Source organism: Psittacula echo (genome assembly GCF_963264785.1).
Source record: "Psittacula echo genome assembly, chromosome: 7".
Classification (NCBI taxonomy): Eukaryota; Metazoa; Chordata; class Aves; order Psittaciformes; family Psittacidae; genus Psittacula; species Psittacula echo.
In genome coordinates this window covers 22910577-22981607 of record NC_137740.1, presented here as the reverse complement: position 1 = coordinate 22981607, position 71031 = coordinate 22910577, and the positions used below count along the sequence as shown (strand labels likewise).

General features: G+C 46.0%; 2 protein-coding genes across 2 annotated transcripts; one reads left to right on the top strand and one right to left on the bottom strand.

The window, feature by feature from the left end:
• Positions 1-29051: 29051 nt before the first annotated feature.
• On the bottom strand, positions 29052-35846 carry NPHS2 (NPHS2 stomatin family member, podocin; the record flags this gene model as incomplete). The annotated part of the gene is made up of 8 exons (XM_080623474.1): positions 29052-29327; positions 30033-30111; positions 30940-30995; positions 31714-31917; positions 32670-32752; positions 33057-33129; positions 33871-33974; positions 35570-35846. The coding sequence occupies 8 exons, from the start codon at positions 35844-35846 to the stop codon at positions 29052-29054; spliced, it is 1152 nt and encodes a 383-aa protein (XP_080479600.1).
• Positions 35847-38245: 2399 nt separating this feature from the next.
• TDRD5 (tudor domain containing 5) lies at positions 38246-64863 on the top strand (the record flags this gene model as incomplete). The annotated part of the gene is made up of 14 exons (XM_080623989.1): positions 38246-38270; positions 38356-38491; positions 38678-38916; positions 39849-40334; positions 41135-41262; positions 45869-46089; positions 46992-47198; positions 48579-48645; positions 49916-50116; positions 51461-51622; positions 53659-53808; positions 58353-58518; positions 59326-59519; positions 64753-64863. 14 exons carry the CDS (start codon positions 38246-38248, stop codon positions 64861-64863), a joined length of 2493 nt encoding a protein of 830 aa, XP_080480115.1.
• Positions 64864-71031: the final 6168 nt, after the last annotated feature.

Below are 71031 nucleotides of genomic sequence, written 5' to 3'. Positions count from 1 at the left end.
CTAAACACAAAAGGGAACTAGAATCTGGGTACATAGTATCTCTCCAGTTTTGTTGGAACTGCAGCTCCCCTTATTGGAGAGAGATGGTAACGTGATGGAATTACCTTAACTTTGATCACGGGGATTTTTGAATTACTCAAATGTTCTTTATTGGCACTTTTTGTTAATGGCTTTTCTTCACTGACCTACAGCCTTGGTATTTGAGACCAGCAGTATTGGGAATGTTTATATCCTGATCCACTTAAGACTGTCTTTCGGGTTTCTATTTTTAATAACCTGAGCCAAAAGTAATCTCATGAAAGCTAGGTAACATTCTTCCAGGTTTTTAGTCTTCTCTAAGAAGGAATCCCATTCACGCGTGGTGAGAACATTGTGTCAGGTCAAATTTGCCAAATGCAGTGTTTGTGTATGTGGCTCTCCTCTGAAAGTATCCTGCTAGAACTTGTTTGTTGAAACAGTTAATTTCAGAGGAAGGGGTTCATGTGCATACTCAAACTTGGCAGTATTACTATGTAAAAGCCTGAGAATTTAATTGATTACTTAATCCTGAATCTTTCACTGTACCTTTAGTAGGAGGAAGGAGCAGAAGTGCTGGAGCAACTAAGGTTCCTACTTGGAAAAAAAACCCCAACAAACAGACCAAACCCCACCACCCTTGGGCCAAACAGCTTTGTAACCTCCTTAATGCAGAATTAAATTTAGTCCTGTACGTTTTAGTTGTGGTGCTCAAAACAGTAATGTACAAGATCTAACTGCGCTCAGTTTGGGTGTGAGGGATTAGGGATTTATTTGCCTCTCGATGCCTGTGTCAGGTCTGGCTGCTGTCTTGGTGTTCTCAAAAGGAGATCAGATGATGGCACTTTGTGCCGAGTTCTGGTGTTTCCCTCGCAGCTGGCACTGTCATATTCCTAATAAAGGATATCAGCATTTACTGTGTCAGCATTCTTGCTCTTTGAAGCCTGAGGGCTTGAGCATCTGGCAAGCAAAAGGCAACTAGACAGGAATGCTCAGCTGTTGGAACTAGCCTTAGTTTTTGACAGGTTGAGACTTTTAGCCTTGTAGATCAAGGCATCTGGCAACCATGCTGTCATGACATTAACAATTGGGATTAATTTCAGTTTCATGGGTGGTTGTTTTTGTTGGGTTTCTTTTTGGTTTGGGGGGGATTTTTTTAATTGCTTTTGAATGTAGGTTCATCATCATTTTTCTCAAGAGTACTGGAGGGGAAGTGGTGTAAGTCTTTTGCACATTGCTTGTTTAATTAGTCAATTATACCATGTTTGTTTGAGTTTCCTTAGGCTGTGAGTGCCAGAGGTAGCAGTATGGTGTTGTGGTCAATAATGAGGATGCTGGGGTTCAGAATGTGCCCTTTACAGGTTCTTAATAATACACATATTTTTCTGTGGCTCTTTCCAATGCAAGAACTGTGCAGCTTGCTTCCATGGTAACTTCTCAGCTTCGAGGTGGGAAGCCTCCAGCTTTGGAATGGCAGCCAGTGTAGCTGCAGCTCCTTGTTCAATAACATCCCAAAAATCAGTATTAATGTGGCAAAATGTGTCTGGGTTTTAAAACAGTTTGATCTCAGGAGAACTGAACCTCTGCAGAATCCTTGTGCATATTATGTCGTTTCCATTGAGGGGTTTGGCTTCCACCCTTCTGAAGCGAAGCAGTCCTGCATGTGAGCTGTGAAGTGTATGCTATTATGTGACAGCCGTCCAAGTAAGGCATGTGCCACAACACATGGGAGTGGGGGGAATCCCTGATGTATTTTGTTACTACAAAATGGCATGGATTACATGGATCGGTCCACTGCTAAAGGAAAACTGGAGCTACAGTTAAGCATAGCTGGGCTGGAAGGGAAGCAGTCCAGTGTGAGCGAGCCCACACACTGGCGTCGGGGTTATCAACTGGCTCCCCACTGTACCTCTGAGCCAGCCATGGTCGGCCTCATCTCGTCTCCCTGGGCTTGCAGCCATTGCTGCTCTTCCCCTGAGGTGGCAGGGGAGAGGCAGCCGTCATGTGTTGCTGTGTGCCTGGGCACCAGTGGTTCCATGTATGCAACCTGTACCAAGTTCTGTCATGCAGAAGAGCTGTTTATAATCCACTGTATTACAGCAATTGAAATATATTTTGCTATTAGGGGAGTGAAAAAAAATTGTCTTGGCCTGTTTCTTCTCTGAGGCTCCTGAATTGGTGGGGTGGGAGGGGGTTGCAAGAGAGCATTGAGGGGTGGAAAAAGAGGGGTGGGGTTGCTCTCCTGGGAGGGTGGCTGCTCTGGGGCGATGTGGGTCCGAGCCTTGTGGTGGAGGGAGGGAAGGCTGGGTGGAGAGCATGTTCCAGAACTGGGTCGAGCACCCTGTGTGTCCGTGGTGGCGAGGGCTGGCAGGTACAGGCAGGGGCCCCTCTGCTGCTCTGGGGAGGGCTGAGCTGGCCTGCCTCAGGGGTCTGGGGGCTGCAAGGGCAAGGAGGGAGAGGTGTGGAGACAGCTGTGCTGTGGCATACCCAGTCCTGGAGGTGCTGGGTGAGGTGGCTGGAGGCTGGGGAGGTCTTGGCTGGGTTTGTAAGAAGAAACTTAACACAAGCCCTTCTTGAGGTCCTAAAAAGCAACAGGAAATGTCAGAGCTAAACACCAGCAGGGAAGGGTAGCTGGGGTTTTGTAAGCTGTGTATTGGCCATCTCAGCTCTGTGAGAGGAAAGGATGTCCTTGGGAGTGCTGGAGAGGAGCACGGGGAAGGAGTTAACAGCTTTTGAAACAGACCGGAGTTCCTAACCTCTCCCAGTTTCATGCATGTTAAATTGGTGCAACTGCCAAATATGTATCATATTAGTGATTTCTGCCTTATTTGGGGCCTGAAAAGGGTTTGTGTGCCAAGAACTTTATGTGATATTTTTCCAGCTGTGTACCACATGTGCTAAAGTCAAGTCTTGTCTGTGTCCTTAAACTGTAGTGCTGCAGAACAGTGCCATTAATCTTCTTATCCTTCCTGGTGGGAATAATACATGTTGCCAAACAGAGCTGTTAAAGGGGGGGGTGGAGGGGTGGAAATAAAGGTTTTGTTCTGTCAGAAGTTTTTAGCATTTTTTTTGTGTTTTCTGTCCAAGAACCCATTTATGCAACAAGACAAGAAGCTACCTGGCAAGATTACACCTACACCCACAAACATGTATCTGAAGGCAAAGCAATGTAGTTAACCTAATTAGAAACCACAGTATGCAAAGACAAAGCTGATAAGGAGGTCAAGGAGTTTTAATGCCAAGAGCATTTATAAAGAACAATCTATACTGGCAAGGCCAGTGAGGGGAGGCTTCAGAAGAGAATTTATGGAGGTTATGAAACTAACAGAAGTATTATTTTTATTAGTAATATACTGCTAAGAAGAAAAAATGGTGAGATTAATAATCGGAGACAAATATAATTAAATTTCTGGCCCACTTAAATGTATAAAAGAAGCAGTTGTTCTTAATGTAGTTTGTAGATGGAAAAATGAGCACCCCTGTGGAGGGTGTAGCAAAGCACTGAGGGCTTCTTCTGAATTGATGTACCTAGTGTCAGGTGTAGGGGGAGGTTACAATGAATGATAAAAAAAGCGTGTTAGCCCTGTGAAGTACAAATGTGGGTTTAATTCTGTTCCTAGGTCATCCGTCCCTGCAACTTTCCTTGGCTGAGCATTGAAATAAAATAAATGTTCACCATGCCCACAACTGGAGTGCCTGTTCCTAGGCAAAAAGCTGGTGCAAGGAAACCGAGCTGTGCGTCGTGGGCAGGTGAGGACCGCTCAGGTAGGGCAGGGCTGGAGGCTGCAGGGGTTGAACATCTGACTCTCCATCCTTACAGTTTCCCTTCAACAGTAGGACGCTTCTCTGCATTTTTGCTTTTATTTAGACATAGACGTAGGATTGCTGGTATTTTAGAGCAGAAAGCTGACTGCTAGCAAGCCACAAGAAAGGAAGTGGCTTTATAGAAACATGCAAACTTTAGTTGTTCACAGCATCCCTTGGTGTCTGTGTACTTGGCCGCATGGCACAGTCATGGGACATAGAAGGTAGCTTGTTCTGGGCTTCACCAAAGACATAACAGCTGCTAAAAATGCGATAAGCTGCCTGTGCTTTAGATGCTGGTTTAGTGTAAGGGAGCAGACATCTTGTCATGGTTTTTCTCAGCCCTATATTTTATCATCAGTTTTACTTTCACCAGCAGAATAAACGCTGTTGAAACATCCCTGTGCTATTTTCCAGAGATGCACAACTTGAGGGGTACCTCAAGGATGCTTGATCACATCAAGCCTGTTTCTTCTTCCCTGGAGCATAGTTTTGTCCCAGAAGAAGTTTTCCAAAGCCTGACCTGTGCCAGCAGTTCTCTCTACAGCCCAAAGTACTTCCGGTCCCCACAAACCACCAAACCCCCGATGGGCTTCAGGGTGAGTGTGCTTCCATCTCCTGCCTTTTCCTGTCCAGAATCGTCTCTTCACTGGGCACACATGTTCATTCCCTGGGCAAAAGGAAAGTCTGCCAAGCTTATAGGATAGATTTATCTTATACTGCATCACTTCACTGGCCGTGCCATTTGATGCAGATTTAACAAACATGCTTGCACCCTGGTGCTCCTGTGAAGCCCTCGTTGAGGTGTTTTTGTCCACACCAGTTCCTTTGGCCCCAGGACAGAAATAATGACGCAGCGCTTGTTTAGACCAGTCAGCCACCCTGACCTCTCTCACTCCTTGGTACATTTCTCACAAAATAGTAAAAGCCACATGTGCCTTGTTTGCAGGGCTGCCTGCAAACACCAGATCGGCTTTGGCATTATCCTAATCGTCGGAGCAAGTTCAGACATCTGACAGCCCACCCTGTCAGTTTGATAGGCGCTGGAAGGTAAGTAAAGAAGGGATAAAGAGCCCAGGCCAATGGAAGGACATTAGAGGTGGGAATGCAGAGCTAGGTCCCTCCCTTGGCCTTTTCTGATGGTAGGTGGCTGTGGTGCCTAATGGGGCTGGATGAATGACCAGCTGTCCTGTCTGAGTTTGGGCTAGAGAGACTTGAGGGAAAGATGTGAGAATAATAAATGAGAGTTGCTAAATGAGCAGTTCTTGGAACCACCCTTCTGAAGGATGCCAGGGTCACAAGGATGTCCGGTGATCCACGATTAAGAAAAGAGGCTCTTCTGGCTTCAGTGGACTTAGCAGGGAATAGCTTTACACTTCTTCGTAAATAAATGACACTTAATGGTGGTGGGAAGTGAAAAATGTTTGCTCCTTGTTGAACATTGAATATGTGTGCGATAGGGTATCAACAGTACATATGAAAAATTATCTTTGGCCAGCAACAGGCAATGTGAGGTTAATCTGCCTAAAAACCATGATCTCATCTGTCTTTTTTGGTCCAGGGAGAGAGCCCTGACCATACAGCTGGCCTCAGGCCCAACAAACAAACCTACTTGTGGTTGAGGCTGGCAGTAAGGGAAGAGCAGGTTGCCTGCAGCAATGGGTCAGTGAACAAGCTCTTCCCCTCTGTTTCAGGGATGTCTCTTAGCTGTGTGACACTGTGACTGGCCAACAAGCTAAGAAAGCAGCGCAAGTCAGAAGGTCTTTTTCTGAGGGTCATCAGGACCGGAGAGGGAGCCCTGGTACAGAGTCCCACCCACTCCTGTGAGTGCTGTTCTTCTGTGTGTCTAGCTGGAAGGGAGATCCTCACACTTCTCCCAGTGTTACCCTGATCCTAAAACACATCGGCTCTCCTTGTGGCTCCAGCCACCCAGCAGTTTGGTGTTAATTGTTTCAATCTGCTTTCAGATGTAGATTGTTATCTGTTGGGCTCTAGATGTGTAGGGCAGGAAAGGGAAAAGCAGTATGAAAAGCCACTATGTGAACTTCCCTTTCCTGGCAGCCAAACCTGTGTGTTCTTTGGGATGGAACCAGGAGTTTGTGCACATCTTTCAGGTTGATGTTTTGTGCTCTCTTTTCCCTCCCCAGAGGGCAAGCCTAACAGTCTGATCCCTGAAGAATTTCACATTGTGAGGAACAGAGGAGGTTTGCCCTTGAAGTACTTTGATGAGTGAGTGATTTCTGGTTTACAAGCGTTTGTCCTCAGCTGTTCAGTCTGTGGGGATACAGTGATGAGAAGCTAAGGACACTGACCAGATACACCTCTTGCTGTTGGGAAGGGGAGAGCATAAAAGGGGTGGTTGTGCAAATCCCATGCTAACAACCAGGCTGTAGTTAACACTGCAGAGCAAAGTGACCCTCACTGCTGCTCTGGGATGGCTAACAGAGAGCTTTCTGGACGCTAGTACTGCTTCTCAGGGGGTTTCAGTAGTTAGACAATGAATGTAGAAGCTGAAGTCCGGTTTGATCCCTTGAGGCAACTTTAAGAAGGTGCGGTCTGGGTAGCTCTAACTCTCACTTTATGCTTCTATACACCTGCTACCATCTTGAATATGCTAGGGGTGGGGGTTGGGGGGGGTTTTTGTTTGTGATCTGGGGTTTTCTTCCTTCCCTCCCTTTTCCCCACCCCCAGTTTTTCAGGCTGTGAGTTTTCTAAGCCTTGCCAGAAAAGGCTGCTGTGACTTCTCTTGATCTCTCCAAACAACTTCATAAATTTAAAGGAGGTTCTTTCTCATTGTTCAAGGATTAAAATACTAAGACTAGGAGTGAAATCCTCACAGCTTCTTTGCCAACAAAATGTAACAGCATTGTCTTTCTATTTTGATGATCTCCTCTGATCAGCCTCTGGGTGGGTGTGACTGTGGAAACCTGGTGCTTTTCTGGCACCAGCAGTAACTTTGTTTAAAAATGGTTTACACTGGTCCCTTAGTCAAGTAACATGAGAGTAGAATCCTAAAAGGAGAAGGCTCCTACAAGATTTCTGTCATTACAGACAAGAAGAAGGAGCTCCAAGCTGGTGGATAACTGCAGAAGTCCAGTTCTCACATTAGACTCTGGATGCTCCCACTGAAGAGCAACCTTGTAGACCCTTCTCTGCCTCTCTACCCTTCATCAGCTTGTATATGGGGCAAAGAGATTGAAGGAGAGAGCAGGGTTCCCTTAGCTAGCACAGAAAGTATTACTTTCTAATTGAGCTCTGACATTGTGTTTATTTCAGTAAATATGCAACGCTGCTTGAAGACCGTGAAAAGAAACTACGTCTGTTCCCATCCCTGTAAGTACCACCCTGCATGAAGTTGTTGGAAAAAAACCCAACTCTTTTAATTCAGTTTCCTGGGAAAATATCATATTATGCTATATATAATAATGATGTGTCCCTTTCTGGTCTGTCAGGAGACCTCCTGGGAGGTTAGAGGTCATCCAGCTGACGCATCTGATGGACAGCATGTTGGAAAAAGCTGGGGTAGACAAGCTAATCAGAGTAACAGGATCTTCACAGGTGGATAACTTGCTTTGTACCCAGATAACTTTCTTGTACCCAGAAAAATAACATCTTGTATCCCTAGTGTTTATGACTGTGGTGCTTAAGGTGCTTGCAAGAAGCTGGTTTCTGCCTAAGCCAGAAGTTTCTGCCTGTAGGTCCTGTAATAACCAGGGATTTTCTCTCCTGATCTTGAGCTTCTCTTTGTCTTTGTCTGATCCACAAAGAGCAAACAGTTAGCTTGCTAGTGTATGAAGTTACATTTCCGGCAAAAATGCCAGGAAGGAGTGCATTTGTCATTATTATATGGAGGAATGAAGGCAATAGCTGTCTCATCTCTTCATTGGGAGATAGGCTGCTGTTTTTCAAAATGGGCCATCAGAAACATTCATAGACCTAAAAAGCAGATGTCAAAGGACATCTGTACCTTGCTTTGCCTTATTTTCTGTTATCCTGCACACTGATGGAAAAGGATTTGTGAAAAATGTAGAGCATTGCCTCAGGAGGAACTCCAGCTGGAATCAGCAGAGAAAGTCCCATGAATGTTGATGAGAGGGTAGTCAGCATTGTGCATAGCATGTTTGAAAATAAACCTGTGGTTGCATGCAGATGCTATCCTTTCCCCTTTCTACCTTTAGCAGTGTTTTGTCCTCAGAGGGAAACCTACTTCAGAAGAAATGGGAGATCTGTGTTCATCTGTTGTTAAAGGAGTAGGCTGGCCAGGGGTCTGCAAGGCTGTGATTTTTCTCACCTGTTTTGCCAGCTGCACAATATGCTGGAGCTGCTGAAGGCGGAGCAGAACATCTACAACATCATTTTCCATGAGCTGATTCGGCAGGTCAGCGTGGACTGCGTGGAGAGAGGACAGCTGCCTTCAAAGCTCAGGTCATCGTTATCCAACCGTTAATCCCCCTCTTGGTTTATGGCAGTGTCTTCTTAGGAGTAGCATTAGCTATTTCAGATTGTTCCTAATGTCCTTGCCCAGCAAAGCTGGCCTGTCACAGTGTAACTGGCAGTCTCATGCCAGGAGTCAAATAGGGTTTCCCCACCAAGTTAACAGCCAGGGCTAATAAACATCTGTTGGGTAACCTGAAGCTTGAAGTTGGCAGGACCATCACCACATTTACAATGTTGGCACCTTATCAGTGTGACCTTCAGTGGAAGTTTTCACATGCCTGGTACCTCCCTCATGGCCAGGCTTCCCAGGCTCAGTTTACCACTACTTGTAGCAATTAAATTGTTCCAGAGAGTTTAAAATCCCCAGTCCCGACATTCAGAAGATTGCCTTCTAGATAGCTTCCTGTGCAGGGAAAGGAAAGGGTCTTCAGATGGTGTAAGAGATTTGCGCTGTCATGTAAATATCTTTTTTTCACTCATGTTACTGCAGGCAGAGGTATGTGAGTCTCCTGGAGCGGATCCCTGAACAGATGAAGACCCTCTACAAAAAAATGATGTCGCAGCAGTTGGTCAACAGACACATTACAGGAGAACTACTCTATTTCAAAGAATCTGTTGGACAGCTGTCTAGGTCTGAATCCTTTCCAATCCTAAGAAATTATCTCTGTGCCCTAGGCTTAGTCCTTTGCCTTTGTTCAGTTTTCTAATCTTCCTCCCATAGGAACGGAAAAAACAGTGTTGCGATTTGAAGCAGAGCTACAGGGATCACACTTGAGCCTCCTCACACTCTCACTGAACTCTCTTAGTGCCAAATAATGTCAAAGCCACCTTCTCTCCTTACCACGCTGGAGGTTCTGTTGTGGAACTGCAGAAGGGGTTTGTTGGAGCACCACGTGTGCATGGGAAGAGATGCCTTTCACCCCAGCAGTGAGATGATTGTGTTGGAAGAAGCATGGTACTGTAGGGCCCCTCAGTCTGTATTTGCCAGATTAGAGACCTTTAAGTTGCGTTTAGACTGTTACCCACTGTTTCAGTGAGCTGTACAAGGTACAAGAACATGACCACAAGGTGACTGAAGAAGCAGAAAAACCTTAAGAGGAGCTACATGCAGCCATGCAGGAGGCTAAGACAAATGTAAGTTGCGTTTAAAGATGAGGTTGAGAGATTTCTGCAGTGTGCTGGTACACTCTCAGAATTTTGGGAAGGAGAAGTGGTGACTGGTTTCCTTCCAGGGAAAGAGAGCTTGCCTGTTTACAACAAATGCAATTATTTTGCTATAAATCCTAAACTCAAAGGGCTAGAAAGCTCTTCAAAACATTTATAGTTTTAAGTCACTTGTTGCTCAGGTGCTGGCATTCCTTTTTCTTCACCCCACATTCACAGCAAGTGAGCTCTTCATAGTCTAGAAGAGCCTGCAGCTCTGAATTTCTGAGGGGCTTGTGGACATCTTCAGATACCTAAGAAATTAGATATTTAGGTGGTTGGTATCAGAGTTGTGGTGAATGAGTAGGCAAACAGATTTATTTATAGGAATCTTGCGTCATGAAGAAAACAGCTAGTCTAGTCCCAGGAGAGATCTGTATTGATACTGATTGGAAACTTGTCATGGGAATGTCAACAGAAAGGTGTTGTAAGGGCTTGGAGAGAAGGACCTGTGAATTTACAGGCTGTGTGGGAGACGACTGAGGAAGGAAGGAGGAAGAGGAAATGTCTAAGGAAAGCTTTAGGATTTTGGAGAAAGAAGTAAACATGAATGACAAACACGGGTGCATGCATTTCATTGTCTTTCTCTTCTAGGCTTTTGGAAGAGTATCAGGAGTTAGACACATTACAGAGAAGACAACTAGAAGAGCAGTCTCTATTGCTAGCTCAAGAGAGAGACATCTGGATCGCAGCCATGTATGACCTGGCTCGGAAGGTAGGTGCAGGAAATCAGTGGTACACTGCAAGATATGAAACATCACAGCTAGCAGTCTTGTTTTCATCCCAAAGAACATCTTTATTTAATATGATTGGGTAGTAACACATACCTGCCCTGACCTCATGTCCTGAGGTCTGTTCTACTTCACACATGGTTTTATTTTAATTGAAACCAGTTGATTTACACAGCCATTTTGGTACAGCTCTCCCAGGTTCTGTGCAGGAAAAACTTCTGTGAGATGGGTATTTCCATTTGCAATGTGTTTGACTAAGAGTTTCTTATTTTCCCATAATTTAGAATATTGTACCCAGATTCCTCACAATTCCTCACAAAGTTCTTGGTTAATTCTGTGCTTCCTTGTTTGTGTGTCCCCCTTGTTTGTGATCTCCTACTTTCTCCCATTCAAGTTAAAAATCTGTTGGCAGAACTTTTGGGACTGACAGATCAGAGATTTAACTGTAAGGAAAGTGGATTCAGACGCTTCAGCTTCATTTCATCCATGGCAAAGCTTCCATGTTACTGTCAGATGCCTCTCCTCTCAGAAGAAAACAGGGCAACTAATAACTTTTTCCCCTTCCCCCAGATAATAAACAGAAACCAGCTCACACTGGTTTGCCAGCTCCATGTTGGTGGAAAAACATTGACCAACGTTCTCAAACATTTCATAAACCTCTTGACCTCAAAGGCAGGGACCTGTCTGTGATGGGTGCCTGTTTAAGGCATGTGTATGCATGCTTTATGTAGCTGTACTGTTCTCAGTAAAGCACTCGTTATTTTGGCTGTTATTTGAACCTTCGAATCTTGGTCTAGTTTCAAACGAACATTAAAATTTGACCGAGTTCACTCTTTCTGCTTTTCTCTCATTACTCCATGTCCCCCTTTCTCTACTTCAGTTCTTTTTCCCCCCTTTCCCCCTTTTTTCTTCCTGTGGCTTTCTTCTCTCTTCCCATTCCTTCTCCATAAAAGAAAACCAGATTGAGGCTAGTGTGATTTTGGCCTCATAGGTATGAGGTGGCATGGTGTCTCAGTAGCATGCAATCAACAAGGAGTCAAGCATTCAGTTCTGGCATGCCCAAGGGTGAGCCACCCTAGTCCAATCTCAGAGGGCTTGTGAGGGCTGTGCTGTGGAATTACGGATATTCCCCAGATATCTGCTATGTACATAACTCAAAATAGCTAGGGCAAAGGGAGAATTCCTCCAACTCAGATGAAAATACCCATGACAACGGTCCCTTTTCCCACTCTCTTGCCCAATGCCTGCAGGACACGGAAGACCTGACTGATTTGCAGGAAAAGACAGAGCAGTTCAGGGAGAGATTGGGTCATGTTGGAGCAGAAATAGAGCATTCTGAGGAGTCCACCCAGAGAAAACTGCAAACTGTCTGTAGCAGCTTCAACATGCACCTTCAATACTTCCATAGCAGTGACTTGTGAGTGGCCCAAAGGGACCTGGGGTACCAGTCAACTTTCTCAACCTTTGCCCTGGACCAGTGCAAAGTGTGCACTGATTCTCAGGTGTAGTGAGATTTGGTACAATCTGCAATTTGCACATCCCTCACTGCTCTGCTCTTCTACTTGATGTATTTATTTTGATAATCAGGTGCCTAACAGTAACTCTGAAGTGGTGCTGTGGGTTTGTGGTTGAATTTGGTGGAGCACGGCTTGTACCCTCCTGCCGCAAACCAGAGTGTTCTTTCTGCAGCTGTCATTGCTGTAACAGAATTCCTCTATGTATTTAGTTTGGTTCATTTTAACTTGAATTGCACAGGCATTATTGCTTCAATAGAGCATTTAGTTCTCATGTACAGATACGAGACCCTGAGACACACAGATTTCAAACCCAGTCTTTTTCTGTGTTAAGGTGATTGTATTTTTCAGGCTTTTTGTTAGTTCATTGTAATATGTTAAACAGAACAAAGCATAAATGCAAGCACAAAATGCAGAAATACACACAGTGTGTGCATAAACAAAAGACATCACTTTATAGATTTCAGTTATAGAGATAATAATGTCTGAATTTTCAATATATGCTTGATTTTGTTTTTCATCTCTGCTGGAAGTAACATATTTTCTCAACTGACACCCAGTGTTTGTGTTACTTTGAGTGAGAGAATAAAAATCCCTTGCTGAGTAGGGTCTTGTGGTTTTTGCTGTGAGTATCTATCTTGAGTCTTGGTTTTACCTTGCCTACTAAAGGAATTTTTTCTCTCAGTTCTCATTCCTTCTTTCCCTCTGCTTTAGCTCCTCTCAGATGAATGAAAAGCTATGGATGAAATCCTACCAGAAATCAAGAACTTGATAAATGTAAGATTTTGGGGGTTGGATGTATTATCAAGCGGTATCTGCCCCAAAAATTACCATGTGTGAGCTGAGCCCCAGTGAGCATCTAGGCCCATCACAAGTGTGAACAAAAACACATCAGCTCAAATCTTTTGTGCTGAACCTTAAGCTAAGAGTCTACACATGAGAAGTTATAATTGACTGATGCAATAGTTCAGCCAGTGTGTTAAAACTTAATCATGTGTTTGAGCATTCTCTGACCAATAGCTCTGGTGACTGGTAAATTATCTGTAGAAGTGCTCAGAATTGTCATCAGTAAGTTTCCAATTCATTGTGCAATCTACTCACTGTGACATCTTTATGTTCATGGATTCCTCACACTTCTCATACTTGATTTCCACAACTGTTCTTTTGTGGCCAAGGGGTGGTCTAGCTTTTGGGGGCGCAGCAGCTTTCTTCTTTCCTTTCAGATGCTAAAAGAAGACCTAGAGCAGTACACAGGGGAGGTGCACCTGAGAAAGACTGGAAGTCTGAAGTGCACTGCCAGCCGGCTGGAGTACTGGACAAAGCTGGGACAAATGGTGATAAATTGATACCAGGACTTAACTGGTGCATTGCCTCCACAGCACACTGCCCTGGAAGAAATAAAACAAAGGGCATGCGAACTTTACAGGCAATACGATGTAAGGATAAATGGAAATAATGGTAAGGAATGACCAATTTATAGCTCAGTCTTTCCTTGGGTATGCCAAGAAAGTAGCAAGTAATAAAGGGCCAGTTGACATAATATGTACTGGCCTTTTCCAAAGCTAAAGTCTGACCCATAGATATATGCTGGGAATCAAGAGCATTCAAGGGACAAACTCCAAGGAACTTCACTCACAGTCACACATAGAAAGAATATCTGAAATTTTAAATGTGATACAGAGCAAAGAACATGCAATGCAGATATGACACAGGGAAGTCATATGTTATATTCAGAGAGATTATGGGCAGTTTGTGATTATGTGGATAATTTATGGGGGGAAAAATGCTAAAGGAAAGAATGGATGTTTAAAATGTAAGACATCACTGTAAAAAGTAAAACATTACTGTAAAGTAAAACACTTATCTCAGAGGGTAATACTTTTTTTATCACCTTATCACTAATGCTAAATTATCTTAATCTAGATTTTGAATTATCCTGATAATAAAATATGTACATAAATGCTTTCTTTGCTGATATAAAGTTATCATGTCTTGTGTAAGATAACAAAACAGTTGTTGAGAAATTTGCAACTAACCCTCTCAACCTTTGCCTCTGTAAGACCTTGACTCAATTCTGATTTTCAGAATTGTTTCACTTCTGATGTTTTTCTAATAATTTTATTTCCTTTTAGCAGACTAAAACTAAACTGAACATGTGCTGTCAGGAACTGCTAGTCATGTTTGCTAAGCTGCTTCTCATACTGCCATCTTATTCTCACACTCAGGGTCTTCCTGTGCTTTTCCCTACATTCTTACGCTACATGTTGTATTTCAGCCTACTAAATGATCTGAAATAGAAAAAGTCTGTCCATCCTATGAGACAGCTAAAGAAAATAAATATTCCCATAAGTTCTCATTAGAAAGTGAGAGAAAGAGGAAGGAGCAAGGCCATAATTAGACGGACACCAGAATGACAAAAACTTAACAGAAGATTGTCAGAAGCCTGGATAGTTAGTTGTGATCTGAACAAACTGCTAGGCAGCACAATGCAGATGCCTGATCCAAAATTGCTTCAGACAGTAAAGTCCAGAAAAAGGTATTTTTAGCTGATTTTAACAAAGGCTTTGGAAACTGGACTACAGGAAAAGCATTATCTTGTTCCATACAAGACAGTGTATTTTGAATGGTTTGGATTCATTTTATGTGTTGTAATGTAATGGTCTTTCAGTAGAAAATATATGGTACCCCTTCTTTTTACATTCTATTGCATCTTTGATAAGAAACAGTGAAAATGAAAGCCATTGTAAAGAATAGGTAAGATATAATACTGAGATCATGGTAACTTTGTACTGTAAGGCAGTGGCACTTGGTTACCTGAAGTATTTACTATCTTCTAAGATCTGATTACCTGGTCTCAAGCAGCATGTGCCAGAAGTACAAAGGGCAAATGGTATTTGATGACAAAAATTAGAGATGGAGGGAGAGCAATGAGATACGAGATTGGTTAGACAGGAGATATAAGAAATAATTTATATGAAATTTATCAGGTTTGGTTTAATGTCTTTGCTTTTATTCAGTCTCCCTTGCTCACTTCTTAAAGCCTTCAGAGTGTACCTTCTTTTGAAAATAACATGGTTTTGACTCTGAAATTGGCACTTGGTACAAGAGTGGCCTCTCCAGTGAGCTCCAGTTTGATCTTTTCATTTTTGAGGGACTTGATAAAGTTCATCAGATAAATGCAATGAAACAGACAGCCTTCCCAAAGCAAGCTAATATTTAATAAGGATCCAGAATACTGTGTAAGGGCTAATACAGCCAAACCACACATAAGTGATCAGAAGTGACTCATCATTGTCTCTAAATTGAAGAGACATCAATTTGATGGGTGGACCACTCAGTGGACAAAAGACTGGCTGGCTGGCCACAGCTGCAAAGAGTTGTGGTCAATGGCTCAATGTCCGGCTGGAAACCACTAACGAGTGGTGTCCCTCAGAGATCGGTGCTGGGACCGGTCTTGTTCAACATCTTTGTTGGTGACAGGGACAGTGGGATTGAGTGCGCCCTCAGCAAGTTTGCCGATGACACCAAGCTGTGTGGTTCGGTTGATACGCCAGAGGGAAGGGATGCCATCCAGAGGGACCTCGACACACTTGTGAGGTGGGCTGATGCCAACCTTATGAAGTTTAACCATGCCAAGTGCAAGGTCCTGCACCAGGGTCGGAGCAATCCCAGGCACGGCTACAGGTTGGGCAGAGAAGAGATTCAGAGCAGCCCTGTGGAGAAGAGCTTGGGGGTGTTGGTTGATGAGAAAATGAACATGAGCCGGCTGCAGTGTGCGCTCGCAGCCCAGAAAGCCAACCATATCCTGGGCTGCATCAAAAGGAGTGTGACCAGCAGGTCAAAGGAGGTGATCCTGCCCCTCTACTCTGCTCTTGTGAGACCTCACTTGGAGTATTGTGTGCAGTTCTGGTGTCCTCAACATAAAAAGGCCATGGAACTGTTGGAACAAGTCCAGAGGAGAGCCATGAGGATGATCAGGGGACTGGAACACCTCCTGTATGAAGACAGGCTGAGAAAGTTGGGGCTGTTCAGCCTGGAGAAGAGAAGGCTGCGTGGAGACCTCATAGCAGCCTTCCAGTATCTGAAGGGGGCCTACAAAGATGCTGGGGAGGGACTCTTCATTAGGAACTGTAGTGATAGGACGAGGGGTAACGGGTTGAAACTCAAACAGGGGAAGTTTAGATTTGATATAAGGAAGGAATTCTTTACTGTAAGGGTGGTGAGGCACTGGGATAGGTTGTCCAAGGAAGCTGTGAATGCTCCATCCCTGTTGGTGTTCAAGGCCAGGTTGGACAGAGCCTTGGGTGGAACGGTTTAGTGTGAGGTGTCCCTGCCCATGGCAGGGGGGTTGGAACTAGATGATCTTAAGGTCCTTTCCCACCCTAACTATTCTATGATTCTATGATCCCATGTCCCCCTGGGACCCACCTCTTCTTTCCTCTTAAGAAGATGCTGCATGCAGGAAAATTTACACTGTCATTCCTGCCACTTCTCCTTGGCCTCCTGCTTGTTAACACCTAACACCTGGTTGTGGAGCTCTATCATGTGCTCTCAAAGGCTCCACCCTGAGGAGCATAACCACCTCTATTTCTTACTTGTTTGAACATCCCAACACTGCTTCATTGCACTTCTCCCAACCCAGAGCAGAAGTTAAACAGTTCTGCTCCACAGCTGTACCCATGTGTCAAAATCACTGAAATATTAAAACACCTTTCATCACCACCATGTGCTTAACATGCCATCTTTGATCCAAGATGTCGTGAAAGTCAGGACCTCACCAGGATTTAAGCAAAGTTTAAACATTGGGTATCAAGAAGATATTCAATATCCATGATATCAATGGATATCATTGTTGCATTTCAAGCATACTCCCCAACAGAAAGAGAATATCCATCAGTATTTTCCACATGAGTGGATGAAAATTAATTTACTACCTTGTACAGGCATTATGCATACCTGTGCATACTGCATCACCTCCATCTTTGAAGAACTGGATTGTAACTGCCAAGCTGTTTTAAAAAGAGTTATATTAAGCCTTTATGAAACAAGGGAGCCAAATCTGCCAAGACAAGAAGGGCTTTAATTCAAGCCCAGTTTCTTTCAACTTGTTTTGAATTCAGTGCTTACTAAGCAGCTTATTTTTAGTTCCAAGTGTAGCCAGTTCCCACATAGGCTGTTCATCCCATCCTTCTTTGAATCCAGCTTTGGTTTTGTTGGCTGAAAGAATTATAATTAAAGGTTTGTATTTTCTTCCCCTGCGGGCACAGCTAGGTTTTTGACAGCCTTGGTGAAAAGTATGGAAGATTGATTATTCAAGGTGCAAAAGCTGAAGCAAGGTTCTGGCGTGCACAAAGCTGAGCTGTGTGCATTTTATCAGAAGATTCCTGTGTAGCTGGCCAAGGCGGATGCAGTGAAGAGCTGTGTAGGCTCCGGGCAGTTGCATGAAGCTGAAAGCGATCAGAAATCACATTTCCCATAAGGACAGAGTTGTTAATTTTACCTAGGCTGACTTTGCACGCAGTGCTACACTCATAAGAAAAGAGAAATGTCCTTTTTTGGATGCCAGGGTGGGGACCCTGGCACAGGAAACTGTTAGTGGGCTAAACATGATCAGCTGAAGTGTTAAGGTGATTGGTGACTGCCTTTCATTTGCTTTGATTTGATAATTATCTGTGGAGTCGAAACAGTTGGAGGCTTCGGAATCACTCCTGGAACATCACTGTCTCCCTCAGAACTGCCACCTGGTTTGGAAACCTTGACACTTGAAGAAAAAACAAAATATGTGATTCATTTACAGTCAGACTTATGGGGGCATAGTCCTCTTCATGGCGCTCCATTGTCTTTGGTAAATATCATCAAGAAGTAAATCATTTGCAGAGCACATGCAAAACGTATACGTAAGAGATTTACTTGAAAATGCCAAGTTTGCCCACAACTATAGCATTAACAAAAAAAAAAAAAAGTGTCATGTTTCCAGCATATGGTATACTATAATGTGTTGTTTTCCTCAAGCTGGGAAGCAAAAGGTGTCTTTGAGACAAGAGATCCTTGGGTCTGGTGCACTAGAGGTCACCTTGTTTCTGGATTTGTTTTTATTTCAGAGTGGTACCTAATGATTTTTTTCATATGATTCAGCAATGGGTTCTGTCCATGAATAATGAGACTGAGAAGAATGTCACATGTGCTAATGAAAAAGTAAGTGCAAGCCTGAAACCGCTGGGATAAGAGTGCTATACCTAGCATTCAGTCCTTCCTGTAATTTCTATCTGGCCAGAGCGCAGTTGTAAGGAATGCTTGTTTCTCTTTTGACACTTTCTTATCTTGTTTGAATTGAGTTGTGGCTTTTGTCTTCCAGTCAAAGGAGTAGGGAAGAACTCCTCCAAAAATAGCTGTAAGGTCTCCTATATAGTGCGCCAAAACAATTTTATTGTTTCATCTTTAGTGAGTATTTTCTCTGGAATAATCAAAGTTATTTCCTGTTCCGAGAGCTGTTGTGGCTCTGAGCTCTCTGTGGGCTTACTTCTCCCATGATTGTAGACTAGAGGCTGTCAATATGCATTTTTTTAATGTTCTATAAGTGCGGTGTATAGGTTTTGGTTTGTCACTGAATTCTGGACATGAGAGCTTGCTACATGGCTAATAATCAGCATATGATCCTAAACAAGAACTGGAAGAAGAATAGATCCATAGTAGAAAAAGATGTGTCTATAATGGGAATGAATATGGGAGAAGAATGATAAAAATAAATGTTTCTGTCATTAGGTCAGTTTGCAAATTAAATTAGATGGCACATTCATGTATGTGAAATGCAGTGACTTCAGACTACTTGGCAAAACCAGTCTACTCTGCTCTTGTGAGACCTCACTTGCAGTATTGTGTGCAGTTCTGGTGTCCTCAACATAAAAAGGACATGGAACTGTTGGAACAAGTCCAGAGGAGGGCCATGAGGATGATCAGGGGACTGGAGCACCTCCTGTATGAAGACAGGCTGAGAAAGTTGGGGCTGTTCAGCCTGGAGAAGAGAAGGCTGCGTGGAGACCTCATAGCAGCCTTCCAGTATCTGAAGGGGGCCTACAAAGATGCTGGGGATGGACTGTTCATCAGGGACTGTAGTGACAGGACAAGAGGTAATGGGTTAAAACTTAAACAGGGGAAGTTTAGATTGGATCTAAGGAGGAAGTTCTTTCCTGTGAGGGTGGTGAGGCACTGGAATGGGTTGCCCAGGGAGGTTGTGAGTGCTCCATCCTTCGCAGTGCTCAAGACCAGGTTGGATGAGGCCTTGGTTGACATGGTTTAGTGTGAGGTGTCCCTGCCCATGGCAGGGGGGTTGGAACTAGATGATCTTAAGGTCCTTTCCAACCCTAACTATTCTATGATTCTATGATTTATCACTGGTTTAGATTTGCTCTAATGTTTTGTGCAGGTGACTGAACTGGACAGAAACATGACCCTGTGGCTGGTGGATTTGCTGAGACACATGACAACAGAATGCTTGTCCCTCGAGTGTCCCCAGTGGCAGGAGTCAGGTACCGAGATGGACAAGGAGCCCGGGCTTCTGAGGGCTAGTAAGCTGCAGCATGGAGCTGAAGAGTTGGTTGCAGAGATGTGCAGACTTGCTGATTCTGTAGACAGGTATCAACGGAGGTTTTCAGTTTCACCTAAGAGAGTTTTCTCAAGAAAAAATGTTTAGTGTGCCAATCATGGTGACAGACCATCCATTTGTTTGTCCTTAGATCTTTTCCCAGGTCTTAAATGGGCCTCACTAGAATTTGTAGGGATTCTAATAAGATAGAAACACCTAAAGAGAACAGCAGTGCCTGCTTTATAGCTAGTACTGCTATAAAATATGCCGGCATCTGCGATAGTGTGGGCTCTGCCCATCCTTCTGTGAATGACCTTTGGAGGAATGAAGGCATTACAGGCAGTGAGTCTACAGATCACTTGGAGCAATGCCTCCACCTGATTCAGGATCTGTGCTCACACATCCTGTGTGGGTTAATACAGCACTGGCATGGACAAGCTTTCTGGGAGGTCACTGTGTGAGTGGGGCAGGTGAGTATTGCTCTTCTGCAGACTTCTCTAGTAGTGAAGAGATCTACAGATAGTTCCTGTACCTTGCTGACAGCAACGGCTCCTGACTGAATCATCTTTTCCACCTAAATGATTCTATGATTATAAGCATTTGAAGGCACTTCTGCAGGGCTGGTAGTTCTACATCTTTGCAGCTGCTGCCGTGAGACCATCAACGAAATTGTTCAAAAGAAACGATCAGAGAAAGATTTAGAAGCTGATTTTGAGCTGGAGGAGCTGAATAAGATCAAGGTAAAAAGCTCCTGTGTTGCCAGCTATCTAGGTCTGGAAGCCTAGATAGTTTTCCAGATTAGACTGCATTTGCTTTATAAAAGCTAGATAAAAATATATGTGAGGTTTCAAGGAGGAGGAAGACTGCTGTTCCAATGGATTACCCTGGTTCCCCAAGTTACCTACTGACTTTGCAGTCCTGGAACACAGATAAAACTGGGTCAGGTCATGTTCACTTTCAATATTTTCCTTGTCCTGTTTCAGGGTACATATGTAAGGGCTCTCCTGTGAGATTTATTCTGTATGAGTGGCAGTAGATTCACCTCTGGTCCAAAGCTTGTCAGAGCCGTGCACATCCAGACTTGAGTGGTGCTTAGGGGTTCCTGGAGGTGCTTGGTGCCTTTATGCAGATGCAGTTGAAAATTTTTGCAGTCAACTGACATACCTGACTCCCCCTTATTTTACACTGGCAGTAAAGCTCTTAATTGCTACCATTATCATTCCCAGTGTTTAGCTTAGCTTTGCCTGTGCTTTAGGAATGTGAGAGGTAGACCCTTCGTGAAGGCTGAGGATACCCTGAACAGAGGGCTTCAAGGAACGCAAGAAGCCTCCCTGCAGGGGTTGAAAATACTTGTGCTTCTGTTCTGCATTACCTTAATGAGTGAAAAATTAACCCGTGGGATTTACACTAATTTCTCCCCACATGGGCTGGGGCAGTGGCTATGACATATGTTCTGTGCTGGCCTGAGGAGGAGGTTGTTGAAGGAATGAGTTGGTGGAAGTGATTAGCTGGTGACATATGCCATGTCTGAACGCTTGGAGAAATGTGTCTTCGTTGTAGGGTGAGAATGGAAGGTTCCAGGTAGTCCCCTTCCTATAAATAAAGACAGAAAGCTGGAGTTATTTAACTGACTGAATGAATATGATAACAGGTTGTTCATTTGTTGGTTTTTTTTTTTCTGCTCAATAAGCCCTGAATAATCATTTTCTGCTGTATCTGCAGACTGAGTGCTGTAATTGGATTCAAGCGTGTAGTCATCTTCTTTCAGAGATCAAAGGCACTCCAGTCTCCTTTCTGGATTTAGAAGAACTGAGAAACCTCTTTGAATCAGAGGTATATATAAGACTGCATTTGCTGGTCTAGGTTGAACCAATTTGAATGAAGGTCTGCTTCAAAACTTTTCCTTAAGAAAGGAGCTACAGTTCCCTTTGAAGGAAGGTTTCACATGGAGACCTGCATGCACTCAAAGCAGCAGCTAGAACTATGAGGTGTCATGACTGCAAATTGCTTAAAAATCACAGTGCTGCTTGTGAGCACAGGTCTAAGGCAAAACCAGAGCTTCAGTGGAGGTGGTGAATTTACCCCACGGGTAGGCCAGTTCCCCATGGTGTGTGATAGCTTTTGCTTCACCTGTTGGGGTGGACTTCGGCTGGAATTCTTGTGGTCGCCTTACCCAGGAGATTAAGCTGAACTTGTAGTTTAATTCCTTGTGTGGCTAGATGGATGCCTGAGACTGCTTGTAACAATCAGACATATTTTATAGCTGGTTGGCCTGGCACTGGTCTACTTTCATGCAAAACAGGTTAGATTCAAATAATGAGAAAATTGATTTAGGTTTATTGACTTGAATGATCTGTTAGCTTCAGGTCTGAACTTGACCCCCAAGCAGAATGACATTTTTCATGACTTCCAGTCTACAGCCAGTGCTGTAGCTCTCATGCTGCCTCTTTTTCTACCTGCCATGGCCTCCACAAAGCAGATGGGTCCTGCCTATGTAATTGTCATGGTCTAAGCATTCAGTAACTAGCATACTCATTGTGATTTGAAACACATTCCTGCTCAGGAGCTCCTCAGTGGCTGGAGTCCAAGTCTAAATATGTGCACAGAAACCAGCTAGCTTTGCCTAGGTTAGGGCAAAGAGAGCAAGCTATTAACCTGATCCTTACAGTGCCTTACAGGAATTGCAATTGAAACTTAAGCTTAAGGACACCGTCATTTCTTCAACTCGGGAAGAGTTTGAAGCTGGAAATGCCATCAGCAAAACAAAACCCATAACAGAGGAAGAACCATTAAAAGTAAAGGAGGAAATAGCCATCATGCAGGGACTGTAGTAGCAGCAATATGCTGCTTTCCAGCAGGGCCTTTTTATTTATTGCTCAGAGTATGTGATGTGAAACATGGCCTTACAGTGGCCTTGAATGCCAGGAGGCTAGTGGTATCTCTTGTTTCTTGTTCCTTTTCTCTCTTGAGCAGCATCCATGTGCTGGTATAGATAATATGATCAGATACGTAGGGCATGACTCCAATGTCCACCTGAAGTCTCTGAAATCAGACATCATTACAGTTACAGGGGTAGGAGTCTCCACCACACCAGTGGTTTTTAGCCTTCTGCAGAGATTTGGAGCTAGGTTCTAGGTGTATACTCAGACTCTGTTATGAGACCCCATTTAACACTTGTGCAGACTTGGGGCAGTGCAAGGTGCTGATGTTCTCTCAGATTCCTCTCCTCTAGCAACTTTAATCATTAGAACAGTTACCACAGCTGCAATTTGTCCTTCTCACCCCTGCATTACTGCCATGGCTTCATGATCCATGATCCAGGACTATCTGCTGAGACTGGGATGGTGAAAGTAGTTTGATGCTGAGCACATGGGAGGAGTTGAAGGCAGTTCAGAGATTCAGGGAGATCCCACAACTGGGAATTAAGGAGTTCAGGTTGGTTTTGGCCTCTGCTTGCGTTTGGGATAGTGCTCTTCAGTAAAGTTGCTCTTCAGAAGTCATAGGGCTTGTTATTCCCTAGCTAGTCAGTCATTCAGAGTAGAGCCTAGAGGTACCAGAAGTGTGGATCTCTAGCAAACTGGCACTGGATGATGTCACTCTTTAAGCATGCTGCATTGCTAAATGTGCCTTGCTCTCCATACTTTAGAAGTGATCAGCTAGTTAAGTGTGACAGTGCAGGAGTGTGTCTTTATGGACTCTGATTTGTTTTATAGAAATGAATCCCTGGAAATCATAATTACCTTCCAAAGCTTAGAGTGAGAGCCTTTCAACAGTTAGATTTACAGAAAAACCAAAGTTGTCTTTTTAAGATGAAAGCTGACTTATGCCTATTGGACAATGTGAGGAGCTGCCTCTTTCTGTTCTTTGAACATTGTCTTGTTGGGATTTTTGCTCCTAACCAGACTACAGACACCTTCAACCTTAGTAACCCAAGGAATGCACCAGCAACCCAAGACTATGAAGCCAGTGAGAGTTTCTTGTCTGAGTCAGAAAATCATTTTAGTCTATTTTTAATGCCAAGATCAGTTCAGTCCCTAAACTAGTTTCTGGTTTTACATGGTTTGCTGATATAGAGCTCTTGTCTGTGTTGTGACTGTGCACTGACACACCAGCACCAAACCAGGCACATGCTACAGGTGAAATGCAGTATTGTTGTTTTCACATTCACTTACAAAAGGTTTTCCCAATCAGAGAGAGATGACTGCCTCCATGCCATCAAGTCCCTTTTCTCAGAAAGAGTTTGAAGCCCTAGCAATGCTGAAACATCTGCAAGCGCAACTCTTGTGAGTACTGGCCATGTGCTGGAGGCATGAGTGGGGCAGGGTTTCATGCCAGGCAAGTGCCTATTTTGCTCTCTGATAATTTCTGCTTTATCCAATATCTGTTGGCTTAATTTTGGGTTTCCTTCCATTTTGATTGTCTTGGGTGATTGAGTATGTTTTATGTTAGCTGAAGATATGACCCATATTGGCTCCCCTTCATTTCTGTGGAGATTTTCTGTTTTGTGTACTCATGAGGTACATTGCAAAGGTGCTCAGGATGGTTTTCTGTGAAACTTCTTAATACTTCAGGTCCTGTTAGCACTTGCAGGGTATCATGTGAACGCAGCTGAGCTCTTCCAGGGCCCGCTTAGTGCCCAGGAGCTTGGCAGGTACAGACATGCAATTTTGTACCTAAGTGTGGGGAACACAATGAAGTGACACCCAAGTGTCTTCATGCAGAATCACATCAAGGTTTGTGTTTGGTAAGGACTTCTTCCATGTTTAAGCAGGCCTGGGCACTTTGAACTACATTCCCTCATATTTCTTGTTTTATCTGTGAGCTTGATTTATCCGGAGTAACCCCATCTCATTAGCTTTGCTAATAGAATTGACTGTGCTCTGTATTTATCCTTGAACAGTGAAGATCAGCATCTCACCCTTTGCTAGCAAACACTGAGTTTTGAAATTAATTCAGCTTACAGGGTTTAAACAGATGTGCCATGAACTCCTTTAGTGATCTTTTAACAATGCCCTTCTCTGAAATCATAAATGTGTTTTATAGAGTCAGTCCCACTGAAAGCTTCAGCTTTCTAAATCTTTCTTTTAGGTGTGCTGCCACCAGCTGCTTATATTTTAGATTTCGGTGTTACCTTTGCTTCTGTGTTTCAGAGAAACAGAGATCCATGCTCAAAATGCAGAGGAGGGATCTGAAGGTCTTGAAGAGAAGCTGGAAGAAGCTCTGCAGAGAATCCAAGACCTAGAGAGTGAGTTGGAGAAAGAGTCATCCCAGAAGCAACACACAAAGAAGGGCAAGATCAGGAGAACCAGTATTTCAAGCCCTCTTCCAGACTCAGAGAGGGAAGCAATCTTTGAGGACACCTAATTCATCTCCTGTTTAGTGCAGGACCGTCTCCTCCTGGGCACATCCTAGGGCTTTGTCAAGACTCTTTGTCAGAAGCCAAGCAAGGAGACTTTTAACATGATTATAGATCAGAGCAAAAAGAACTGCTGAATGTGGTCTGGTTTAGAGAGAAAGTAACTTTGTTTGACATAGGACACCAGTATCTGTACCTAGGAGATCACTATAATTGACTTCATCTTCCTGTGAGTGTTCCCTGTTACAGTCAAGAAGGTCTGTTTAGGATCACTGATTTTAGGGTAGAAAAGAAATAATATTCCAGGTCCCTTTACTCTCAGAAGCCACAGACCTTTCCTTTTTCTAGCACAGGACAATCTTGCTGTCTCCAAGAGTTGTCTGAACACAGCTGACATACTGATCTTGCCCATACAGTTCGGCAGTGAGTTCCTTAGTTCGCATGTTTGTTGTGGATGAAAACATTTCCTTGTGTCCTTTCTCAGCTAGATCTACATGGATATAAGATGTGGAGAAGGATGAAAAATTGGGAATTAAAATATCTTCCCTTAGTCCTTCAGTGTATCCTTTGATTGACATCAAAGTGGAAGGAGAGGCTAATTTGTTTGTTAAGGATGTGATACCTTGGGCACATTTTAGCTCCGTGGTATTTTTACTGACTTTGGTTTGTTGTTTTGTTTTTCTTTCAGAAGAATGTCTCCAAGAAGGCATCTCGGAAGTCGAGGCCTGTTCAAGTCTCAAAGCTTCTACCTCTGGCCAGTTCAAGGGCTCCGGAAAAAAGCAACATTAAAGAATAGCAATGCCCCAGTAGTTTCATAGTGCCTGTTCATAGCAGTGGTTCACCATCAATCCACTGCTGTTACTCCTTACCTACTACCCCAGTAACTCAGTCCCATCTCAGCATTTACACTGTTCTAGCTGGCTCTGCCACTTCCACATATGCTTTGTTTGTCCTCTACCTTGTCCCAAAGCTTTAATATCTTTATAGCTCATCTTCCTTGTAATACCATTGCTACCTTGACTTTCTCTTACCCACATCTCTCCTTGTGCACCCTCCTCCCCTTGCTTTATGCTTGCCTTCTGTTTGTGTTCATCAATCTGTTCTTGTTGCTGTATCTCGTTCTGCCTCATCCCTGTTGGATTATGCAAGTAAGTCATTTGCACCTCTTTCATATCAAGGTTTATCTTTTTCCTAGTGTCAGTGTGGCCTGATTGTGGAGGTATCAGATACCCATCTGATAATGAGTACCTCCTTCATCCTATAGGTTTCAGATGATCCAGTTACTAGCTGACTGGTTTTTGCACAGAATTGTACAAACAATTGTACAGAGACGAATTTTTGTGTCTTTGAATCTTCATCTTGACGTTTTTGTCCTTTTTTCAGAAAGCATGAAAAAGCCTGAAGCTGTGCATGATCCTGAAGGCCTTTCTCAAATTGCTACCACAGGAGAACTGCCTGTAGCCAAAGTCACAAAATCAGACTTCAGATGATGCCAGTTCATGCACTCAGTGCACTGAGATGGCATTTAAATGCTCCATCTCTCTGTGATTTCTGCTTGGCATCTGAGGCCCCTGTCCCCATCTGCAGTACCCCTACAGCCTTAACAGGCCAAACTGCCTAGTGAGGTGGCCACCCAGACCTCTACCTCTGGTCCCCTACCTGGGACAGTCTGTACAGTTCTAAGGCTCTGCAAGGCCAACAGAGCTGCCTTGGTTAGGCATGGAATTTGACCCAGTCTCAGCTTGGAAGAGCAGGCAGTAAAACTGCCTGAAATCACACTGGCTCAGACAACCCCTGCCAACTCAGAGTAAATTTCATTTTAGAAACATCATATATCACTAATCCCAAAGTACATTTTTAAATGATGTTTTTCTTCTGCGAGTTTTTGGAATGTAATATCTCCTGAAGGTAAAATGAGACATTTCTGCCAGCTCTATATGTAGAAGAGACAAGATAATGCTGGAACAAGACATGCTCTTTGGAACTGAGGATGCTCTTGGCTATAATTTGTTTTGTCTTTAGCTACAGAAAAGTTACACGTTTGAAAAAGCTATGCCTGACTTCTGCAGATATGCATGCAAACAGGGTAATGTGTGTGCCCTGACGTAGTGCTGCATGTCTCCTGACAGTCATTCCTCAGGCTAAGTGTTGTTCCTTTGAGATGTTATCTGTAGAGGTGTTGGTCCTTGATGTGCCAGAGAATCTTGGTCTGGATGGATCATTTTACACAGAGTTAGAAATGCAGCCAGACAAGCTCATGAGATCACCAAGAAGTTCACAGGTGGATTTTTCCCACTTCCCAGCCACCCATAAGGGGACTGGTCCCTGAGTGTCCTTGCTGTTTGTCCTGAGTTCAGTAGTAGCAGTCAGTTTTTCTCCTTCTTAGTAGCTGTTGCAGCACTGTGTTTTTGACTTTTGGCCTGGGAAGAGCTGATAACACTGATGTTTAGACTGACCAAGGACTTTGTGAGTCTCATGGTCTGCCAGGGAGGAGGAGGGGCCGGGAGGAAGCAGGGACAGGACGCCTGACCCAAACTAGCCAAAGAGGTATTCCATACCACAGCACGTCATGCCCGGGGATGTAACTGGGAGCTACCCAGAAGGGCACGTCCCCTTTTCAGTCGGGCTCTTTTCCGGCGAGCGGTATCATATTTTCTTCCCTTGTTATTTCTCTTATCATTATTATTATTGGTGGCAGCAGTAGTGATTTGTGTTATACCTTAGTTACCAGACTGTTCTTATCTCAACCCGTGGGAGTTACATTCTTTCGATTCTCCTCCCCATCCCTCTGGGGAGTGGGGGGGGGGAAGTAGACTGCGTGGTTCTAATTTACAGCCGGGGCTTAAACCACGACACTGTTAAAAAGGCCAGCGAATACATGTAGAGCGAGTATTATGGGAGCACCAAGTGTTGAGAAGGGGAGTCCAGGGAGCTGAAGGGGCTGGTTAAATACAGAATATGTGGTACTTCATAGAAGTGGGATCCTTGTCCTCCACAGCAGTATTAAGCCAGTACCTACAGGCCATGCTCATGACAAAGCTGCATTTAACACAAGTATTACTGCTTATATATGCCAATGTGTGTGAGTGTTACCAGGAGACAAAGAGGGACTGAAAAATGAGTAAAAATACAAGAGTGAGTGACTGGCTGGGTAACTCCTGCTAGGCATGTGCATGATGGCCAACTACTGTGTGGGCAATTAAGAGAAGGGCCATGAAGTCCCCTGTCTTGGCCTCCACAGGCCACCAGCAGCAGAACATTGGTCCTGGGAATGGCTGTGCAGGGGAGCCAAAGAGAGACGCCGCAGGTCAAGTAAAAGGGCAGGAGCAGAACTGACATCCACCCAAAGGGCGCCAGGATCAGAGAAACCAAGTGCAGTGGTATTTTCTTTGACAGTGATCCATATCTTTGGCAAGGGAAAGGATTTCAGTATCTGCAGGTTCCTGGTCATTTCAAATAGTTTTTGTCAGGAAAGATGTATAGGAGTTTTGAGGCTTATAGGACATTGAGGACTTTCTCTGTTCCTTCCCTGTGTGTGTAGGTTGCCAAGGTAGCTGCACCATGCAGAAGTATTGCTGTTCTCCAGGTTCTCAGCTGGCTCTTCCGCAGTGCTGCTGGATTCTCCTTTGTCAGCTCAGTAGGAATTGGTTAAATGGATCGCTGCTAAAATTTTTAGATGCCCACACGGTCAGAACTTGTCCTTTCTCACCCCCCAATGGAAGCGAGCGGCAGTACAGCCTGCCTTTCCTCTTCATCCCTGATGTGCCTTGCAGGGAAGTGCCAATAAAGGCTGCATTTTCCTTCTATTTTAAAACTACGGCTAAACACCTTGGTTGCCTGGGGGTGTATGTATGTATGTATGTGCACATAGGTGGTGACTGAAATCCCATATCCAGGACTACACCATGGGACCTGGCTCATTCCCTCATTCCCGAACCACCAGGCTGGCAGCACCCAACAACCTGCAGGTGTGCTGCAGTTCCTGCCTGTTCCCCCACCAATTGCTGGGCTCCCACCTCTGCCTGCCTGGCTGTTCAGTTTGGGGATGGGGGCAATTAAGTACACAGGGCCAAGTCTGTCTTTCTTGCCAAGGTGATGGTGCAAGACAGATCAGACCCTAGGGGCCAGGCTCTAAGGTGTCAAGGTGCATCTGGCCCTGTGAAGAGAAAGGGGTGACACCCCTCTTCCCTCCACCCCCTGCTCACACACATGCCAGCCCTGCTCCTTGTGCTCTCTATTTTTCCCTTCCCAAAACAAGCAGAGGCTTCTTCCATGTACAATCCACTTTATATTACAGCCTGGGCTGCCTTCCCTCCTGCCTCCAGACCTGCCAATAGGCCAGCCTTCAGCTCCTCTCTGAGCAGGACTGACTGAGGGCAGTGTAGCAACCATGGGACATGGGACAGCTCTTAGAGCATGGGTGAGTCCTTGTCTTTTGGGCTTTCTGGGAGCTTTGCGGTGTCTGTGAGGAGGCTGCTCACTGTCGAAGGACTCTGGGTAGCTGGAGAGACCAGATTCATGGCCTCCAAAGGCAAGGGCAAGATGAAAGCAGTAGGTTTCTCTGCAGTAAGGGAGTGCAGTGCATGGAGGTAACGGAGCTGAGCAGCAGCAGGGGCACTGGACAGAATCTCAGCTGCCATCCGCAGGGACTCCGAAGCAGCCTTTTCCCCCTCAGCAGCGATCACCTACCAAGCAGGGGAATAAAGATTTATGTGAGGCTGGGAGTAAGGGAACATGGACTGCTCATTACAGAGGGAGTTTGCCACCATGAAATTCCCAGGGCCAAAGTGATCGTAACGTTCTTATTCTCTGAAGATCACAGTATGAATACATACTAATAAGACCTCTTGATGCTCCCAGAAGTTTGGGAGCTCATGTCTAACTTGTTTTTATTAGGCCTGCCAGGGCTCACAACTAAGCATACTCTTGCTGTAACAGCATGGGAGAGGGCAGCCCCCAGGCTAGGCTTGTGGGAGGGGTGCTGGACACCAACCTTATCCAGGCTCTCATGTAGCTCAGAGCAAGTGATGGAGACCAGCACGTGCTGAGCAAGGTGCAGGGTATGTTACAGTGGTGACAGTCCTGCACTGGGCTCATAGAGGAGAGTGAAAGCCTGAGGAGAAGATCCCCATGGGGATCACTGTGGGCTCAGTGATAACCCCAGACCTCTTCTTGTGTCTTTCTGTCCTACCTGTAAGCCAGGTACCAGATCTGGCACTCCACTGGGCTGGCCCACACTCTTGCTGCATCTCCCCTTGCTAGACACAGCTCTTGAACAGGAATTAAAGAAAACATATCTTCCCAGAGCCATATCCTTGTGTGGTATTTCCCAGGGATCATAAACAAGGGATGCTTTGGAAAGAGATGAGAAGTGTTCAAAGTTGGCATACCCGCACTTTGGCCTGTCTTTGGGCCTCCGCTTCCACAGCCAGGGACTGGCGAATTTCAGCAGGCAGTTGCACGTTGTTGCTGTGGTAGTGAAGGACAGGGATTATCTGGGCTCCAGACTCTCCTGCCAGCACTAGATGATCAATCTGAGGCTTGGAATGGGCTCATGAGTCAATCTCTGCAGAGCAGTTCACTCATGTTCTTTGCTCCCAGAGTGTCCTTCTTTGTGTGTCTCACTTGAGCCTCCTACCTTCATTCTACCTTCTTTTCCTGCCTAGTTTTCTAATGATTAGACTTGCATTATCACTTGGCAGCAGAGACCTCTCCTCTCTGTGCCTCTGCTGCTTGAAGTCTAAGCTCACTCTTTGTGAGACTGCAGAGAATCCACTGGGAGACAAGCACAGGATTTTCCTTCTGTTCATACATAGATTTACTCATCCACCACTGGCTCTCTCTTCCATGGCCCTCTACAGGATGAGCGAGTCTCACCTTTCTGCATGGGATTCTTGAACGATGAGCCCATTCCTACAAGTGCTAAGACCCTGCGGCCTTTGATCTAGAGTGGGACACAGAGGGTCTAGTGCTTGCTGCACCTCTTGGGCTACCAGAATTAGGTGCAAACTCTGCCTGTAGCGGCAGTGAAATGGTGATGAGATCCCAGCTAAGGATCCTGCCCTGGCTGTCAGTGCTGGAGCAAGCAGTCTTCACATGTAGAAGTTTTATGTCAGGCAGAGGCTGAGATGACAGGGAAAATAGGAAGGTGGGAGGTGGGGCTCTATCTTCTCCAGAATAGCTACAGGGAGACAGTCAGAAGCAAAGGAGGAAGAGAGGCATGCAGCAGTGAACACAGCAGGAGAGGTACTTGCAAAGGGCCAGGGAAGTCCCCTCTGCCGGCCATTTTCTACCTACATTTCTGTTCTCTCCACTTTGATCCCCCAGCAGCCTGTGACTGCATCCAAAGCCACCTGTGAAGAGGAATATTTTTAGAGCATGAGGGAAACACCAGCCCTGCCCTAGGCCCCTTACAGGGGAGTAAGAGTGCAGGGACATTAATTCAAGGCAGCTAAATGCAGGACTGTAAGGCAGATTTATTAAGTTTTTGTGCTATTGTGTTAGGCCCCTCAGAAATAAAATTACTTCCCTCCCTTCCAACGTGTGTTTGCCCTGAGGTTTAGCACAATTTAACCAGTCCATACTGGTTCAAGTGTGGAATCAATTCAATTCCATTGGAAACATTCAGTTCCTGACTTGGTATCATCATGTATATGTGTCAAGGCCGCAGAGAACTGCTCCTGGAGATCCCATGTATGCTGGGTTTATGGCAACTGACTCAGGGGCACTGTCACATTTGTTGTAAGAATCTCCTCTCTGGGGTTAGTAATGAAGGCGGGCTATCACAAAGCACTGATGGAGCTTGTCTAAGTGGTTCCTCCATGCTCCTCACAGCACACTGCCTGCTATTCACCATGGCCGCCTGTGGGGCCCACAGTGTATGTTGTTCCTCTAAAGTGATCCAAGTCAAAAAACAGAAGAAAAATCACCCATTGTTCTGTGAAGGAGAGATGTGTTATTATTGTACCCTTCTGCAAACCAGTGTTTGTGATTTTGAGGGACTGATCACCTGAGCTGCTTTCTGGAGCCTCATTTCACCCCTTGCTCTGCTGTCTCCCCCTGTGGAAGCACCTTTATCTCCTGGCTGATGCTCTTCCTCTCTAGAAGAAGTTCAGAGAAGGCTCGATGTGCCAGGAGGCGCTTTGTGGTGGTTTGCACCAGCAGCTGGATGGCACTGGAAATGCTGGTCAGGGTGGTAAGGAGAAGAGAGGCGTTTTCCAACCGGTAGTAGCAGACAGCATCTATCTCCAAGGTAACCATGTCCTTGGTCACCACCTAAGCACAAGACATTAAGAGAGATGGAGCTGGTTCTGACAACTCTAAGATAGCACATAAAAGCACACGATTAAAAGAATGATGAAGAGTAGCTGGATGGTTAAGTCTTTGTAGTTTCCGTATCTGCTGATGACTGACCTATAACAAACTATATAACCTCTGGACTTCAGTTCCCTGAGCAGCATCTTTGCACCTGTCTCCTCAATACAGCTGCTGAGCTAGGGACTGTAAGTAGGTTGTCATCCTGTGCTGTGTTTCCCTGCCCATTGCTGCCTGGTCCATTCCTGTTCTTAGAGCATAGACTGTGTCCTGAAGTATGTGCTCAGTTATTGTATCTCCAGAAGATTTGCTATACAGACTCAACCGGGAGATGCCACCAGACAAGGACAGTCCCACTGGCAATGCAGCAGCATAGGCAATAACCCCCAGAAGGAGAAGAGGGGCTGTGGCTAGGGAGGTTGCAGGTTTAATGGTTAGAAACAAGCATTCAGCCCTTTCTTCCTCCCAGGCTTATACAGAAGCTGAGTACCATCCTTACATTGTTGTAAGATCTTAGTCTGAGCCCCTGCTGCATGCACTCCTCAGTGTGGTGGGTAGAAAGCCCATGGGCCAGTATCTTTAGCCCAGCCACTCCCTATTGGGGTATCCAAGCATGTCCAACCGCATGGGAGTTTTTTCAGACTTTTCTATGCAGGAATGAAGGCTGGAAGCCTGAGGTGTGATGTTAAAGTGATCCAAATGAGAGGGAATACCTGGTGGAAGGGGATCTCTAGTGTTTTGAGGCGAAGGTCTATCTTATGATATGTGTCCAGACAGGGAAGGAAAAAGAAAAGGCCTGTGGGAAGAAGAGAAGTGCAGCTGGTGATTATCAGAACCACAGAAATTGTCTCTCCTACTTTGGAGAACAGGGGAGGGTTTGGCATGCAGAACTACAAAGGAACAGCAATACATAGGCTCAAATTCTGAGGCTGCTTCTGTGATGAGAAAAGCCATTAGAAGCTACCAGCCCTTTAAAAGAAGGGAGCAAAGACATCCCATCTCCTGTCTAGCTCTGCCTGCTTGGAGGGCACCAGTACGTGAGCTTTGGCAGAGCACAAAGAAGAGCAACGTGGCTGTGGGGTGCTCAGTAAACACCTTACCAGGCCCTTTGGCTCTTCCAGGAAGGAGATGCCCAAGGCGGAAGACGATGGCTCTCTCATACTCCCGCACTACCTATAGAGGGAAACAAAAGGTAGGCTGGAGAAGAAGGCATAGGACTGGGGAATGGGGCCTCACCAGTATGATAAGAAGTCTTCTGAGAAAGCCCTGCAAAGTGAGGATTTCAGCAGGCGTGAGCTAGTGGCATCACCTGTTGCTGAGTTCCTTTAGCCTAAACTGAGAACCTGCCCAGAGCTGCTTGCTGACCTTGTGTAAGAGCAACATATGAGCAGCCCTATGACAGCCCAAGATTTGGTGAGAGCAGCCCAGGGTTTCCCAGGATGAAGCCAGCATTCTGCTCCCTTGTAGCCTGGCCAAACTTGAAAACCCTGAGCTAAAATTTTTCGTGTTGGTTGTTTGCCTTTAAGGGAATCATGTGTGTATGTGCTCATGTGTGCAAGATCTGAGCTATAATGCTGACACTCTTGTTGATAACAAGACGTATGTGAAATTTCCTGAGAAGTGGGGATCAAAATATGCCTACCAGTAGCCATACTGAGAAAAGGGGAGGAAGAGAAGAAAATATGCTATTAACTGAGAGATCAATCTCTCTTAGAATTTTTAATTCAAACCCTATTTATCCTGCTGCTGCAATGCAGCAATCTCTGGGCTAAGTAGGCTGAGCTGAAGAAGTGTAAATGGGGCCTTACACCAAAAAATCTTCATGCTCATGTCTGAAACATGCTGAACCAGTAAGTTACAATCCACATCAGACACCAAATACTAAACCCAGAGAGGCCCCGTAACTGTTCTCACCTTCATGCAGAACCAGATAGAAATGGGGAAGGTCATTATGATGAACAGGAAAGACAAGATGGTCAGAAGCCACTCACAGATGCCCATACCCGGCGACTTTACACCTAGGGAGAAATTCAACATGACACTGTTAGGAGAGGTCTGCTCTCTAAATACTGATTGCCTGACAAGTACCTGCACAGATCAGCCTCACTATTGTCCTCTACCTAGACCTGTTGTATGTGAAGCATTTGGCCCTCTCTGGTCTTGGGTTAAAGAATACTCCCTGCGGACAGGAACTGCTAGGATGAACTGACAGATTTTGTCTCTGCTTTACTGGCAGATATTGAGCCATGCTTCCCCATGGTACCTTGATGAGAGAAGCCTTTAGCTTGAAGACCTGCTGCTACCAAGCAGTGTTCAAGGCTTGGAATGGGCAACTTGCTGGCTGAGCTGGGATCCCAGAAGCTTATCTGGAAAGATAAGCTAATGGCAAAGAGAAATATTGTAAATAAGAGGTAGCTTTCAACATGCACAGCTTGAAGTGCCCGTCCCTGTCAGAGTATCTCAGGTTGTTTTAGAATAGGATTTTAGTCTTACCCCAGCTCCCTAATGCAGTATGACCAAGCCACTGGTGCTTCTGAAATCTCTGTGCTCTACAGCAGTGAAATCAAGATGCTGAGGGCTGGCTGGGATGGTCAGCCCCAGATGAACATTACCTTCTACGTCTCCCCAAAGAGAGTGTGGGTCATCTTGCTCTGGCTGCTCTTTGCTGTGCTCCTGCCCAAGGGAAAATCTGCAGGTATGGCATGAAAATAGATAACTTCTGGGTGCACCTAGACCCAGAGAGTGTATGTTCTCCATCAGTAAAGTTAGCATTTCTGCACCCCTTCTATTTTGAATCCCTTCTAGCCCTTCCATCCCTGCCCTTTTGCCCTTGGAGCTCTCTGCAGAGCCACAAGGTCCTGAAGGAGGTTCACATTCCAAGAACCTGTTTGATGACTAGAGCTCCACAGCACTGCTCACTAGCTGGAATTCCTGTAATTGAGGCAGAAAAGAGGCAGATGTGAAAAACTTAGTTCCCAGACAGACAGGAGCAAGTCTGAACCTTTATGTCACTCTAGGGCAGCAGAGCCACTGGCATGGAAGCAGATAGTGGCTTCACATGGAAGTGATGCTGGTTGTGTAATACACATCTATCATTCCTGTGGTGATGGTGGGTTGAAAGAGGCCCAGTCATCTTGCCAAACAACACAATTCTCCCTCTAACCATGGCAGGCTGGGAATCTGCTTAACAAACACACAGCCTGGAGTGTAGCTGCTCTTAAAGGTTATCCAGATATGGAGCTATGAGTATACACCTCAAGCACAGTTCTTCCCTGCAGCTCAGTCCTTTTGACTATGAACTGGTCTTAAGGCTAACTTTCTGCACCTAAAGAAGAGCAAGCAGGAAAAGAGAGAGAACAGAGCATGACTAGAAATGGGGAGTAACAAGCTGAAGCATGAAGAATGCTGCGGATGTAGCTGCTTTTTGCAAAGTTATTTGCTTTGTGACACAGTGCTGCTCAGCCTGCAGTACTGACAGCAGAGGCTGGCTGGAATCTCCCATATGCTGTCCTGAGAATCTGTGCAAGGTGGGTGTGAAGACACTGTGCAGAGAGCAGAGTCACATAGTGACCCATACAGGATCAAAGAGCCCCTTCCCTTGTATAAGCCATACCTTCCTCTTGCTGCTCGCTGTCCAGCAATGCCATTGCCTCCATTTCTTCATCAGATACCACATCATCCACATCCACCACTGTGGACGTGTGCACCCTACCATCTGTCCCTGTGGTGCTCTTGATCTCCTTCGGTTTCTCCTGCTTTATGTCTCCCCTTCCTTTGCCGGCTTCTCTGCTGCTCTCTCTCTTCTCTCGTTTGCTCTGTGTAGCTGGGGACTCTCTGTGTTTCCTGTGAGACTCCCTGGTATTGCTCCGAGACCTCTTATCCATCCTCATCTGTGCTGAGGAGCATGCAGCTGCCTGTGAGAGCGGGACGAATTTGTGCTTGAATTTATTGCTGCAGGCAGGAAAACCAGGCAGGGGAGGAGAGAAGGGGAGGTGTCAGATCAAGGAGTCTTGTTTCAAGTTTGTCACAGGCTTGTCAGACGCAGTGGACAGTGAAGTGAGCAAGCGGTTTCCCAACTGCTCTGCTCTCTTCACACACTGCTGTGGAGATGGGATGGAAAGTTAGACCCTGGACTCCAGGAGGACATTCTGTTTGCATCTTCCTGCCTTTTGAAATAAACTACAGTCAAAAGCACTCAGATGATTTTTAGTAGGTGGTTTCTGCAAAGCTTTTGAAAAGCGACCTAAAAGTAATTGTCAGATGTGCAGCTGCAAAGACCTCAAACGGTGGGATGGTCCACAACAATAAACAGCAGGGTGAAAAACCTTTACTGATGAGAGCAGTTACTTACTCATGGGTGTTTGGAGGGGGTGTTGCAGAGAACAGTTAGGTAAGTAGCATCTCACATTGGTCTGTTCCCTAGAAACCCTTTGGCTGGTACAATGGAGGGACATTGGCAAGAAACTCCTTCTCTGTAGGGTCACCTCACATTATAGCAGGGAGGGAAATTGGCTGCTTCTATTTCAACCATGAACTTTTCTGAACGGGTTCAAAGCATGGAATCCATTGGAGAATTAGAGCTGTGTAATCTAAATTGCTGTGCCTAAATGCCTTCCTGGCTTTCCAAAGCAAGAGCATGGCAGAGCAAGCATAGGAGCTTTTTCTTTTCGTGATTCTCAGCCTGTGTTGACATCTGCAGACACCTCTGGAAGAAAAGCTCTTAAAGTGTCTTAAAGTCACTTATCATATTAAAGAAACCAGCACCTGGCTAGAAATAATAATGCTGCAGCAAGACAAGGCAATAACTTCTCTGTCAACAGGCAGTGCTGAGCTCAGGGATGCCCAGTCTCTGGTGTGGAGGAGTGGCTGGAGGGAGCCAGGAAGCCAGCCAGGGAAGTGCTGCTCTTGTTTTTTTGTGGATTCCTGCTTTATTGGAGACCAATGGACTGTGCAGAGTCAGGATGTTGCAGGCAAGGAGGGCAGGAGCACCTGCTCTGTCAATGCTGGGTGCCTCATCAGCAGGTCACCGGGAAAGTGATGGATGGAGAAGACTAATGGCAGAGAAAAGTTGGGTGGAAATGAGGTGTAATTAATAAATTTACATGGTGTCTGCATTTGCTCTGGAAATGCTGCAGAAAGCTTTTTCACCTTGTGCTTATCACTCAGCCCACATGGGACAGGGGGAGATGCTCTCCAGCTCCTGAAAGGGCAGGTGGTGTGTTAAGCAGCAGCAGTAAACAGCAGCTCGAGTCTGGTTTTGTCTGGGCAGCATGGACTCTGGTTGATTCCTTGGCAAAAGCACTCTGACATATTTGACACCTACACACCTGCAACTTTCTGGTTTTGTCTGATGTTTAAATGGACCAGTGGGTCCCAACTCCTCCAGCCCTGGGGAATGATTTTGGCCACTACCTCCAGACAGGGGAGATGCTGTGAGAGTATGTGCTAATGGTTTTGCAACCTTTGCCATCCCAAAAGCCACAGCCTCAGGACCCTTGTCATTTTGAAGCATACCCATTTGGAAATCAACTGCACTGTTGAGTGGGTTTCTCACATGACCATGAGCCCTCAGGGCACAGCCACTGTGTAGAATCATAGAATAGTTAGGGTTGGAAAGGACCTTAAGATCATCTAGTTCCAACCCCCCTGCCACGGGCAGGGACACCTCACACTAAACCATGTCACCCAAGGCTCTGTCCAACCTGGCCTTGAACACTGCCAGGGATGGAGCATTCACAGCTTCCCTGGGCAACCAATTCCAGTGCCTCACCACCCTCACAGTAAAGAACTGCCTCCTTATATCCAATCTAAACTTCCCCTGCTTAAGTTTGAACCTGTTACCCCTTGTGCTATCACTATAGTCCCTGATGAAGAGTCCCTCCCCAGCATCCTTGTAGGCCCCCTTCAGATCCTGCATGCCAGTTTACCAAGCTCTTTGGCCTTGGGAAAATCACCCAGTGTCTCTGCTGTACATTTTCCTCTTAAATGGGATCAGAAAGCACTCTTAAATAGCGTTGGGGTTTAAGTATCGCCACCTTAAAGGGACTGCTCCCTTTCTGTGCGTGGCGCTTTAGCAGTGCGCTCACGTTTCCTGTCAGAAGGGAGACACACCTGACGTTTTAACCCAGAAAGCAGGGGCTGCAACTCGCTGCAAGCCCCCCAGGCGCGCCGCCCGGCACACGCTACCCACCCACCGCCCACTCCACCGCTGCAAAGGTGAAGCCCCACCTCGCCCCGCCCTCGCGCTCGGAAGGGCGGGAAAGGGAGCGCGCAGGCGCAGAGGGGTGTCATGGGCGAGGCCGGGGCATGGAGCGGTGAGTGCGGGTGGTGCTGCTGTGGCTGTTGTGGCGTTGTGCCCTTGTGCCCTAGGGGTTCTCGAGTTGTGTTTTTGGGCTGCAGGAATCGCCGCTGTCCCCTCGGACAGCAACCCTGTGAAGCAGAGGGGGGAATCTTGCAGGCCCGGGTTTAGAGGAAATCACATGGGAGAAGGCAGTGAGTGCAGGAGGAGCCAGCTGAGTACGAGGGTGCTGGAAGGGTGGCAGCTCCAGGGATGCGGGCAAGGAAATACAGGGCTTGGGAGGTAGTGTTTGTTGGTGACCCTGGCTTGTTGTACTATTCCCCCCTCCCCAGCTTTCAGATGCTAAGTGATAAAAAGTCTTTTGCCTGTGCTGCTGTTGCTGTGGGATGAGTTGTCTTCTGCTTGCTTTTGTTTCCCCTTTAGGGCAGACATGTCAAAGAAGGGACACCTTATGGAGGTGCTGAAAAAGGAGGTGAGATCGCTGCTAATGGCTGCCAAGGAGGGCTTAACCCCAGCTCAGCTGGAGCACGAGTACATGGCCATGATTGGCAAACCACTTCCTGTACATGACCTGGGCTTCCAATCCACTTTGGAGCTGGTGGCGGATATGCCTGAAGTTGTCAGAATCTATACTTATGAGAAAGGCACTTGTATCCTCAAAGGTGAGATTTTGTTTCCTTATGGGTGGAGGAATTATTTGGGACCACATACTGGTATGAAGTGATGCTCCAAAGCAGGGATGTGCGGGATGAATTCGTAGAGCTAGCTATAGGTCACATATCTGTGTATTATTTTTTTTTCTCCTATAGGTCTGTTTATTTTCATTGATGTTTCTTTGTATGTTTTTTATCTGTGTGTTAATGCTTGTCTGCTTTTTCTTCCTCAGAAAAATCACAGCATCTTCCAGTTATTTTTGTACATTTTGCATTATGCACTTAGTTTAGAAACTGCAGTAACGTTTCTTATGGTTACACCAGAATGGGTAAGCTTCACTTCCCCTGTAAATGCAGAGTACAGCAGGAGCCAAAGCCAGGGATGAGGCCTCTCGGATATGTTTTCCTACCTGACCCCATGGGAGGTTTAGTCTATATCAAAGGATGTTTTTAATTTTCATTTCCTTTTTTGTTGGGAAACAAGTGGTAGGTGCAAATTGTTGGTTGCTATAGTAGGTCCAGGGAGACCTTGCCTGTTCAAGTGGGTCTTCTGCAGTGAGGGTTTACTGTGGTTCTGGCTGAGGAGAGCAATGAGCCATTTACTGTTTTCCCAGAAAAACTCACAAGCAGCTGGATCTCCTGTTGTGATCCTTTATTAAGGATTTGACTGCCCTCCTACCTGGGTCTGGGCTTATAGGGATAAGGGTGCAGTTTGGCTGTTGTCTGTTAGAAGTGGTTCAGTCCAGTTTGCAAAGGGAGAGGAAAAGTGGTTTCTCTGCTGTACATCAGCCACAATTTAGTGTGATTGCTTTTGAAGGAGACACCTGCTTCTGAAAAAGGTGGAGGAATTAGGAATGGAAAGAAAAAGAGTTTTGCCTTTGTCGAGCTTTTAATGGTTTGTTCTTTTGGTAGTCTAATAGTTTATTTCTTTTCTGTTGTAGCCATTGCAGATGAGACCACCAAAGCGATTGCCAAACTGGTTGCCAGACAGAGGAGAAGTGCTAAGGAGCGGAAGAGTGCTGCTGTGAGGGCAGGTGCTATTTTTTCCCATAAGAATCCACAGAGTTTCCCTCGGAGGGGCAAGGCTCCCATCCTGCCAGCAAAGGTGAAGGCTGAGTTGCAGGATCTGCTGAGTTCCTCACCACTTCTGCTCTTGGACTTTCATAATGCCTTCTTCAGACGCTTTGGCCGGGCATTTGAGTACACACAATATGGATTTTTCTCCATGTTTGAAGTCCTGAAAAGTGTGTCTGATATCATTGTAGTTGAGCAGACAAAAGGAGGTTCCTTGCTGACCCTGAAGAAGCATCTGGCAAGTGAGATAAAGAAGGAAGAGATGCCACGAGGTGAGACGCGGGAAGAGATGCCACGAGGTGAGACGCGGGAAGAGATGCCACGAGGTGAGACGCGGGAAGAGATGCCACGAGGTGAGACGCGGGAAGAGATTCTGCAGGGTGAGGTGGTGTTGTCTTACAAGCATTGTGGCCGAGCAGCTGTGTTTCAAGAGAGTGTTACTGCATTTCCAGTTGCTGTAGTCCTGGTTCCCCTAGGTTTTAGCACAGAAGGATTGTGGGGTGCTGCAGAAGCAGCTGTCACAAGGGAGTTGTTTTGGTAGCAGAGAGCTTAACTGGAAGTTTTCTGTAGGTTACCACTATTTTTTGGTATGAGGTGAAAGAAGGGATGTTTAGCTCATTTGGACTTTGGACTTTCTGCTTGTGTGTGTAGGACTGGAATTTCTAGTAATTCCAAGCAACAGGTAGCAAAACCAGAAGGATCTCCTGAACGTCTGCTCTGCAGGCTGATAAAGCTTTTCCAATGCACTTTTTCAGAATGAAGGTTTAGCACTAGTCTGAAAGGCACAGCTACAGTGTTCCACAAAACAAAACAGAAGAGACTGCAGATGTCTTCAGCATTCCCATAATGGCTACGAGAGAAGGCAGAAAATCACATATAGTTCCTGCCAAATTCTCAACTCTTCTGTCTGTGCATCATTCTAGCAAGTGATTTAACTGTTAGTATGCAAGTGTGTTTTGTTTTCTTTTGATGTATTAGTACAGTGAAGGGTGCCTCTCAAGTGAATACTCATGACTGGTAGCTGTGAATGGTACCAGAGATGAGGCAAACAGCACCAGTGCTTTCAGACTTTTCATTTGTCTTCTCTTTCTGCTTAATATGGAACACTGAATCAGTCCAACAAAGAATAATAGCTAAATTATTATCTTTACAGGAGCAACTGCAGTTGAGATGCCTCCTTTGGAACCCATCTGTGAGACAGAGAACTGTTACCTAACAGCAGAAGAGAAGTCAGAGTCAGTTGAAACACAAGCAGTGTATTTGGGTGATGGCCTCAAACAAGTAAGTGGCTCGACAAGCGATCTGTAGTTCTTTCATGTCTTATTCCAGGAAGTGATACTCTTTATTGTACTGCTCTTGTTTCTGTTCAGTTTGCATTGTTGATGCACTGCTGCTTCCAAAGAGTTTTGTACCTGTTTTAGATGAGCTTGTAGGTGACTAGACTCATACTGACCTGGTATATAGCTTTATATGCCATACAAACTGGGTCTCTTTGTGGTCTAGAGATCTATGTTGCGTATCATCTGGGGTCAAATAAGCATGATCTTGCTCCATGATAGTAGTTGTTATACCTTTTGGTATACTTACTTGTAACTGGACCTCAGTAATTTTGGTCTGAGACTAGCTGTGTGGAATCTCCCATGCTGCAGTAGGTATGGCTTAAGTGCCAAGCAGCTATGTGACAGAGATGGGGAATCATAGAATCATAGAATAGTTAGGGTTGGAAAGGACCTTAAGATCATCTAGTTCCAGCCCCCCCTGCCATGGGCAGGGACACCTCACACTAAACCATGCCACCCAAGGCTCTCTCCAGCCTGGCCTTGAGCACAGCCAGGGATGGAGAATTCACAACTTCCTTGGGCAACCCATTCCAGTGCCTCACCACCCTTACAGTAAAGAACTTCCTCCTTATATCCAATTTGAACTTCCTCTGTTTAAGTTTGAACCTGTTACCCGGCTCATGTTCATTTTCTCATCAACCAACACCCCCAAGTCCTTCTCCACAGAGCTGCTCTGAATCTCTTCTCTGCCCAACCTGTAGCTGTGCCTGAGATTGCTCTGACCCAGGTGTAGGACCTTGCACTTGGCATGGTTAAACTTCATAAGGTTGGCATCAGCCCACCTCACAAGCGTGTCAAGGTCCCTCTGGATGGCATCCCTTCCCTCCAGCGTATCAACCGAACCACACAGCTTGGTGTCATCGGCAAACTTGCTGAGGGCACACTCAATCCCATTGTCCCTGTCACCAACAAAGATGTTGAACAAGACCGGTCCCAACACCAGTCCCTGAGGGACACCACTCATTAGTGGTTTCCAGCCGGACATTGAGCCATTGACCACAACTCTGTGTTTGCGGCCATCCAGCCAGTTCTTTATCCACTGAGTGGTCCACCCATCAAATTGATGTCTCTCCAATTTAGAGGCAAGCACAAGTCCAGGTAGATGACGTCAACTGCTCTACCCCCGTCCATCAGTTTCGTAGCCCCATCATAGAAGGCCACCAAATTGGTCAGGCAGGATTTCCCCTTAGTGAAGCCATGCTGGCTGTCACCAACCACCTCCTTGTTTTTCATGTGCCTTAGCATGCCTTCCAGGCGAATCTGCTCCAAGATTTTGCAGACACAGAGGTGAGACTGACTGGTCTGTAATTCCCTGAGTCATCCATTTTCCCCTTCTTGAAAATGGGGGTTATATTTCCCTTTCTCCAGTCATCGGGAACTTCACCTGACTGCCATGATTTTTCAAATATGATGGACAGTGGCTTAGCAGCTTCATTCGCCAACTCCTTCAGGACCTGCGGATGGATTTCATCAGGCCCCATGGACTTGTGCAGATTCAGGTTCTTAAGATGGTCTTGAACCAGATCCTCTCCTACAGTGGGCTTAAGGTCTTCATTCTCACAGTCCGTGTGTCTGCCTTCCAAGACTTCGCTGGTGTGATCAGAGCATTTGCCAGTGAAGACTGAGGCAAAGAAATCATTGAGAACCTCAGCTTTCTCCAGATCCAGGGTTGCTAGTTTTCCTGATAGCTTCCGGAGAGGACCCATGTTGTCCCTAGCCTGTCTTTTATTCTCTACATACCTATAGAATCCCTTCCTGTTACCCTTAACATCCCTAGCCAAGTTTAGTTCGAACTGGGCCTTAGCTTTCCTAAGCTGGTCACTCACTTTCTGGACAACATTCCTTTATTCTTCCCAGGCTGCCTGTCCTTGCTTCCACCTTTTATAAGCCTCTTTTTTCCTTTGAATTTTCCTCAGCAGCTCCTTATCCATCCAAGGAGTCTCCTTGCCCTCCTGCTGCACTTCCTTCTAATTGGGATGCAACACTCCTGAGCTTGCAGTAGGTGATCCTTGAATATCAACCCTTTTGACCTTCTGACCCTTTTTGGCCCTCAGAGACCTTAATTCCTGCAGTCTCAACTCTCATATTTGATGGGACTTGGGAAACTTCGGGGGGTTTGTCTGTTTGTTTGCTTTGGTTTTGTGGGGTTTTTATAGCAGTATATGTTTAGAAGGGGATGGAGAAGGAAGAGTACATAGACTCTGAACTGCCAGACCTCATCGGAAGAATTTGTTTGTGTCCCCTCTGTTTTTTAACTTTAAATATCTTTAAGCCTTCTTTTTCTTGAGGAAAATCATCCTACTGTCAAAAGGAGGATAACGAAAGAAAGGAAATAATGAGAGTTGTCAGCCAAGCTCATCTTATGGCTGTATGCACCTGTACAGTTGGAACACATAGGTCAGGAAAGGGTCCTAGGAGTTCTTCCTACTTTGATGGTTTGTGTATGAATGAACCTGGGAGACTGGGACTATGAGTTGGACTTCCTGGGGTACTTCATAAAACATACCCTTTAGAGATTTTTTGGCAGGCTGTTAAAGAAATTTTAGTTTGGTGTGATGAAGTCCAGAGAATAAGGAAGTCTGGGGAATTGCCCATGATCAAACAAGGTCTGATTGTGGGAAGGGTGAAAAAAGGGAGGTTGTGGTCCATGTAGCTCCAGATTTTTGTTCTGGCATACTGCAAAGGGAACCAGTTTAAGGATCCTAGCAGAATCAGTCTTGGAAGATGTTTGTCCAGCTAGTATTTGTCATGAAACACCAAGTTTGCTAGTTTTTGGTTTTGTTGGTTTTGGTTTTATGGTTTTTTTTAATGCCCTAAAAAGGAGGAAAGCAGGTTGAAATGTGTTAGTTTGGGTATGCAGTGAACACTTGTTTGTTGGGATGCTGCAAGGTAGAGGGGAAAGATGAGACCTCATTCCTGTCCTGCTGCAAGGTGTCCAAATATCCAGTCACGAGAGACTGATGGTGGAAGTGTTGTAAGGGTCAAATAAGGAACAAGGGCTGAGTCAATCTCTTTGGCCCTGAGAAGGGTAAATATATTGCTCTTGCTCTTGGCAGCTTTTTCTCGCTGACCTGTGCAGAATGTGTCATCTGCACCAATCTTGGCAGCTTCCAGTCCAGCACAGGGCAAGGAGTTTAGCCAGTCTCGCAGGCGATGCCTCTTGTAAGCCTAGTTTTGCAGTGTGTTCTATTGGTTTATCTTTTTACAATTTCGTTCCTTTTTTGTGAACGTGTTTTTAAATACATCTTGTACATCTTTCAAAGAAATGTCTGATGTTGCTACCAATGTGTAAGCTAGATTATGAAGATCATGTGTGCTTTTAACAGTCTGATAATGAAGAGCATTTTCAGAGAAAAGATGTCCCTTTTTGGGTGGAGTGAAATGTAAGGGTATTTTCTAGAGATGATGCTGCTGCTCAGGCAAGGATTTCCTCAGTTGCTCTTTAACTCAAAAATGTTAACTTACTGTTTAAGTCAATGTTTTATTCAAAACTTTTAACTCAAATTCAAGGATGTTAGCCCTTGCTCAGTCTGCAGAAAGCTCTTGTCTGCTTCTTCAAAAAATGGTTGAAAGAACTTATATTGCAAAACCCCATTGTTTGTGATTGAATTTAGCCATACGCGCAATGGTGTGTGTGCTGGAAGACAAATTTACCGTACATTGCCTGGTGTATAATGCAGCGGTAGCTTGTAACATGTTCAAGTTGAGTAAAATCGAAATAATTTTGACTCCTGATCATTGTATGAGTGCTGTTTTTTTGCACAAGAGAAAGCTTTTGAAGCAGTGAAAGCAGCTGATGTCTGATTAAGGTTCCCATCCACACATTAGTTCAAATGAAATAATGTTTTTGGCAGTTAAAGAATAACACAGAATTGTAAACAGCTCACTCAGGTACAATTTGCCAAGAGTGAGAAAAGAACAGCATTTGTAGGATTGATTTTTCTTTTTTGTTTTTATCCTTAGAAAATAGCTTTAGTGTGAAAGTGAGATGTATTTGTGCCTTCTGTCACTTTTGAATCATTTTCAAGTAGTTTTGCTGGTTCAGTCATGTACTCTTTCATGGTCATGGAACATAGCAATAGCATCTTTGGGGTAAAATCCAACGAACTGCCATGTTTGGTTTGTGGGTTGTTTTGTTGTTGGGTTTTTTGTGGGTTTTGTTTTTTTTTTTTTGTGTAGATACTTGGTTTGTTTTGCTTTTCTAGCAATACCTATTCAATACTTTTGTCTAAATATGTTACATGACTTCAATTCTTCTCTTTTATTCCTTGCAGGAATTTAAGCAAGGGTTTTTTTGTTGCGCCCCTCTTTAAACTAGAGGGAAGAAAGAAGGAGGAAAGACAGAGAATGTGAAAATTAATGCTTCTGTCACAGGGGAAGTTTTAATCCCAGTTTGTGCAGTTTGTTGGGATTATCTGATACTCAGTAACTAACAGGTCCCCAGAAAAGCAGAACTGGTTTTTTTTTACCTTAGTGGAAAGGACAATTATGTGTGTTCAGTGCATGACAAGACATCTGAGTGCCACCCTCCTTTTATTCCTTTGTAGACTCAAGATTTGGAACAGTCCCTACTCGACAAATTGATAATGACTCCAGAAATACCTCCAGATGCTGTTCAGGACAGAAGTCTTTGCAGTTTACCACCACTGGAGAGAAGGTGCTTGGTGGGAGTCTTTGTGGAAGTAATTGTCTCTCCTAGCCAGTTCTACGTCCACGTATGCAGCAGGGAAACATCTGATAAACTGCAGGATATGATGGTTGACATGAGGTGCGAGCATGCTATCCTGATTCAGTACTACTACTTGTGTGTGTGTGTTTGTACTCAGGGAACGTGGCACCCACATGTTGGGTTATGGTCACTGCTGGCTTGATTACTTAATAGAGAGATGCCAGTGCTGTACTGAAACATATACTGGTAATGCCTACCCATTCCTTTTAACTTGCAAGCAATAAATATGGTTAATAGCAATTCAGTGTATTTTGGCTGTGTCCTAGACAGTTCTAAACTTCGAAAGCCTGGAAAGGAACGTTAAGGTTCCTTTGCACCTCTCTGTTGTCTGTGCTGCTATGGTTAATGTACTCAGTGAAGGCTTTTACTCCCATCTCCAACACTTACCAAAAAACAACAGGTAACAGGCCTTTGTCTGACCTATATTTGAAAGCAAAATCCTGTCAGTGCCTTTGTGTCAGCTACATTATGCATTTAGAATTCTGTTCCACCACAACAGTGCTACAATTGCTGTTAATTGTGTGCCAAAGTAAATGCTTGATGTCTGTGGGGCATGTGTAAGTGTGATTACAGGCTCTGCAGACATACTGTGTATGTGAGCCAGTACACCAGGACCTGGTTCATGGGAAGTATTGACATGTCAAGGTAATGTCATTAATGACTAGAATAATTGTATGTAGCTTCTGATTAATCCTCATTAATTAACTTCTTGTTGGAACCCAAGAATATAGTTCAAATGTTAGAAGTTTGGGTTTGCTTTTTAATTGCCATTTCAGTTTGAGTGTGACAGAACTGAGATGTAAATGATCTATTAAAACAAGTCCTGAAAATTCTGTCATGAGGACTTTGAGAAATCTGGATTCTTCTGAAGCCCTGTGTATTTCTCTGTATTCATCTCCTACATCCTACAAAGCATGGTTTCTCATTTTGATCTTTTGCAGACACTGTTACTCAAATAAACTTGTTTCTGATCGTTATATCATGCCTGAGTCTTCAGTACAGCCTGGACAGCTTTGCTGTGTAATGGTCTCAAAATGGTGGTACCGTGTTATCATCCACCGTGTGATCAATGACAAAGATGTAGAGGTGTTCTACCCTGATTACGGAAACCTCAAAATTGTCCAAAAGTCTTGGCTGAGATTCCTCAAGTAAGTAAATCACAGAATTGTAGAATGATCAGGACTACAGAATGGTTCAAGTTGGAAGAGATCTCTGGAGGTCATCCTGTCCAACCTTCCCACTCAAGCAGGGCCATATAGGGTGGGCTGCCCAGGATCATGTTGAGATGCTTTTTACTTGCAGATTTACTGAGGGTAGACTCAGCCCATCATCCAGGTAATTAATGAAGATGTTGAACAGTATTGGACCCAGTCATGAGCCCTAGGATAACACTGCTAGTTCCTGACCTCCAGATTTGTACCACTGATTACCACTCTCTGAACCTGGCCCTTCAGCCAGTTCTCAGTCCACCTCACTGTCTACTCATCCAGCCCATACTTCATTAGCTTTCCTATGAGTATCTTACAGGACACTATGTCAAAAACCTGATAGAAATCAAGGTAAGTAATACCCACTTCTCTTCCCTCACCTACCAAGCCAGTCATTTCGTCATAGAAGGTTGTCAGGTTGGTTAAACATGACTTCCCCTTTGTGAACCCATGCTGGCCATTCCCAGTCACCTTGTCCTTCATGTGCCTGGTAATGGTTCCCAGGATTAGTTGTTCCACTACCTTCCCAGGTATTGAGGTAAGGCTGACTGGCCTGTCTTTCTTCAGAAAGACATCCCAGCATGTGGATTGCCTAGAAAAAATCTGGGCTTTTATTCCATAATTGTGTCTCTGAGGCATTTCCTTGCTTACATGCTAATGTAAGCAACATTATTTAAGACCTATTTTTCTGATCACTCTAGGTCCTTTGCTCGCAAGCCCTGTCCATCACTCCCTCACTGTGACTTTGGGCTAAATCCTTTCTTGTTTCTGCCTTCACTCCTCCAACTTTCCTCTTGCTGCTTTCTGTTACTTTGGGGCAAGCTCCCTAATCTTCCTTCCTGGGTTCCATGGATGGATGTGAACATCCTTCTGAGTGTGCATCAGTTGAAGTGGGACACATTTGCAGTGTCAGAGGTACTTGTTTTCCTCTGTAATTCAGTACCTTTTCCCCATTTACTTTTTCCCTATGATTTGCTTCAATTATGCCTGCCCACAGTCATAAAAATTTTTATGCCCACAGGCATAAAAATTGTTGCTCTCTGTCCATAACTTGGTAATCATAAAGGGGTTTGATGGGAAGGTGCTTGGGCAAGGGAAGGCATAGGGAGCCAATTGTTATTGCTGTTTTTGCTGTGCCCATTCTTGGATATGAAGTGTTTTCCGAAATTGCTGCTGGGCTTTAGTCATAAGTACAAAACCCAATATGCACCTCTCTATTCCGAAGCTGATTTTAAAACCCGGAAGAGGAGGAAGTTCTACTCTTTGCCTGATTTTGCTCTGTCTTTGATGTAATGGTGATGGCTTTGTTTTGTATTGTAGGTGGTGCTACTTGAAGCTCCCTGCTCAGGCCATCCCGTGTTCCTTGGCATGGGTAAAACCCGTGGAGGTATGTGTTCACAGGCAGTTTTGTTTCTTGAGAGCAATGAAGTAAAGTTGCCCTCAAATAGAAGGCAGACGTGGATTAATTCAGGTCCTGTTGATGTTTATGGCAGAATTGCTGCTGTTAAGTTCAGCAGGGTATGACTGCTTAAGTGTCTTTCTCTCTTTGCCTTCCTCTCTGTCTGTTTTAATCATAGAATCATAGAATAGTTAGGGTTGGAAAGGACCTTAAGATCATCTAGTTCCAACCCTCCTGCCATGGGCAGGGACACCTCACACTAAACCATGTCACCCAAGGCTCTCTCCAGCCTGGCCTTGAACACTGCCAGAGGTGATCTTTATGATCAGAATATTCTTCCTTATATTGTTGCAGAAACAGATAGCTACTGTTAAGCTGGTGGTGAGACACTGGCACAGGCTGCCCAGAGAAGTTGTGACTGCCCCATCCCTGGAAGTGTTCAAGGCCAGGAGCTTGGATGGGATTTTGAGTACACTGGTCTAGTGGAAGGTGTCCCTGCCTGTGGCAGGGAGTTGGAACTAGATGAGCTTTAAGGTTCCAACCCAAACCATTCTGTGATTCTGTGAAACTTGTTTCTTTTCCTGCCAGTAATTCTCCAGGGTCCTTCTGAAGCCTTGGTAGCTCCAGTCCTCTGTTTTAAAAATTTTGTCAGTGACAGAGCTTTAAGTGAGTTGTTTTGATGCAGTCAGCATACCCAAGGAATTATAGAGGTCATAAGAAAATTCCTGTGTGCTGGGAAGCCTTGGTCAAGAAGCCTGAGAAATAAAATCTCTGAAGGAAAGCTTCCGTCTTTTAAGGACATTATTTTTTTGAAAAGTTATTTCCTCTAGGTTTTTTGAGGGTCAAAGAATCACAGTTTTCATTGCAGTGAGGTTTAGCAGCCTCTTGAAAACTTACCACAATTCTAACATTTATCATCACAGGATCCCAGGAATTAAAAAAAAAAAAAAAAGAAAAAGAAAAAACCACAGGCAAAACCTAAAAAACTATTTTAGGCAATTGTGATAAAATCACTGGCCCTCAAACCATGTTTGAAATAGGTATTAGGGTGAATGGCATTCCCAGTGTAACTAGCATTACAGGCTTTGGGGTAATTTGATGTATTCAGTGCTGGGGAGCTCATCTACTTGACTTTCCTATATTTGTCCCTAGCCTGACCTAGCTTAACTGCCTTTCTGACAAGTGCCTTCAGGGGGAAGTCTCAGGTGGTGGATATTGGTCTGTTTATAGTAACTTTATATTCTTGTTTCTTCTTTAGGGTACATGGTCCAATGCAGCAACTCTCCTATTCAAGAACCTGTGTAGTTCCAAGCTACTTGTGGGCATTGTGGATGAATATGTCAATGGCATTTTGCATCTTTTCCTGTGTGACACATCCACTAAGGAAGATGTCTACTTCCACTGTGTCTTGAAGGATAAAGGATATGCTGAGATCTGCAGAAAGAACGTTCCTTCTGAGGTCAGGAGGGAGGCATGTGCTGCTGGAAGGCACCCAACCAAATGAAAACATCAGTTGAGTGCCTATAATGGGAAGATCTTTAGCTTGAAGCAAGTAGTTTTGTGAAAACTAGTATTCCCTGCTTTTGTGTAACTTAACATTTTGTGACTGCATCCCATGGTGTCTAACTATGATGAGAGCTTGCTTTTTGGTTGAGGTGGAATCTGATGGTACAGCAGTGATGTTCTGATTTAGTAGAACTAATTATTTTTACCCTGTCTTCTAACAGTGGATTAGAAGGTTTTTATTTTTTTTTAAGTCGATTACCTTGTTCGGATTGCAGATTCACCTGGAACTGACACACTTCTCATATAAATAAATGGAAAAGTAAAATAACTGTAAATGTTCTGTGCATAAGGCCAAACTGAGATGGAATTGAAAGGTTGTTAAGAGATGCGTTAGTTACTTCACTGCCCGTTGTTAATTCCAGCCAGTTTGGTTAGTCATAAGTTGAGACCCCTGATATATGCAAGCAATTAGTCAGAGCACATTGATTAAATTTTATTGCCTAACTTAAAGTAGTGCTACATAGTGGCAGGGGCAATTGAGTGAGGAACAAGATGTTAAATTATTTTGGTCTTCTCTACTGTAGACACTGAAGATTGGTTTTGACATTAATAAGCTGAATTATGGAACTGGAACTGGTCTTGGTTTAAAAAGTCTCTTACTTTGCCAGTGAAATGTACAATGTTGGACAGTGTAACCATGTAGATTGCATGTTGTCCTTTGGACCAACAGGTTGTAAGCCAGTGTGTGAGCATTTATGACTTGGGCCCATCTGTGTTGTCTGAATCATAGAATCATGGAATAGTTAGGGTTGGAAAGGACCTTAAGATCATCTAGTTCCAACCCCCCTGCCATGGCCAGAGACACCTCACACTAAATCTCTCAGCTCAGTTTCAGTTAAGAACTGTGTGGATATGAAAACCCTTAAAAAGGTACTGCCACGATTTTATATCTCAGCAGAAAGTCAGGCTTTACAGTCTGCTGTGCTTCTATCTTTTGTTTTAATGAATAGATAAAGAATGTGTGTTTTGGAAGGATTACTGTGATTGTATTTTTGCATGTGTATGTCTGATTTTGGGGGGAGTGGACCACTGCTGAGTAATTTTGTTGCTTGAAGGAGAGGAGCTGATATTTGTAGGAAGAGGAAGACAGTTTCAGCAAGGATTTGGAGGTAACTTGTGGGCGGTGTGCTTCTTCATAAAACCTGTTAGAAATTTTATGAATTCTTTTTATTCTTTGTGGTAGTTACAGAATGTTTTCCTTGACTATATTGGTTTTTGTTTGTTTGTTTGCTACTAGGGATTCAAGGAACTGAATCCTTTGGCCTTGTATATTCAGCCCAGTGAGAAGTTGGAGAATGCTGAACTGGTGGAACCAGACCTTTGCTTGCAGCAGGAGTCTCTAGATGCAGATAGTGCAACAGCAACCTCAAAGCTGGGTTGGAATGAACTGTGTGATCAGGTGGGAGTTTGGCTATGGTGTAGCTATCATTCAGTAAAATCAGCTCCAGGGATCAGTAGACATGTACTGTTTAGTCCCATGCAGTTTTTTGTGGAGTTCCTTTTATAAGAAGTTGGCAGAACCATAATATAAAAACAATTACATGCGGACCATAAGTACATCTCTAGTTGCTTGTCCTCTGATCCTTTGCAGACTTCAGGGACTCTTTGTGCCAGTGATTTCACCAACCTCCCAAATGCACCATATTTTTTCAGTTAGGGGGCGAATGGACTTTGAGAACTCAAACCAGTACCAGATTCTTGAGATCAGTTTTTTGACCTAGCACTTTCATGTTTTGCACCCCTGGGAGCCAAGAAGTGGTGTATTTTCCTGTCACATCTCTGGGGTTTGGCAAAGGATGTGTAGTAACTTGGGGTGTCGTTTAAATGTGGAAAAAGACCATAAGAATTAGTGGTGTATTATTTCAATTAAGGGTCTTACTCATTCCAAACTTACTTGAAAGGAAGCAATTTGCAGTCCTGGTTGATGCAGTAGGTAAGGTCATACAACTACAGTTTTATTAAAAAGGTAACTCTAAAGGTGAATGATCTCTAGATCTGGGTGCTACTTTACACCTTTTATTTCAGAGCATGTTTAAAGAGAAGCCCTTTCCTATTTAACAGGTGGAGAAACTGGTGAACAGAGGGCTTAAGTGGGGAGTAAAACCCAGGTCTTGAGTGCAATCTAATGTAACACTAAATGCTAGAAGTGCCAGGAACACTTGGCTACAGGTGACTCTCTCTGCTTTTCTGTGTTATTTAAATTTTCATGATACATTTTACTGCAGGGGCCAAAGCACCTTTAAGTAAATGTCAACTGTTTGAAGCGTTCAGCAGTGGGCCTGCTCCAGGGCTGTTTTCTGACATTTCTCTGAAATAAGAGTAAAAGCTAGTGTAATGTTAGTGACTTGTAAAGCAGTCATTTAACTAGGCTTTGTTTTAGCCAACTGTGTTTCTGTGCTAGAGAAACTATGAAAGCTATATATCTTAGATATTAATGGCCTTGCACAGTTGCTGTATTATCTGAACTGAAGGACACAAACCAGTGTCTTACCTTTGTATTTGCAAGAAATTAACATGACATAGGCTGCACATCTGAGTTCATTGTGTTTGGGGGAGCTTAATGGAAAAATACAGAGTACCCTAACTAGTTAACAATAGCAAGATCCATTTGTGTAAATGTCAGACATAGCTGGTGATTTCAAGACTAGAGGAATGTAAATACATTCAGGTGGTTTTGTCATGTCTGATTTCAAGGGTCTTACTAGAATCCATTTCCAGAAGTTGCAGTCAGTCCTCTAGTTCTCCCTTTGTGTAAGACCTTAAACATTTCCTTCCCTGCTGTTCTGTTTAGCTCTCCAGAATGTTTCCTTTTCTTCCTTGGTGCATCATTAACATGATCATCAGTGGCAGTTCAATAGTTCAAAATATTTTGAACTAGAATGAAATGTGTCTAATATGACACTTGTTAACTGCTTAGCTAGTGTTTTCTGGTAACTCCTCTTAAGCTGTGGGAAACTCCCTTTGCATTGTCTGATCTTAGATTTGCCTCATCAGGATTAACAACTTCCTCTTTTACCTCCCACCCTTCTTAAGTGCAAAACATCTGGACACTGTGTTGTATCAGCTCTGTTATGTTGGGACACTTCTCCATGGTAAAATTTTTCATAAGGCTGCAAGCAATAACCAGAAAACATTTCTTGAATAAAACTGCACTTTCCAAATGATATGTTTTACTGTGGAGAAGTTCAAGTGAGAGTTAATTTCTTGTTCACATAACTTCCTGTCCTTCCATGTTATTTCTGCGCATTAGAAGTAGCCCAAGCTCTCCACATAGAAATGTTAAAACTTCTGAGTAGAACAGATAAGCTCCTTTACATTTCTCTCTCAGTTAATCTTTAGTGGTATGATCTGATTGCTCTGTAATTTGCTCCAGTGCATCCAGCTTTCTTCTACTCACAGTAGCTTTACTTTTTCTTGCTTTGTCCATCTCCTTAGCAATGTCATCTGTCTGATAATGAGGAGACACAGGGTGATGTGCAGCCACTTTTGGATGAAGTGAGTGTCCCAGGAACAACAGATCAAGACACTGAACTTGCACAGGAGGATACAGGTGAAACTTCTACAGATCTTGTGGCAGTGGTTAAGGTAAGGGTGTTTTTCACAGCTATTGCTGTTGAGAGGGGTTGTTCTTGGTTTTAGATTATTTTAATAACCCTTTGATTGCTTTAACATGTATTTCTTTTTTTTAAGTGACTGACAAATTATGACTGGCTGTTAGCAAGGACTCAGAGATATACATTTTCTTCTTTGCTGTTGTTTCTGATGCTATTGATGATGCAGTAGTGTTCCACTAGCACATCAAGGTATTGTGGGAACAAGACTGTTTCAGCACTTTATAGGTCAAACCTGGCCTTTCTTCATTGCTCTATTTCCCCTCCATTAACAGTCTTGAAGGTTACTAGGAGTAACTGAGAGTTACTGTGGGGCTGTATCACACAGGTCTCCTTATGAGTTAGGAGGGTCGATTTGGGAAGGTTGTGGTTTGGGCTGTGCTTTGAGGCACTGTGTGGCGCTGGAGTTGCTTCTTTAGTAGTGGTTAATGAGTCTAACAGGGCCTGCAGCATGATGTTTTGCAGAATATTCTCTGCTCTGGGTTCAGCAGGGAGCCAGTATTGCTCAAGATTTGTTGAGCTGCAGAAGGCATTGCAGAGCTGGAAATGGGAATGTGCCTACATGGGTTTGGATAACCACAGCTCCTTACACATCTACAGGTTGATAGTGGCTGAGACAAAAATCTTTCTAAAAGAATGAGGGGGAGAGTCAGCTCTCTCAGTTCTCAATTGGTTCTCTCAGTCTAGAGCAGAGCTGGAAGAATCAGAGTCTTGGGATTGTTACCTGAAAGGGAATGAGAGAAGGCAAGCTGGGAAAAGGGACCTTGAGAGAGTGACAGAAGCAGAAAGATTCTGTAGCATGTGCAGGGCTAAAGTACAATGAGATGGAGGAAGGTGGGTAGATAGCAACAGGGTCCCCTGCGAGTATTAAACTGTGTGAGTTTCAAAGCATAGAATCACCTTGGAAGGCAGACATAGGGACTGTGAGAATGAAGACCTTAGGCCCACTGTAGCAGAGGATCTGGTTTGAGACCATATTAAGAACCTGTATCTGCACAAGTCATAGAATCATAGAATAGTTAGGGTTGGACCTTAAGATCATCTAGTTCCAACCCCCCTGCCATGGGCAGGGACACCTCCCACTAAACCATGCCACCCACGGCCCTGTCCAACCTGGCCTTGAACACTGTCAAGGATGGAGCATGCACAACTTCCTTGGGCAACCCATTCCAGTGCCTCACCACCCTCACAGTAAAGAACTTCTTCCTTATATCCAATCTTAAACTTCCCCTGTTTAAGTTTGAACCCGTTACCCCTTGTCCTATCGCTACAGTTCCTAATGAAGAGTCCCTCCCCAGCATCCGTATAAGCCCCCTTCAGATACTGGAAGGCTGCTATGAGGTCTCCATGCAGCCTTCTCCAGGCTGAGCAGCCCCAACTTTCTCAGCTCGTCTTCATACGGGAGGTGCTCCAGTCCCCTGATCATCCTCTTGGCCCTCCTCTGAATGAAATCTACCTGCAGGTCCTAAAGGAGCTGGCAAATGAAGTTGCTAAGCCACTGTCCATCATATTTGAAAGATCATGGCTGACAGGTGAAGTTCCCAATGACTGGAGAAAGGGAAATATAACCCCCATTTTCAAGAAGGGGAAAATGGATGACTCAGGGAATTACAGACCAGTCAGCCTCACCTCTGTGTCTGCAAAATCTTGGAGCAGATTCTCCTGGAAGGCATGCTAAGGCACATGAAAAAAAGGAGGTGGTTGGTGACAGCCAGCATGGCTTCACTAAGGGGAAATCCTGCCTGACCAATTTGGTGGCCTTCTATGATGGGGCTGCGGAACTGATGGACAGGGGTAGAGCAGTTGACGTCATCTACCTGGACTTGTGCAAAGTGTTCGACACTGTCCCACACAACATCCTTGTCTCTAAATTGGAGAGACATCAATTTGATGGGTGGACCACTCGGTGGACAAAGAACTGGCTGGATGGCCGCAAACACAGAGTTGTGGTCAATGGCTCAATGCCCGACTGGAAACTGTTAGCGAGTGGTGTCCCTCAGGGATTAGTGTTGGGACCGGTTTTGTTCAACATCTTTGTTGGTAACATGGACAGTGGGATTGAGTGTGCCCTCAGCAAGTTTGCCGATGACACCAAGCCGTGTGGTTCAGTTGATACACTGGAGGGAAGGGATGCCATCCAGAGGGACCTTGACACGCTTGTGAGGTGGGCTGATGCCAACCTGATGAAGTTTAACCATGAAAAGTGCAAGGTCCTACACCTGGGTCGAAGCAATCCCAGGCACAGCGGCAGGTTGGGCAGAGAAGAGATTCAGAGCAGCCCTGCAGAGAAGGGCTTGGGGGTGTTGGTTGATGAGAAAATGAACATGAGCCGGCTGCAGTTTGTGCTCGCAGCTCAGAAAGCCAGCCATATCCTGGGCTGCATCAAAAGGAGTGTGACCAGCAGGTCGAAGGAGGTGATCCTGCCCCTCTACTCTGCTCTTGTGAGACCTCACTTGGAGTATTGTGTGCAGTTCTGGTGTCCTCAACATAAAAAGGACATGGAACTGTTGGAACAAGTCCAGAGGAGGGCCATGAGGATGATCAGGGGACTGGAGCACCTCCTGTATGAAGACAGGCTGAGAAAGTTGGGGCTGTTCAGCCTGGGGAAGGGAAGGCTGCGTGGAGACCTCATAGCAGCCTTCCAGTATCTGAAATGGGCTTATACGGATGCTGGGGAGGGACTCTTCATTAGGAACTGTAGTGATAGGACAAGGGGTAACGGGTTCAAACTTAAACAGGGGAAGTTTAGATTGGATCTAAGGAGGAAGTTCTTTACTGTGAGGGTGGTGAGGCACTGGAATGGGTTGCCCAGGGAGGTTGTGAGTGCTCCATCCTTCGCGGTGCTCAAGACCAGGTTGGATGAGGCCTTGGTTGGCATGGTTTAGTGTGGGGTGTCTCTGCCTGTGGCAGGGGGTTTGGAACTACATGATCTTAAGGTCCTTTCCCACCCTAACTATTCTATGATTCTTTCTAACTGGAATAGAGAGGTCCTGGGCACATTTTATGTCCCTGGCTGTGATCTCTGTTACAGTCTTTAGAAGCAGTGACAAGAATTTCTGTTGAGAAAGACAGTGGGATGAAAAAATAATCCTACCTATAGTCATTAGGGGGAGCGGAATGCACCAGTCAACTGCTTATGAGGATAGATGGGAGGGCCTTGTTTCTCTGATTCGTGCTCATCTCGTGGTCATTGGGTTTTGTGGCAACATCACCAAGTGGCATTCCCTTCTTTTCAATTTTCGCTGTTCATGTTTTCCTTTTCAGTGGTAGTGTTCTTAATTGTGTTATTCAGGAGGAAGAGTAGGTACTGCCTTGCTTCCTGCCCCTCACAGCACTCTCTAGGATATCCTCTCTGGTTTGCCTCTTCTGTAAACTGAACAGCCTCCTGTTTTAATTATGTCCATCCCAGCTTTTTCCAGTGCTAACAGATGATTTTAAAGTCCACCCTTACACCCTGTCTGTTTCTGCTTTGTCCTGGAATGTCAGTGACACTGCCTGCACTGCAACAAGGATAGCATGGGTAACAAGAGGAGATAATAATTATCTTTTAATCTTGTTCTTTCTGCATGTTAGGCAGAGGTTTTCAGTGGGCTGGAGGTATCAAGCTGAGTCATTGGTTAATTGGACTCCAATGATGATTGTTATCCAAATTATTCTGTCTTGGCACTGAATTTCTGCTGCCCAGCCACTGCAGGTCTCCTGGGTATTTCAGAAGTCCCTCAGGAGTGCGTTGTGGGGGACAATTTAAATTGCTTAAATCTGTTTGTGTAAAACAGTTGTGTTGTTCTGGGCTAATCTTCTGAGTGCATTCTTGCCAATGGGTAAAGCACCTATGAATGGTGATCCATCCCTTCTGAAGGTGGATGCCTTTTTTCTTCTGCCTTGGCAACAGAAGAACCCTGCACAGCAACACCTTAGTTTTGAACAGCTGTGGTTGGCAAGGTGAATTGCTGCTTGTCTGTGGTTTCACTACTTTTCTCATCTATACTGAGTTAACAAAAACAAACATTGGCTCTAGTCCCTGTCTAGTGCTGAGACATGTGGGACGGTCCCTGAAACTTAAATTGAATTTGTATTCTTAAGCAAAAATGCAGAGGGATTTCCTCTGACTCAGCTCCCACTCCCTTGCAGAAACTCCCTGTGTCATTGCCATCATTTGTTCTGTGTGGGGCTGCTAATAGATGAACCAGATGTCAATCTTTGCTAAGACATGGTGATTTGTATCTTGTAATCATCTGTCACTCTTCAGCTTGCTGTGTAGGAAAAGCTGCCTTTTGGCCAAGGTTGTGAGGAACCTAGAGGTCTTTGTTGGGGTGTGAGTTTTGGGGTTTTGTTTGGTTTGTTTTTTCAAATCATCCATTTGCTGACATTCCAGTTCTTTGCAGACTTTGAGAGGTAATAAAGATTAGGGCAGCTAATGAACCAAGCATGCACTAATCACATCCTCTCCCAAGTTTTTTACATTTGCAGACACCTCATTGTCTTGAAGAGTCCTCAATGCCTGTTGTCTTATTCAAGTCAGTGGAAGACTCTTACACCTCCTATATGTACTCCAAGGAACCAGGAGGAATGAGCCAAGATAAGCCTGATCAGATAGAAAGATTTTCCAACAATCTCCAACTTCGTGAAGCTGTACATCCCTCTGTTCTCCTTATGGCAATGCCGTTTACGGACAACCATAACAGTACGAATAGATTTGTCAGTTAAAGTTAACATGGCAGAAAGCTGAGTAGTCTGTTACTGTGCTGTGAGTCTTGCAGTCACTACTGGGTATTTTAGGACTGATGCTGCTTCTTTGCTAGATGAAAATATTGGTCTTTCTGTGAGATGGAGATGTGAAAGTAATGAATGGCTGGGTGCAATGCATTGGTTTGACCTTTGTGCAGCAAAATGGATTCCTAAATGTTTAATGGGAACAAATGAATTGAGGTTTATTTCTCCCTCTGTTGATTTTTGTTGTGTTTTGTAGACTTTCTGCTGCTTTCATGCAGAAGTCTTTGTTTCTCCACTTCATACATTGGTCTGTTTGTTTCATACCAAGTCTCTCAACTGTAAGGGACAAAAGGGGTTTTTTAAACCCTTATAAGGTCCCTGTCTGTGTCTTCATTTTCCATCTCCCAAATGATGAAGAAATTTACAACACCCTTATGAGAGTTGCCCAATTTATGAGGTAGATTAATGGCTCACTGAAGTGCCTATTTGTGCCTTGGAACAGAGCTGTCTGTCTGGAGTTGAGACCCAGTTCTCCAGACAGGAGCACTCAATTTACAGCTGATTTCCCACCCCTGGGGAAACTGGGGTGAACATTGAGAGGAGGGGGTGGGAGGCTCTTGGATCATACAGCGTTGGGCTCATCAAATAGGTGAGCAGTAGAAAGTCCTGTTGCCATGACCTGGTAAGGTCCAGGCAAAATGTATTTCAGTTTAAACTGGAGCTCTTAGAGTTTCCATTGTCAATACCATTTTTCTTTTTTGTGTCCTTCCTTATGCAGATGAAGAGCAAATGAGGAGCAAAGACTGTCCTGGGAGTCTTGCAGTTAGCCTATGCTTTGACAGTGGGCTGCCTGACCAGGGGCTCTCCCGGAAACTCTATCTCCCTCCTACCACGCTACCTGCAGTGTTGGCAGCTGCACGCTTAGCCTCTGCCGGTAACTACTTCCACTGGCTCCCCAGCCTGAGAAAAAAGGTGTGAGAAAAGGGAAGATGCTGGAGCAGCTGCCAGGGGCAGCAAAGGCCCTCTCTGTGACCTTGCTGTTATTTTCTTTGTTCAGAAATGTTTAATCGCTTGGAAAAACTTGGAGTCTTTCATCTTTCCATATGTGCCTGGTACATGCGATAAATGTTGCTTTTACTGTTAGGAAAATAGTTTGGTTTTGTTGTGCTGGTTTATTGCTCTTTAATGTTTCAGGAGAACATTTAAGTGTCACATTGTTATATATCCTTTAAGTTTAGGAGAGGGAAACTGACTACTTGTCCCTCTCTCCTTCAGTGCATGAGCAGTTTGACATTGTGTGCAGAGATGTTTTTGGTTTTTAACACAGTGGATGCTCTATGCGCTCTTTGCTGTTAGAAGAGCTGGTTGTATCCTAGCTCATGCCTCAGTCCATGGAGGTGCTGTTAACTTGCAAGGAGAAGATGCTCTGATTTGTTGGTGAATTGTGATACCACTCATATGAAGCATCAGGAATCCCATGTCACTGATACTGAATGAAATGTCTGAAGAATCCAGAGAAAGAAAGCTTATGTTGGCTATGTTTATGTAGATCCTTGCCTGTGGCAAGAAATCCTTTTGGGCTTGAGTTTGTTAATGGAGAAGAGAGCTGTGAAAATAAAAGTACCCTGGTTATGCATGCTGGTGTTCATCTGGTTTGCTGGTGCCCAGACTGTTCCTCAGGGCTTCAGGGGCTTCAAGGACCGTTCTGTACCCACCTGCAAATGTGCCAGAGGTATGCTTTACTGCAGACTAGCAAGTAAAGCTCAAGATAGGGTTTAACATTACTATTGCAGTGGAAAAAAGACCAGCAAAGAAAGTTTATTGTTTGGATTTATCTTTAAAGCTCTTTTCCAACCCAAACCATTCTGTGACTATTTTGTTTTAATTTCAGCATTTAGGGGTGGTCTTGAATGTGAAAGGGCCAAAAACAAGCAGAGAAAGGAAATCTGGGGCCCACTGGAAAATGACCATGCAGAAAGCTAATGAAGGAGACTGAAGCAAAGAGGTAAAGATCTGTGCCTTCTCTGGTCCCATGCTCAAGCTAGGGGCTTGCTTCAGTTATCTTGCATAGGGAGTGACAAACGGAGCTGAGGTTGCTTGCAGCTGTCTGGCCATGGAGTGCTTGCTTCCAGCACCACCCTCTCTGCCGCAGGAGACCTCTCTTGGTTGCAGGGAGGTGAGAACTGTGGATAAGTCCTGAGGAGACCCCCACATCCTCCCCTGCCTGTCCCCGGGCTGCAGCGGGGGGCCAGCAGGCTGGAGGAGCTGTCACCATGTCCCTGCCAGATCGCTGCTAGGTGGCGGCAGAGACTACCTCTGTGCTCCCCTCAGCCTAAAACGGGGGGTGAGGGATGTGAGGAGCTGAAGATCTTGCTAGGTGGGCAGCATCCCCAGTCCCGGCTGGGGCTGCCTGGAGATGTAACTGGGGGCTTTCGGGGATGGATGCTATGGGGGTCTGGGAGGGGTGTGTGTGAACACTGGGAGCTTACATGTGTGCAGAAAGTTAGCATATTCTGTGCTGTTAACTACTGCACATCACCCTTTTTGCGTGTTCTTCCGGGGTACCTGTTGGAGGTGGGGTGCAGAGCTTTGCTGCGATTCTGTGCTGGTGCTTAACTGATCAGAATATATTTTTTCCTATGAGTTTTTGCCATTCATGTGTCATCTGCAGGTGCTTGACTAGTTTTCCACACCTTTTCAAGACAAAAGGTGTATAAAGAACTGTCCTTTAACCCTGAGCCTGGACAGCACCCCCAGCACCCAAGGGACGGAAAACCCACCTGGAGCTGCTCCCCTGGTCCAGGGTGACCTGGGCTGATCTTTCTCATCTGTGCAGCAGCATCTCCCTCCCCAGAGCAGCTCAGGTCATGTTTCTCGTGCTTAGCAGATCCCTGTTTGTATGTTTATTGCCTAAGGCGATAGAAAAAGAGAAAGATGCCTCAGGGACTGAAAAGTGATGCAGCATTTGTGTCCCTGCTCCGGGGCATTGCTCTGCTGGTGCCAGGCGGTGGGGAAGGAGAGGTGGCTGTGCCAGGCATCAGGAAAAACCTGAGCAAGACATGAGGGACTCAGCTCTGCAGAGGTGTCTGATGAAAAGGAGGAAGGTGTCCTGCCCTGTGACAACCCTGTCTCTGCAGGTGTCAGGTCTGTGCTGGAGGGGCTGGGATTTCCCCCATCCTCATGAGGAGCAACTCCATGGGGCACTGTGGGCCCTTTCGCTAGAGCACCCTCTGTGTGTGTGCCACTCGTTCTAGAGTGCGGATGCATGCAAAGGGGTCTCACTCCTCCAAAGGAGAGCATCTTGGGGTGGAGCTGCTTTTCTCTCCTTTGCCCCCCATTTCCACCCTCCCCGTAGCTGTGGGGCAGCCATGTGCAGGCAGAAGTTATCGACTGGGAGTCCCCCAGGCAGAGAACCAAAATGTTTAGAGCAAATTAAAAATTGAAGGGCAGCACAGCTCTGCAGCTCTCCCTAAAAGCTGGGGTGAAGCAAACACCAGTGAGGTGTGTGCTCCAGGGACTCGCTAATGGACTTAGGTGACGTGTGGGGTCTGGGGTCAGCCCTGTCAGCAGGATGGAGCTGGGGCAGGCGGCTCTCCTCCCCACTGAGGTGCTGGGGAGCGAGTGCTGGAGATGGAAACTGGGGTTTCATCTTGGAGATGGAAACTGAAGGTCAGCTGGGGCCAGGCATGTAGGAGCAGTGTCAGACCTGAGCCAACAGGAGAAGGACCCTGGGGTGAGGGTGGGCCTGGGGAGGTGAAGAGTGATGCTCTGTGCAGGGATGTCACTTTGGCAGGGAGGAGGCTATGGAAGTGGTGTCTGAGCAGCTGCCTGGCCATGGCAGTAACCGAGTGCTTTGAGTTTTAAACGGGCTGTCAGGAAGCATTTGGCTGACAGGGAGGAGGCTGCGAAGTGACAGCTTGCTTCAGATGAACAAAGTGCTGTGGAGGCAGCAAAACAAATGCCTCCCTCCCAGTGCACAGCTGGGCTTGTCAGGGCTAAGGTTGGGGTACCCAAGCTACATGCTGAGGGCATGGGGGGTCATGGGCTGGTCTCTGCTGTTGCTGTGGCTGGTGCTAGCTCGGTGTGGTTGAAATTTTCCAGATCAGTGCATCAGCCCATCCCTTCCCCACACCTCTGCACTTGTGGCTCAACCCATGCTTTGCAAAGTGGGGTTCAATGCAGCAAGTCATTTGGGCTTAAAACCCAAAATCTAGTGCTTCTGACCCCAAAAAGCTTTGTCTCTTTATTTTTAGATGGCTTTTTTCAGATGGAAATTGAATCTTTTCCTGGTTTGGGGAGGATAAAAGTGCATTCAACCCTGCATCAGATTGTTTCACTTGACCCATGAGTAAATGCTTTTCTTTCTTCTGACCTGGAAGGATTTCTTTTTCTTTCCATTTGGCAAGAAAAAGGAAAAAGCTAATTCTTGGTACAGGTCACTGCAAAACAAGGTCTCTGGCTGGAGCTAGCTTTTCAGCCTGAGCAATGTGCCAAAAACCATCAGCTCTTCCCACTGCTCCCGAGCACATGCACTGGTCCCTGGAGTGGCTCCCTTTTCCTTGCAGTAAAAAGCCCCACTTTCCCCTGCATTTTACTGGGAGCAAATGCTGCCAGGTGAGAGAGCAGCCTCTGGCTGCTGGGTTTCAAATGGGGATGGTGCTTGTGCCTTGCTGGCTTTTTGGAGGATGACTTAGTGGCCACCCCAGCATGGTTTGTACAAGCTAACCCCCACTTCATCTCTGCAAAAGTCCCTTTGGGTGGGTTTGAGGGAGATGCTGAGATACTTCCGCTTGCAGGAAGGAGAGCTGGGGCAACCAATGCTGCTGGAGCATCCCTCAGGTGGGAAGTGGGTCAGTGTTGCCTTTTAGTTGAACCATGGCTGTGCTCTGGGATGGATCGGAATTGGTATCAGCTGCAAGGGTCTGTGCACATCGTGTCCCACAGAAATAGGGGTTGTGAGTGTCCTCTCCAGCACCCATTTGCATCCAAGTGAGTCCTCCCATCCCTTCTCCCATCTCCATCTTGGACCTGGCTTCTTGGTGTTGCTTCCAGCATCAGTGGCACTGCTCCAAGTGCAGCACCCAAAGGAGGGAGGGGGGAGTTGGGTTCTTGCAGGTGTGTGCAATGCCTTGAGCTTGCAGATGGCAAGAGGAAGGGGTGAGCAGCACATGGCATGGGGTGCTCTGCACCCACAGTTTAGGGAGGTAAAAGTACCATCCCACAGGGATCAGTTGGATGTGGGGCTGTTCCTGTTGAAACCCTTCACCATTGTTGCTGGTGTTGGCAATGGGTTAGTAGGGCAAGCAAGGAGGGCTTGGGACAGGCAAGGATCCCCCCAGCCCCTGCTGCCCTCACCCTGTGTGTGTGTGGGCTCCTCATCCTCTACCTGCTGCCAGGAGGTTTTTTTTTCTGGTTCATCTCTTCCAAGGCAGAAGCTGATTGCAGAGGGCTTGCGATCTCACTTGTGCTTTTAATCCCATTGCTGTCAAGCTCCATTAGGAGGTTTGGCTTCATCGTGCTACCTCTGGGGCTGGGCCGCTGCTTGCCCAGCCTGAAATGAGGACAACCCTGGGCTACGCTGGAGTGGGCAGGGGAGTTAGGGATGATTTCAGGGTAATCATTGCCACTACTGCTCTCCCCAGTGCTTCCAGCTGCCCAGGGTGCTGCAAGGAGACACTGGCCTGGCTGCTTTGGGAGCAGGATGGAAAGGAGTTGGGGTGGCACAAGTGTCATTCCCCAGCCATTGAGGGTGTCGGAAAACCTGTCAGCACTTGCAGCCGGAGCCCGTGCTGTTCTCCGCACCAGGAGTGTGGCTCCATTTCGGTAACCTGCTCACGATCTCCCTCTGCTCTTGTCACAGCACGTGTGGCTGTGTTCATGCTGTGTGTAGCCAGGCATCCCTCTCTGTGCTGCTGCACGTGGCTCCTAGTGCCTCAGTGGGAGGTAATGCAGCTGGAGAAGGCGACTATAGGAAGGAGAGCTAATGGGCTGAGCAGCCTTCCCTGCCTTTCACAATGGGCTTCACAGAACAGCAATGGGAGGGGAAGGTGCTGTCGCTCACCCCTGCCCCAACCACTGTGAGCACCTCCTGGGATTTCCAGGGTGCTTGCACTCCAGGCACACATGCTGCAGGGAAGCTGGAGGCTCTCCTAGGACCAGCTTGCTTGCAGCAGTTTTGCAGCTCTCTCTGCTTATGGGCTTGCAGCTATTTGGGAAGGAGCTGATACATGGTGAGAGCATGGTGAAGGGCAAGGAAGATGCGAGTACAGACAGCAGGAGCCCTAAAAGCACCAGGAAGCTGGCCGGGTGGTCATAACGGTAATGTCTCAATTTTACCCAACCTCCCTGCTAGCTTTGCTGAAGCAGAGTACAGCCAGGCTGGCGTTCCCACGGCCAGGAGCAGCCAGCACCAGGGTTTGGCAGGGTCTGCTGTGTTGATTAGGGCCAGAGCATGGCTGTGAAAGGCTTCTGTGCAGCCAGGGAGGCTGATGGCTATGCTGCAAAAAGGAGGGGGGAAGATTTTCAAGGGGCTGCTGCCCTAGTGGAGGTCTTCATCCCTACCCTGTGCTGGGGCTTAGGGATGCTGGTGCTGGTTGGGGGTCGGGTTAGCACCTCTGCAACTGCTGCCTCTTGCTGGTGCCCTCTGGGCTTTTTTCTGTCCAGCACATGAGCCTGGCTTCATCCCCATGGGGTTTGCTCTGTGCTGCCATGTCGCATGGACAGCTCGCTGCTGATCCCTGGGAGGATGCTCCAAGCAAACTGCAGAGCTTGCGTTACCCTTGAGCCTGGAGAAGTGGTCAGTGTACATGCGGTAAGGCCACACTTGGCTGGAAGGAGTTAACTTTCTGCTCTGTCTGTCCTTCCTTCCCAACCGCCTGAGAATCACCCTAACTCCCCCTGGGATCAGTGGACTGTGGTGGGCTTGTTCCCACACCCAGTGGTGGCCCAGCTTGGAGCTGCATGAACCACAAGTCCCACAGGGCATGTTTTCCCTACAAACCCAGTGCTGCGGCTGTGCCTGTGGCAATCAATGAGCCTCTGCCAAGCCAAGCAGGGCTGCGGGTTGGCAGGCAGAGACCCCTCAGCTGATCGATGCACTCTCCTGCCTGAGGAAGTCCCTGCCTTCCATGAAAGCAAACCAGCATCACCTCTTCACGGCCTCTCTCCCCTACCTGGGGGCTCTTCCACAGGCAGCAGGGCAGGGTAAAACCCCCAAGGGCTTCTTTTCCTTGCTTGGAGAGCCCTGGGTTGCTCACACGGTGCAGTGTTTCTTTTCTGGCTCCAGGAAGAGCTGCCCCACTCCTTCAAATATTTAGGCTTTGTGTTTACTGGGAGGGTGCAAGGAAAGATGTGGCTTCTGGCAGTGCTGCACCTGCTAGTGAGGAGGAGAGCAGTGGCACTTTCCCTGTGGGACCCCTGTCCTGGCCAGGGAAAATCCTGCCTCCCCACAGCACTGGGCAAGGGGATGAAAATCGGCAGGGGTTATTTTTATTTTTCCAAGTTTTTTCATGGGCACTGCCATTCTTGGAGCTATCCCAGCGGATGAAACCACCACAGGAGGTGGTTTTGTCCCAGATGTTGCTCCTTTCCCCTCTTTTTATCCCATACTTGCCCAGACTCCCTGTGCAGAAGCCTTCTTCCTTTGCATGGTTTGCGCTATGTCTTCTGGGGAGGATGAACCCCGAGCGATGTGTTTACCCAGCTCATGGCAAACATCCCAATATTTGGCTGAACAGTCAAAAATGTGACATGCGATGTCCCCCCCTGCCCCGTCCTGACTATCATCAGGTAATGTAACGAGTATCCACAGCCCCTGGCAGGGCTTAGGAGCACACAGATAAAGCTGCACATTGCACGTTTGCCACTAAACAAGGAAAATAGCTAAGACAGATGGTGAACAGCCAACAGCTCCTTAACTGGGCACTTCAGAATCACAGCATGAGGTGCTAAACAAATCTCCCCTGACAGCTCCAGATGTGACTTTTAAGTGGCTCATAAATAGAAGAGGCAGCCCTGCCCCAGGGCTGGGAGAGCCTGCTGTGGGAATTCCGGGCAGCCGGGATGCTTTCTGGGTGCCTTGCATTGCATCTCAAGCACTGCTGCTCGTGCTGCTGATGGCTGTGAGAGTCCCCTGGCACTGGTGAATGCACAAGGCTTGAACACCCCATGAGCTGCATGGATTTCTCCTCCATAGTTTCGCTTGCTGCATCTTGATCCTGCTGGGCTCTCTCACCCCTTCCCGTGCCTTGGGAGGGGGATACTGAGCCAGCTCAAGGAGGGAAGTTGAAATGGCTCTGGCTTCCAGGCTGATGATCTGGGAGTGGGATAGGTTACTGCTACCCTGCTGCCTGATTGCAGTCCAAAGCTGTAACTTCCTCCCACCCCATCTCAGGATATGAAATAGAGAGGGGATGAGCTTTAATGACATTTATCTGTGTTTGGGAAGGAGACAGCATAATTCTCAGCTAACAATATTACCCAAGGCTCATTCCGCCTCTCCTGCAGCACGAAGACGGATGCCACTGCAGGCTGCCTTGTGTGTCCCCACTTGTTTCCTGTCTAGCATGGGCAACCCTGGCCCTCGCCAGCCAGGTTATTGTTCTTAAGTGGTCACATGTGATGGAGAAGGATCCTTTTTGGGGGAACATGACCTTCCTAGATAAGCTCCCAGGGGAAAACAGCCATCCACCCCATTAAATGGGTGCACAAGTGTCACCGCAGGACTCTCCTCCACCCCGAGTTGGGGGGATCTCTACAGTCCTCTAAATATGTTAGATTTGGGGGTGCACAGCTGCATAAAGGCTTCCTGTGACACTAATGTATGGGCATGCACCATCCCTGTGTTTCATGGTGGGCGCATCACTTAGATAACGGGGAGGGGTTGGGGCTGCAGGGTAGCCCCTGCTGAATGTTTGTTGTGCTGTTGGGCTTGTTTTCCAGTGCTTGTGCAGGCAAAAGCAAACCCACTGAGGTGTATAATGACAAATTCACATCTGTTGGGAATGTGCTGTGGAGGGGAAAGCTGTGCATTAACTCTGCGCTCCCCAGGCAGGCTTGGGAGACTGCAGGATGTGCTTCCAGGGCCTCACTGGTAGGGTAGAATGTGCCCTGAGGTGAGGGCATTGCAGCGTCGCATCGGATGCTGTAACCAGCTCTGTGCCTGCTCCTACACACCCAACCAGAAACACGGGGGTGCTGAAGGCTCTGCCTGACTCCCAAGGCCCTTTCCATGTATGAATGCCCCCATTTGAAGCCCAGTAGCCCTGTTCTTGAGTGCATAAGGCAATTAAACAGCTCCAAACCTGTGAGGAGCAGGCTGGATGCTGGTGGGGATGGTGTTTTTCACTATCAGGCTTTTCATGATTGATACAGCTGCCCAGGCTCTGCCACAAATGAAAATAAAAGCAAATTCCAGAGTACAGCAAGATAAATTTCCATGCCAGCAGTGGCAGGTTCAGCTCCTGAGCATCCTCCGGCATCAGCATTTTGGGCCAGTGGAAACACCGGCCTGAACAGGAAGGAAATTATTGATGTGCTCAAGTCCACAGATATAAGATGTAATAACACAAGGCAGGCGCAAGCACCAGGCTTCAGACGCACGCTGCATGTCTACAGCGTGGCTGTGCCTGTGTGTGCACACATGTGGAAGTCTTGCAGGGTTTCCATGTGTCAGTGTTGCTGAAGAAACACCTACACAAGGATTCGCTGCAAGGATTCATCCTGGCAAATAAGGGAGTCAAGTATCAGTGTGTGGTAGTGAAGCCTGTAGGCTTAGATTTTTTACAAGAGAGTAAAGCCAGAAGGAAATAAAAGTGGGTTTTGGTGTGTTTTAAAACTCGTCAGTAAAATCCTTTTTGGTGCTGGGAAGAAGGAATCTTACAAAACTGACACAAGCTTCCCAGGCTGGTATGAGTTTAGCTGTAATACTTAAGAGCTTTAAAGTCAATTGTACATGTGGGTACTGCAATGTCTGAGGACTGCAGAGGGTGGGTTTCTGGCAGGTTCACTATCCCTGTGCTGCCAGGGTGCCTATGCACCAAGGGCCTGAATAGGCTTAGCTGCTCCAAGCTGCTTGTGGTACCCCAGAGGTGGCAGGCACCAAGAGGGCAGCAAGGCAGGGATGTTTTGCAGGTGCTTTGTGTTGCCCTTGCCCCAGAAGAAACTGTAATAAGAACTTAAAAGGTATTTTGGATCAAACTGCTGCTTGATTTACCAGGACTGCTAGCCCCAAGCGCTCCCAGCTGGGCTTCCCAAACTATGCGTTTTATTTAAAACCACACTGACTGAAAAGAACAACTACAGGTTTAATTTTCTATCCTACAGTGGAGCATCTGGCTCTCCCATTTCTGAGCTTTTCCCAGCCACCACAAAGGCGGGAATTCCACCTTTTGTGTTCTGTTTGTTCGCCCGTGCACTGCTTTAAAAAATAATGAAATTACAATAGGAAACATGGCCTGGGGGAGAAAAATCAGACCAGCAGCAAAATCATGCAAGCTGATAACCCTGCTCACCAGAGCAACACTGTTTCACGTTCACTTTGCCGTGATCTTCTGCAGCACCCACCTGCTTTGGGCAGGAGCCATGGCGATGATGGAGGAGCATGACCTGGATCTGGGCAATCTCAGCCCAGTGTTAGCCAAGTGACTCCTTAATCCCAAAGAAACTCTTTTCTGTGTCCATCCATGGAAACAGCAAAACGTCAGTTCCTGAATTAGCTGTAATAATGCCTTCTGTGGCCCTGGCAGTGCTTTTCAAGGGGAGAAGTGTCTGTCCCTGCATCCTGGGCTGTCATCACCTCCTCGCATCCTGCCCAGAGCAGCCCAGGAAATTAATTTCTCACTTCTTCTGGCCTTCTACTCCTCTGGATGTCTCTAATTCACATCCCTCCAGCATCTCTGAAGCCCCGCTAAGGGAAAATGCACTTCCACTACCCTTTGCAGAAATACTGTGCATGCTCGCCTTTCTCTCTTAATGCTGCTCCGTATTTACCAGCCCTCTGATGTGCTGGAGTTGGTAATGAAGATTTCTTTATTGGCAGGAAAACAGGGAGGCTTCCCCCAGTCTGGGCTGCGTGCGGGTGTACGTGTGCGCGTGTACGTGTGTGCCAGGCAGCCCTGCGCCCGCAGCCGGTAGGCACTTAAATCCTGCGGCATGGAGGGTAAGTGCTGTGTGACAGGATCCACTTATCTCGCCTTTGCATTTCATAATTCATCCTGCCCTTTTGCTAACGGCACAAAGCCATTTGCATCCAAACGAGTGTTTATTTCCTCCCGGCTCAGCTCTGCCACTGGATCCTAGGGAGAAATCAGTGAGTTGGGCTCCTGGCACTGGCAGCAAGCAGCTGTGAGGGCTGGACAGGAATATCGGGGAGAGCGATCCATGGACAAGGGGATGCCCTGACTGATGGCGAGGGTGACAGAGAAGAAGGTGAGTGATTTTTTTCTCTCCAGCTTTAGAGCTTGCTCTGCAGGGAGGAAAAGTACCGATGGTGTCCCTTACTTAGAAACAGAGAAACAGGCACAGGAGCGTTCAACTGACTTGCTGTAGCAGAGTTCTTGCATTAATCCCACCAAGCTGCACTGCCTTGCAGTAGCTGTCATGCCCCATAGAGACCAAAATCAGAGAAAAACAGATGAACACAGGTTCTCCTTGCACAGCAACCCTCACACACACAGCAGTCAGCTCAGGCACAAGGCAAGAGATTCGATTATCATAGCTCGCAGAGGTGAGCTGCTCTGTTTCTGAAGATGATACCAGCTGTACCTTCTCCAGCTTAAACTCTTGGTTTGGAGCTTTAAAGCTTCCCAGCAGCTGAAAACACTTACTGGGGGCAAAAGCTTTCCATGTGCATGTGTTCATGCCTCCCGAGTGCCAGCATGTGCTTGGGGCCATGGAGCGATGGGCCCGGCTTCCAGCAGAGCAGGCAGTGTTGTAGTGCAGCCAGCCTCACGCTGGGAAGCTGATGTATGCTGAAGGTCAGCTCTGTTTTACAGAGTCATGGGGACGGGGTAATCTTGGCATCCTCACCCCCAGCTCATCCCTCTCACAACAACATGATGGGTGTTTTTCCTGTCTGTTTGCAGCGCCAGATCTCTGCCCGTGCTGGCAGCCAGAAGGGTATCATTATCTGGACATAGTGGGATGGATGGAGCAGGAGCTGGAGCCTCCAAACCCCTGGTATGGCGCCGAGTCAGTGGTGACGGCAGCACCGAGAACGCCGACAGGACAGGGGGTGCTTGGGTGGCTGCAGGACCCAGGCTTGGGAATGCTGCGGGTTTGATAGTGCAGGGCTTGGCTTTGGGGGTGCCCTGGGGGTACCTAGGAGTCTGGAGGTGCCATGGGGATGCTGCCAGTGTGTGCTCACCCGAATAGAGATGCAGCACTGGGGTATAGCCGGGGAGGGACTGAGTAGATGCACCCCAGTTTTCCCGTCCCTGGGGCAGGCACCCGGGCGCTGATGGGCCGTGATCCGACACCCCAGCCT